General features: G+C 33.1%; 7 protein-coding genes and 1 long non-coding RNA gene across 12 annotated transcripts; 5 read left to right on the plus strand and 3 right to left on the minus strand.

Annotated features, from left to right (window-relative positions):
* Positions 1-651: 651 nt before the first annotated feature.
* On the minus strand, positions 652-8417 carry LOC11440574 (anamorsin homolog). Of its 3 annotated transcripts, none has more exons than XM_013602431.3 (10): positions 8262-8417; positions 7536-7683; positions 6487-6653; positions 6337-6408; positions 5707-5866; positions 5490-5623; positions 4135-4209; positions 2953-3245; positions 2711-2810; positions 652-1354 (listed from the first exon to the last, which is right to left on the minus strand). In XM_013602431.3, exons 1-10 carry the CDS (start codon positions 8262-8264, stop codon positions 1241-1243), a joined length of 1266 nt encoding a protein of 421 aa, XP_013457885.2. In that variant the 5' UTR covers positions 8265-8417; the 3' UTR covers positions 652-1240. The 3 variants fall into 3 exon arrangements, with proteins under 3 accessions (XP_013457885.2, XP_039689045.1, XP_039689046.1); XM_039833111.1 differs by lacking the exon at positions 8262-8417 and adding an exon at positions 8119-8245; XM_039833112.1 differs by lacking the exon at positions 8262-8417 and adding an exon at positions 8119-8244 and having other exon boundaries at positions 652-1337.
* A 6652-nt stretch (positions 8418-15069) lies between these two features.
* Positions 15070-16650, plus strand: LOC11439138 (pentatricopeptide repeat-containing protein At5g15300). The gene has a single exon (XM_003608976.3). The coding sequence runs from the start codon at positions 15070-15072 to the stop codon at positions 16648-16650; it is 1581 nt and encodes a 526-aa protein (XP_003609024.2).
* A 999-nt stretch (positions 16651-17649) lies between these two features.
* On the plus strand, positions 17650-21766 carry LOC11439139 (uncharacterized). 2 transcript variants are annotated; one of them, XM_024781012.2, is made up of 6 exons: positions 17650-17891; positions 18496-18609; positions 18693-18791; positions 20138-20591; positions 20709-20841; positions 21523-21766. In XM_024781012.2, the coding sequence occupies exons 1-5, from the start codon at positions 17793-17795 to the stop codon at positions 20795-20797; spliced, it is 855 nt and encodes a 284-aa protein (XP_024636780.1). In that variant the 5' UTR covers positions 17650-17792; the 3' UTR covers positions 20798-20841; positions 21523-21766. The 2 variants fall into 2 exon arrangements, with proteins under 2 accessions (XP_024636780.1, XP_024636781.1); XM_024781013.2 differs by lacking the exon at positions 21523-21766 and adding an exon at positions 21076-21414.
* Positions 21767-27567: 5801 nt separating this feature from the next.
* On the minus strand, positions 27568-29972 carry LOC11445376 (pentatricopeptide repeat-containing protein At1g09820). Its single transcript, XM_039833456.1, has 3 exons — positions 29854-29972; positions 29776-29813; positions 27568-29361 (listed from the first exon to the last, which is right to left on the minus strand). The coding sequence occupies exons 2-3, from the start codon at positions 29807-29809 to the stop codon at positions 27644-27646; spliced, it is 1752 nt and encodes a 583-aa protein (XP_039689390.1). The 5' UTR covers positions 29810-29813; positions 29854-29972; the 3' UTR covers positions 27568-27643.
* A 5269-nt stretch (positions 29973-35241) lies between these two features.
* LOC11444344 (ubiquitin-conjugating enzyme E2 2) lies at positions 35242-39991 on the plus strand. 2 transcript variants are annotated; one of them, XM_013602436.3, is made up of 6 exons: positions 35242-35417; positions 35855-35988; positions 36091-36168; positions 37310-37399; positions 37481-37569; positions 39525-39991. In XM_013602436.3, exons 2-6 carry the CDS (start codon positions 35916-35918, stop codon positions 39651-39653), a joined length of 459 nt encoding a protein of 152 aa, XP_013457890.1. In that variant the 5' UTR covers positions 35242-35417; positions 35855-35915; the 3' UTR covers positions 39654-39991. The 2 variants fall into 2 exon arrangements, with proteins under 2 accessions (XP_013457890.1, XP_003609028.1); XM_003608980.4 differs by having other exon boundaries at positions 35248-35417; positions 36143-36168.
* Positions 39992-41928: 1937 nt separating this feature from the next.
* On the plus strand, positions 41929-43032 carry LOC112421029 (serine/threonine-protein phosphatase 7 long form homolog). The gene is made up of 2 exons (XM_024780966.2): positions 41929-41968; positions 42041-43032. Exons 1-2 carry the CDS (start codon positions 41954-41956, stop codon positions 42521-42523), a joined length of 498 nt encoding a protein of 165 aa, XP_024636734.2. The 5' UTR covers positions 41929-41953; the 3' UTR covers positions 42524-43032.
* Positions 43033-43678: 646 nt separating this feature from the next.
* Positions 43679-46532, minus strand: LOC11445377 (uncharacterized). Its single transcript, XM_003608981.4, has 6 exons — positions 46376-46532; positions 46167-46281; positions 45090-45462; positions 44188-44758; positions 44047-44090; positions 43679-43961 (listed from the first exon to the last, which is right to left on the minus strand). Exons 1-6 carry the CDS (start codon positions 46407-46409, stop codon positions 43920-43922), a joined length of 1179 nt encoding a protein of 392 aa, XP_003609029.1. The 5' UTR covers positions 46410-46532; the 3' UTR covers positions 43679-43919.
* A 5214-nt stretch (positions 46533-51746) lies between these two features.
* LOC112421372 (uncharacterized) lies at positions 51747-53056 on the plus strand. The gene is made up of 2 exons (XR_003011659.2): positions 51747-52044; positions 52606-53056. It is a non-coding gene; the product is annotated as an uncharacterized lncRNA (long non-coding RNA).
* The last annotated feature ends 5070 nt before the right edge of the window (positions 53057-58126 follow it).

Below are 58126 nucleotides of genomic sequence, written 5' to 3' on the forward strand. Positions count from 1 at the left end.
TTCTTCATGTATTTAAAATGAATATTTGAGTCATTCAAGTCAAGTGAGAATGAATATTATATACATTAAATATATAGAGTGATTGTAAATTTTAGACAATATTATATTTATGGATTATGTATATATTATTTATCAAATAATTGTTCAAATAACAACATAAAATTTTATAACATTTTATTTTGTTGTTAGCCCTCTAACTATTAAAGTATATAATTTTATTAAAAATTATAGTGTGCTTCTATATATTTATATAAATTATATATTACTTAAAAAGTTTAGTGCCTTTAAATATGAGGACTTGAGTAGTTGTCAATGTCAATTGTGCTAAAAAATTTCACTGCATTTCAATATCAATAACATATATTTGTTTTTGTATTGATCATAGTGACATGTTTGATATTGATCAACGTTTATATGAAAATATGATTTTTAAAGTATTCAAGACAACTTTTAGAAAAAGGAAGTAATCTCTAAGCAATTACAATGAACTTTATCATTATTTTTTGTACATTACACTCAATAAAATATTTTAAACTTTACAAATGATATTTATGTATGGTTGGTTGCAAACATGTTTTCATGCAAGGTATTGAAAATATTACACCCTCCACAACGCATTTGATATCAAGTATTATCTCATACAAGGAAAAATAAAAAATGTTGAATTTTTTTATACGCATTTCTCATTATAACCAAAATAATATGCAACACACAATTTTTTTTGATGACAATACATGCAATTAAAAAAATGAAGAACCCTTATTAGTTATAATACACACATTTTCCAATTTACAAGAAAAAACTTGATCGTGTCTCTGCCATTTGGGACCTGCTTGAGTCTGGTGACATCACCGCTCGATACGCGTAACTATTTAATCTGTTTAATCTGCTGTGTCTATTTTTGTCGTCGGGGCATCATGCCGAACTCGACAAAGCTACGGGCTTCTGTTTTTTCGATAATATTTCGGTGGCAGGTAAGTCTTAGACTGTGCACCATGGAAATGGGACAAAAAATTTACCAATATGCTGGGAAGCTGATAACAATTATGTTGGAGATGGATTGGGGCTTGCCTGTTGTTGCTGAGTTTAAACCTAATACCATGGGAGAATGCCGGGTGACTCCATATAATGTGTCTGAAATTGAGTCTACTGACAGATAGGAAGTGTAGTATGATCGCTATCTGTCAATAGACTCAATTTCAGACACATTATTTGTCTATTACATTACAGCTTTTGTTGATCAGGAAAGCTTACTAAGGCCATGAAAAAACCGATGCTTTCTCCTTTTTGAGTGTCTTCTAGATTCTTTTGTCATGACATACGGGACAAAAATGTATCTGCATACAAAATGTATCTGCATTGGCATAAAATATCAGTGAACTACAATTTATTTCTCCCAATACAAAATTCATCATTCAACAATTTCAAGAGGCGAGAGAAAAATAATAAAACTAACGAATTTGTTATAGATTTTTTAATATTATTAGGAAAAACTGGTGATTTAGCATAACCCCTTCCAAAAGATCAGATTCTCTTGAACTCGAATTATCATTTTACTATAAAAGGTAGATCATATTAACAAAGAAAATTCTACTTAGAATGACGTGCCCTATTTGCTACCATAACATTGACGTTTGTGGTGAGAAAATAAGCATGTAGTGTTCTTCTGCATATTGTTTTGTGAACTAAGTCCATTGCCATCTCCCAACGAGAAAGATGTGAAAACTAATCAATGGCCAACTCATGAGACTTGCAAAGTTTCCATTTTTTTATGATGAGACGAGTTCGACCGGGCGTTTCTATAGAAGCTTCAGAGAGTATGAAAGTTTGTTTGATCTAACGGAAACCAGGTGCCATTGAGCTGAAAATGAAAGCATATCAGCTTGAAAAGCTCATTGCTGATCATAAAGTGAGGGTTTATAGGGACCAATCTGATTCTGCATTTGCATATGTAGAATAACCAAGTTTAGAAGACCTGTCGTAGGTCCAGCTCCTCAGCTTCCTTTCAAATGCACTGTCCATGATTGGTTAAAAGTTCTAGCACGAGGTCACTTATGAAGATGGCGGACTGTCACAAATATGGTGATCCTCTGAGGTAAAACTTATCATGTTTTAAGTAAGGTGATGAGTGTAAGGTGATGAGTGTAGAGGAATATTGTATCAAAAGTATACATGAAGAGAAAAGCTTTACTTCTGGTAGACCATGCAAGATAGTGGAGTAAAGTCTGAGCTGAAGGCCAAGTTCAGTAGGAGTTGGCCATTGTGCAAAGAAACTTGGATACTTCAAATCAATGATTAGGAAAGATTGTGGATTCATTACTTGTATGTGAAGGTACATTCTATAAAGCAAGTATTGTTTTCAGATTTTAAGTATAAAATTCATCTTGGTTCTAATTTGAATCGCTTATAAATATCTCATAGGCATACAATAACTTCCTTGGATAATGAAGGAATTTTTCCCTATAATGCATGTGTATTCAACCACAAGGGTAACATCAATCTAATATTCATCTGGCGGCAGGAGCAGAGACCATTCTATACATGGCATTACGAATTTGAAACTTTGTAGTTGGTAATGGCAGCAATTTTAATACAATAAATGATATTGCGAATATGACATTCTTTTGGTCACATGATCAATGCAGACTAAAATACTAGTAATTTATTCTATTTCACAATTCCAGCAATGGCATAAGTAAGTAGAAGAAACCTGAGAATTATTCCGAACGCCCAAATTTTGAAGCACATCATCATCGTTAAGGAGCTTGTTGTTATCGAATGACAAACAATAATTAGCCCAAACACTTCTCCTGCAAATAAAATGAGACGAATTTACAAAATAACTTTACACTGTCGGTGTGTAATAATTAAATTGAAATCATATTACACCAGTTTTTGTATAAAATAAGAAATCAAAATATTAAAACAAAACCCAATGAATGAGAAACTGACCAAGAAATATGGCGGTGACCCATACTAGATTGTTCCATGTAATTAACCTTCTTCTTGATAGCAAGTTTCAAATCCTTGAGCGTTGCCGTATTCATTAGAATCACATCAAACGAGGTTGTATCCAATTTCAAAACTGTAATTCGCATTGCACTACCCAATTCGAGTCCAATGAGAGTTTCCACATCTTCCAGGGTTGGATTCTTCGGTACATCTGCGAGTATTGGATCCTCCAATAATGCTTTCAACACCTTCGCCTTCTTCAAACCGCTCTTGTATTCCGCACCTTCTCCCATCTCATCGCAAAATAACCAAATTCAAACGCAAAAATTATTTTGATATGAGCTCCTTAATTTTTAATATCAATATTTTTTTTTTCTACTGACAAAAAAATTGTTACAAGAAATAGAACTCATTTTCTAAACAATTCGTTTAGGGTGGATTTTATTAACTATTTGAACTCAATTTCTTAGTTAATATCAACATGAGTTTTCTTACTAGGTTTTGAATTTTTAATTTTCAAAAATGATTTTGTGAAATTATTAGTTTTTAATCGATTATTGTAATTTTTAATTTTCCATAATCCATGTTGGCTAGTCACTATAATGCCATGTCATAAAAAATTGAAAACTCTTGCACAAAAATGAACGAGGACTATGTCATCAGAAACAACAATCAACATGAATATGATTTACTTACTACTTTATTACTTATACAGATTGATATACTTGTCGAATTTATCATCATTTCACCTAATTGTTAAACAGTTGACCCATTTCTCGCAATGATCTAGATTCCAACTTCCTTTGACAACATCAAAATATGCTTGGTCGTGTAAACTTCAAAAGTTAATGATGTACATTATAGCTTCACTTTTACATGTGTAAAAAATATCTTAGTACTTTCATTTTCGAAGGAAGTCCACACTCAAACTATTTGTTATACACTATTGAGTAAACGATCAAATTGACATCAAATTGATGCATGTCTTTATAAGTCATTATAAATTTGTCTATAACTATATTAATATTTTAAATTAGATTTTTATCAAACATTTTTCAACTAGATCAATAACTTTTTGATTTTGTTACATAACTTGGATCTAATTATATGGATAAGTTATGCAACAGGACATACCAAAGAAATGACACCAAACAACTTAAGAGAGGGAGATAAAAGTAGTACCGTCTCGCCCATTTTGAAGGCAGGCAGTCCCTTGTAAGGGCAGGTACTGCACCTAAACGCATCCCCTAACCCACACTGTAGACCAAAGACAAACTTTCAGAACAATGGCCATTATACGAAAAATAATCTGAAATAGCATTAGTGAAGATATTAACAAAATAGACGAAACTATTAACAGAGAGAAAATCCCAACTCTGCAAGGGAATCCCAGAAATTCACTGACTAAGCTGACTGCAATTCAACTCAATCTTAGAAGATCTTCTAGAAAATATATTCGACAGAAGTTGATTTTTTGAAATGCTAGATACAAATCAGTGGGGATTACAAAACCAGAAGTCTAATTTAAACTCTACCTATTTAAAAATTACAAACTCTGCCCAGAATCCACATGTAAATCAAAAGTATATCTTTCTTCTTTTTGTTTTAAAATTCATTTAGAATGACAAGCTTTATTAGTCATTCTGTGGCTCTTTGGTTTTAAATTTTTTTAATTTTAACGATACGCTGCATTTGCTAGGCAACTTAATCATTGGCTTTGGACAGTACACTGCATTTGCTGCTTCTGTTTTCGGAAACAACTACAACAAGGCAATATTTTGAACAAAAATTCCACTGAGTCAATGGCAACAGCTCCCAATAGGAAGCATGTGAGAAGAAAAAGAATGAACAAGATTCATGCTCCTCCAACTAAATTGACAGAAGCAAGGATGGATGAGTCTAACAAAATGTAATGTAGAACGTCCTTGAATTTTGACAAAGGAACAATCAATGAAAGTTCTGCAGGAAGAGAACATTTGAATGTACATATTTGCAAAGAAAGTAGTTTGGTGGTGGTTTGATAGGTAATTTTGGCATTGAGGTGTGGGATGTTGAGTTAGAGTGGACATGAATCATACCATTGGAATATGTAAACAACCATACTATTAATTGAACTGGTTCAATGTTTTAGTCAAAGTACTTACAGTAGAAATGATTGCTTTAGAAGACTCAGAAGTCAGAACCAAAAAAACATTATAACATCAAGGCAACTAGAAAAGAAAAATAGAATAAAAGTATGAGTGCCATGGTAACATATTTAAGATTTGGCAACAGAACCAAATAGACTTGACATCTATGTTGTCAATTCCAAATAGTGGCATGGAGAGTCCAACCCTGAAACTGAGATACCAGGATGTCGGCTATTTGAACATTTTTTCGGACTGATTACATGATTAATACTTTTAAGGATTTTACCACAATTTTAACACTGAAAATACTTTTATGTTTTTAAACTATAGCCAATAATGATTTAATTAAAAATTGGATGACACTATAGGGACCAACATTGATTAAACGAAAAAAAGAAAAAGACATACACTGCCACAAGCTGATTGAGGATTATTAATCTGTTCTGCTGTCAATCCTAACTTCAACACTTTCTCCTCTTCTTCTGCCCTTCCACATGAGCAATTTTTGCAGGCCTTTCTTGTAGGTCCGATTTCACAATCCCCTATTGCACAACATGTCAGCTACTCCAAATATCAAACATAAGACTAATAGAGGGACAAAGCTAGAGAAGGGTTGAATCTTTACCAGATGGCAGTTCAGGTTTCTTCAAATCTTCTTCAGACAAAAGACTATTTTTATCAATCAGATCTGAATCAAAATCAATTTGCACCTTGGGTGAACTTTTCACAAACTTCTTTAGTGCAAAAGATGAACCAATTTTCCATGAAGGCTTTTTAGCTTTGATCTGTGTGCAGTACAGAACATTATAATTAGAACTTGTAAGATGGTCAGAGCGATGTTAATAAGGAAAAAAAAATCTGGATGACTCATGGCCCATACTCCACTTGACATGCGATAGGAAAATAAATTTGTCAAAGACAATAAATAGTATCATTAAAAAAAACACTAGCTCTAATTAATGATCCTGCACAAAAATGAAAAACCATTAACTACAGCAATGGTCGTCAAATACCAGTAGCAGACTGGGCTTCAAGACACATGTCAGCCTATTACTCAACTCATCGGACACGTTTCTATTGTATTTTATTTTGTTGTACAGAAAACAAGACGTGAGAAGACAATAACTGTTTGATTAAATGTTCCTAGCGTATTTCTATTGCACAATAGTTTAAACGTAAGAAAACAAATAAATTTAAGAAAAAACAACGGTTAATAGAGATGGTAAGGATATAGAAACCAGATAATGAAACTTACCACAGAAGATTGTAAAGCCTGTATTTCTGAAAATCCTGCCAATAATAACTTGTTTTCAAGATCAGGTATCATCTGAAAGGACAATGGGGAAAATGTGAGATCATGTGCAATGACATGAATCACTCAAGCACAATCTAGCTGTTATTTTACCTTATCACCTGAACCCACAGCAGATTGGGAGGACTTGTGAATAAGAGTTGTCCCACCAGCTTTTAGCACTCTGAGGACTTCTTGAGTCAGTTGGTCGATAGGAAAATCAAGAGACTTCCAGATTAAAACGACCAAATCCACAGAGGAAGATTCCACTGGAAACTTGCCTGAAGTTTGCAATAAATAGACAGTAAAAATTGGCATCTTTGGCCATTATAAATACTTCCTATGATCTTGAATATAAGCAAAAAAAGAGTCAAACAAAGTAGATGCATCTAGTTCAAATTTTTAACCAAATAAATCAACTTCGTTTTACTTATTTTTTTGCTTATGCTCAAGACCGGAGTAGCACCACACATGCGGAAAATGGGAAATCGTATTTGGAAAAGAAAAAGTAGCTCCTATCCAACTTCTGCCAACACCCTGTCAATCGACACATGTTTTCTCACCCACCCACCCCCATAAACTTCAAACATTAAAATTCAGTACCACAAGCCATTAGCATCTATATAACAGCAACACAGCCTACACTTCAAATTGAAGGTGTTTCTTGTGTCTGAGAGTGACACATGTGGTTACATTCAAATTCAATCACTTCTATTTTCTCAAAGTATTATTGGTGTCTACATGTTTGTGTCAGTATTGTGTCCAATGTCCATGTCTAAGTTTCCAGGCTAAGCATGCTCATCTAACAGCAAATTAATTTAAACAATTTCATTCAACATGAATCAAGGAAAAAGGAAGTTGAGGTCAAAGTTTTAAAGCATCGATAGAAGCATAGAAGCCTAAAGGATACACTAATTCACTCTATGCATTTTTTAGACATCATACCACAAAAACGGCTAGTAATAATAAAACCCGAAAAGATGGACATGCCAATGAATCATGATGTCAGATAATAGAAAGTCGAACAAGATGTAAGCAAAAGAAACATGTATTTTACTGGTTATATTTACAAACTAAAGTACCCCATAAAAAAATTTAATGCAAATCCATTATATCACATCACATAATAATATGCCCAATAATTGAAGGAGAGGTAGAATTACTGAGTGATGATGCAGATGTGATGACAAGAGGATCCAATTTCTCAACCCCTTCATTCCCAAGTTCTCTAATCGCATCAAACACTTGACTAACAGGAAGAACTGCTTCATCCGTGCATGCCAACACAGCACCGTACATCTTTGCAGCATCCTGTAACAATAAATAACAAATTGAAAATGATTCAAATGAAACATATACATGCAGATAAGTACTTTTCAATAGCAAAATAAAAAAACTTTGCATGCATCTTCACAATGAATACACTTGAAATACATATCCACAAGAGCACAATAAACAGAACCATAGAAAACCATCAATCACAACACCCTTCAATCTCATATCCACAAATCACTTGTGCCTCACCAGGAACATCGTTTTTAACAAACCCATTAATCAAAGCTGTCCAAGCAACAATATCCCTTTGAGGACTTTCATCAAACATTTTACACGCACTTTTCGGAAACCCAGAACACCCAAAAGCCGAAATGAAATCATTACAAACAAAACAATCAAAATCAAACCCAAGTTAGTTTAAATATTTGAGCATGAAACATAAAAAGGGACATAACCGATGGAGTGGGTTACCGTAAAACGAATTGTGAATTGAAAATGAGAAAATGGATGAAAAGACATGGAATAATTTAGAAATTAGAATAATCAGTGAAAATCATAGAAATGTTTGAAGACGTTAACGAAAAGATTTGGAAAAGAGATAGAGAGGAAAAAACCATTGCGATGAGATGTTGAAGTTGAAGTGAAAGAGAAAGCGTGAAGAGAAATCTAATAGAAGCTTCGAGAATTGAGATAGAGACGAAAAACAAGTTGTCGACTCGCTTTAAAATTGTGCGATTTTGTTTTGAGGAAGAAAGAGGCAGGGTTTACTATATAAATAGTGCCATTTTTATTTCTTTTTAATATTTTCAGAATTACTCGTTATTTTCATATTACTTGAGAAAATGGGCATGGAAAATGGTACATATAATAATTAAATGTGTGTATGGATTATATTTGATAGAATTGATTTTGGAATAATTGATAATAAGTTGGGTTTAGGACGTGTTTGTTGTAGCGGTGGAAATAGAAAAAAAAACGGCGTTTGTACAAAAGCTACAAAAGGTAACTTCTTTATTTTCACGTTCAAAATGTCTCGGAACGTGGAAAATGCTAATACACCGTTGTACCAAACAGGTACTTAGAATGTACGTTAACAAATGCATTCAATACGAATACAAAAATAGAAATAAATATTTATGTACTTAAGATTTATGTAAATATGTCAAACTTTTGAGTTTCAATAGGTTGAATACACAGTTTTTATGATGTAATTTTTTTGGTACTTCTTAATAATCCTTCTTAAGACACCGTGTTAACGTTGTAATGCTTAAATTATCCTTTTAATTGTATTTAAAACAAAAATGTAATTCAAAATTGATTCAATCTAACGCAAAAGCATTGAATCATAGCTTTAGGTCCATTGTGATTTTCGGGATACAATTGATTTACATGGATCCAAATTCCAAGCTAAACATGAATTTTAAAGTCAAACCATATTTGACTGTTCAAAATTTGCATTTAATGTGTTCTAACGCGGAACATGCAGGTACTAAGTTGGGTCATGAGTATTACCATTTACCAAGGTCATAACAAGTTTTAAGACACTTTTTTTTTAATCAAATATGTGTATAAGGGGGTGTATTGAATTATGATTTTAAAGGACAATTTTTGTTTAAAAAAGTTTTAAAGATTTTAAAAGATTTTGTTGGATTTTAATGACTTTGATGATTTTAAAAGACTATCAGGATTTTCAATATGGATTTCAATATATTTACATCATAAGATTTTAAAGGATTTTGTGGATTTATAAGATTTCAAAAGATTTTATGAATTTTAAGGACTTATTGCAAAAAGAAATTATTACAACACATTCTCTATCATAATATTTTCAATACAAACTCTTTTTTTATGATAGATAGAGAGGGAGAGAGAGAGGGGGGAGGAGAGAAAAGAGAGGAGAGAGAGAGAGAGAGAGGAAAGAGATAGTAAACTTTTAAAAGAAAAGCAATATGAAATCTCATGTCGTCATGAAAGACTTTTTCTTCTTAAAATTTCACTAGAAAATCCCACAAAATCCACCAAAATCCAATTTATTAAACAATCCTTCAAAATTTGAATGATTTTGAATACCATGAGATTTTTTTTAAGTGATGAAAAATCTTGATTGAATTACCTCAAGATTTTTTTAAAATGACAAAGAGTCTTGATTGAATATCACAAGACTTTTTCATAATCAAAAAGTCTTCAATCTGAGATCGGTTTTGAAATCCTGAGCGATTTCACGAACAAGACGTTGGAATGGAGAGAGTAGTTTGTTCCACCATATGAGTGTTTTCACTTAATGCAATGATACTTGAAAATTTTCCTTTGTGGTTCTCGTCCCTTTCCGTTGATCTTGGACGTTACTAGTCTTTGCATCTTCCTCCACCTCCTCCATCGTTGTGTTTTGTTGGGGCGGAGGTTTAGCGGTGGCGTTTTGTTCCAATTTTGTCAGGCGCGGTGTATCTTTGGTTGCTCTCCTCTTCGCTGCGTTCGGTTTCCGATTTGATGTCACCTATCTGCCCGTGGCCTTGCCTCGCCTCCATGGATACGACGGTTGCTACGGTGGCGAAGCCACACGACTCCGGTAAATCTTTCTCGCAAGCTCTCTCTACTTCATGTGATTTACATTTGAATCAACTTCCACCTAGGGTAGTGATGGGAAATTCTGTGCGGGTGAAAATTTCACAAGCTCAGTATGAATCTGGAATTGTTGATTGTAAACGTAATCTCCATGGACGAATTACGCTTCACAAAGGAGATAAGCCATTAACAACGCTAGCTTTGAAGCAAAAACTGTCCAATTTGTGGCCTAATTTGCAAAATTGGAACCTCACTCCGCTTGGAAAGGGTTTCTTCGAGTTCAATTTCAGTTCCATTGATGATATGCGCACAATTTGGGCGTTAGGGGTGATCAATCTCAAGCCTGGGTTTCTTCGCTTCTATTGTTGGACCAGAGACTTCAAACCTCAAGCTCTGGTGCAAACACATGCACAAATTTGGGTGTGTCTTATGCATTTACCCCAAGAATACTGGAGGAGGAAAACTCTCTATGAGATTGCTTCTGGTTTGGGAACTGTAACGCCCTCTTTGAATTATTTGTTTTATTTAATTATTTAATTGAGTCTAAAATTTATTAAGAAGAGTTTAGAATATATTATATGATTATATGATTTATTAGGTAGCTTATTATATTATTTAATAGAATAAGATTTGAAAATAAAATAATATTGAGTTGAAGGGTTGTTATGGGATTTGAGAGAATTTTGGGGAGAAAGAGAAATAAGATAAAATAGAATAAAGGGTTATAAATAAGAGAAACCTATTTTAGAAAGAAAAAAAAACATAACGTACGATCAATTTTGGAGAAAAGGGAGAAAGACCTAGAAAGCGGCGATTTTGAGTTATAAGGTAAGGGTGGGACTAACATTCAATAATCTTAAGTCATTGATTCTGAAAATTGGATTTTACATGTTGTAGGTTTTAGTTTTTCAGAATTTGAGAATTAGAGTTAAAAGTGATTATTTGATGATTTTCTAAAATAATGTTTTGGGTCAAGTTTTATATGGTTTTGAGTCTCTTTTGATGTATATAAATGTTTAGACAAACTTTGGGATTAAATTTGGGCTTATGGAAGTTAAAATTGGGATTTTGGGGTGAAAAATGGGTTTTTCCCGAGTTGTTATCTGACAGCATGTCCTGTTTCATGTTCTTGCGTCTTTTTCACACGTTTCTGTTTTGAATTAGCCTTTGGTGTAAACATGAAAGTTGTAGATAATTGTATTATCTTTCCAGTGGCGTCGGTTTGACTTGAAAATGAATTTTGGTTTATCAGTTATGGTCAAATTACTGCACGTAGGTCACAGTGAATTTTTATGAATTTCAGCACAACATTGTCCGAATTTTAAATGAAAACTGGTATTTATTGGTAGAGAATTGGTCTTAGGTGTAAACACGAAAGTTGTAGGTATGAATGTTAGCTTTCTAATGTCGTTGGTTTGACTTCAAAAAGATTTATAGAACTTGAGTTATAGTCAAATTACTGCACGTAGGTCACAATGAATAATTGAATATGATTGATGAATTAGTATACGAATGTATATGTTGTGAATACGATATTGTCCATGATTGATGAAGTGTTATATGTATATATATATGATATTTTAAGATGTTGATTATTATTTGATGTTGTTATATTGTGATATAATTGTATATGCATTACTTGAATTATTTGTGAATAATTGAGACGTTGTTGACTTGCATTTGATATTATTATGTCATGCTGTTTTTGTATACTGTTGTGTTGCTGTTGTTATTTAACTAAGCTGCATGAGTCGGTCTAAGTTGATTAAGATGATGAAGTTCCAAATTATTGGATTATATAAGAGGTTGTCGATTTAAGATATTAAGAGGTCGAGTCCATGCATTAGCATTTCATTGTTGGGGGCTTGATGCCCTGGAGCCTTTGCTCAATTAAGTTGAGGGCTTAATGCCATTGGAGCCTTTTTACGCTCAAATAAAGTTGAGGGCTTGATGCCCTGGGAGCCTATTTACGCTCAAAGATTGGTACCACATGCTTGATTAGAAGATTAAGTTGCATAGTCAAGTTGTCAAGTTGTCGAGTTGTCAAGATTGTCAAGTTGTCGAGTTGATAAGTTGTAGAAATTGCGTTGTCGTTGTCGTTGAATTGTCATTTGTCAATGAGTTGTTAATAAAGAACTAAGTGAAGTATTAATATTTATTAATCATTGTTGTTTATGTTGTTGTTATATCGATATAAGATGATGAATATGTTGTTTGTTTACATGATTATGATTAAGATGAATATGTTGTTTGTTTATATGATTATTATCATTAAGTGATGATTATGTCATGTTGTATATGATTATTATTATTAACTGATGATTAAGTTGTGTTGTTATGTTATTATGAAATGATGATTAGAAGTTGGTTGAACTATTAAGAATTATTATTACTAATAGATGAAGTTATTTATGTTGTTAAATATAATTAATGAATTATATGCTTGATATTATTGTTTTGTGAAATCTCACCCCTTCTGCTTGGAAATGTTGCTCTTCGTATGAGTAACTTGCAGGTAACCAAGAATAGTTGATGTCGTGTGAGCTTTCTCTCTCGTGTGTCTTAGGTGCTCTGATACGTAATGGGATGTGATCTTTTGTTATTGCTTTTCTATTCCTTACGTATTGTTTTTGAAGATTTATGACTATGTTTTTAGATTAGATTTTTATGAGACATTTATGAAGAGGCCTTCCTGCCAAAGACTGTTTAGTTATTGAATAAATTCCGCTGCGAAGTATTAAAGATTTTGTTATTGAATTTTAAAGGATAAATAGTTATTTATTCAGTTTATGATTTTAAGAAAAGAATGTGACATTCCGTTTTATGTGAATACTCTGATTATTTTTATGAAATTTTTATGTTGGGAAAACGGGGTGTTACAGGAACCCCCCTCACCATTGATGAAGCAACTCAGCAAAGGCGCTTTGGCCTCTTTGCCAGGGTCCTTGTGGATGTGGATCTTTCTGACAAGCTTTTTGAAACGATTGTCATTGAAAGGGAGGGGCACGCACTGTCAATTGATGTGCACTATGAAAAGCAGCCAGCTTTCTGTGCTAACTGTAAGACTCTGGGGCATAGCTTGCAAAACTGTATGAAGCTTAGTAATGCCAACAACACCGATGGCCCAACAAGATTAAATTCTAGGAGTAATGGGACTGGAAAGAAACAGTTGGATAATGAATTCACTAGCAGGAAGCATGCTGATAAAGATATGATTAGAAGGAAAGTTGTGGATGGTAAATTGCCTGATAAAACACTGGTTAGGGCTGATCTGAATGGGAAGAAGCACTCTGAGACTATCCCTACAGACAACATTGACTCTGATTTGTTTATACCTGAGAATCCCACAAACACTGGCACTTCTGAAATGTCTGCAGATTTGGAGTTTTTGGAACAATCTTTTGGGCAAGACAAATCAGGGAAGGAAGGAACTAGTGCAGATGGGACTGTGTTACCAGTCATCTTGAAGGAAAAAACTCCTCCAACACCAGTACTTCAGAACTCTTTCACTATGCTTGAGGTCGATACTGAACTTCCTTCAGGGGAGGCTTGGCTTGGTGACAAGGATCTCACCCACATCTCTGATGATGCTATCAATGACAATATGAAATGTGTATCCAAAGAGAAAGTAGGTTTGGATCAAACTGCACCTTCAGAGGTTCCTTGTAAATTGGTGAATTGGCCCTCTCAATCTACAATTTTGTCTCCTATAAAAATGGCCACTCCTATCACAATTTATGAGCAGTTAGGTCCAGACAAAAGCAAGGTTAATTTACCTAGTAGCTCTAAAAATCTTACTGCTGCTGCCATCAAGAGTGTGAAAATTTTGAGCAAATTTTGGGGAGATGAGGTTGATGAGGAACCTGCTGCAGATAGCACTATGGATCAAGACACAAATACAGAGAACAATAGGTCTCTATTTGAATCTCATTCAAATATTGACAAGTACTTGGCAAAGAATGTTGAACCTGCTAGCACTATTAAACCTGACAGAAAAAACAAAAGCACCAAAATTTTAGAAGGAACCAGTTCAATTAGAATCGCAACAGAATCTGATGATGATAAGGACAATAAGTCATTTACTCCATATGTTTCAAATAGACAGAAGAAAAAAAACAAATTGCAAAGTCCTAGAGGATCAGAAATTGATTGCATTCAAACCCGTGCTAAGAATGACATATCTAAGGCTTATAAATCATGATGTGTATGCCTTGGTTTAGGCTTTAGTTTTGTTCTATGTTGCTTTGCTTCTTGGTGTTTGTGTCATCCTAATGTAACCTGTTACTATCCTTAGTAGCAGAGTGTGTTTTCCATTTTATCCTTCCTTGAAGTGGTTTAAGGCTACTTTGGAAGTGACTTTGCTTTTTTCACTTTGTTGTCTAATTGAGTATTGGCTTAGTCCCCCCCAATATTGTACTTTTCCCTTTATTCTTTTATTGCATTTTTTAGCTTTATCAAAAAAATAAAAATAATCAAAAAGTCTTTTAAAATCCATTAGAATCATGATCCAATACCCTAAGACTTCTAGAATCAAAAAGTCATGAGTGGTCTTGGCAATCCAAGACACCATATTTTTAGAGACACAAAAATTATTATTTTAACCCGTTTCAATTAACTCTGGCAAAAATATTTTTTAGAAAAAAACTTAAATTTCTTTTTAAAAAATCTTTAAAAATTATTTGATTCCTTCAAATTTTAAAATCTGCAAGTGACGTGTGCGGTGGCGCCGTCGCTGCCGAAGGAGGAGCGCTGAATAATTACTTGTACGCTGTGAACATCGCCGACGAGCTCGTGAGAGAAAGAAGAATGACGGGAAGCACATTTTCCCGAGCAACGTCCCTACTCAACAAACTCTCATCCATGTCAGAACTAAAACAACTTCAAGCCATAATCACCAAATCAGGTCTTCACTCTCACATTCCCCTCACAACCAAACTCATTTTCTTTTCAGCTCTTTCTCCATTCGGTAACCTCTCACACGCTTATTCTCTTTTTCAACATTCTTCCATTCTTATCCACAACCCCTTCATTTCCAACACCATGATTCGTGCTTTTTCTCATAGTTGTTTCCCTCTTCAAGCCTTGCTTATTTATAACCAAATGCTAATCAACAACGTTGTTTCTGATAGTTACACTTGCAACTTTGTGCTTAAAGCTTGTTCCAGAGCTTATAAGTTGATACAGGAAAGCGGTAGTTGTGATGATGATGATGATAACCTTGTTGTTGTTTATAATAAAGGAACTGAAATTCACTGTAGAGTTATCAAAATAGGATTTCAAAATGACCCCTCTGTTCAAAATTCTTTGCTTTATTTCTATTCACAATGTGGGTTGGTCTCGGTTGCACGCTATCTGTTTGATCAAATTAAAGATACAAGTTTGGTTTCTTGGAATATTATGATATCAGCGTATGATCGTGTTGATGATTATGAATTGGCGGATCACCTGCTTGAATTGATGCCGTGTAAGACTGTCATTTCGTGGAATACCCTGATTGCGAGATACATTAGGTTAGGTGATGTTCAGGCTGCCAGGAGAGTGTTCGGTTGTATGCCTGAGAGGAATGCGGTTTCGTGGAATTCTATGATTGCTGGTTGTGTTTCTGTTAGAGATTATGCGGGAGCGTTGGAACTCTTTTCTGAGATGCAAAATGCGGGAGTGAAACCGACAGAGGTAACACTTATATCGATCCTGGGTGCCTGTGCCGAAACTGGTGCACTGGAGATAGGTCACAAAATATACGAGTCTCTTAAAGTGTGTGAGCATAAGATTGAAAGTTATTTAGGTAATGCGCTTGTGAATATGTATTGTAAATGTGGGAATTTGAGCTTGGCTTGGGAAATATTTAATGGGATGAAGATGAAAACTGTGAGTTGTTGGAATGCTATGGTTATTGGTTTGGCTGTCCATGGTTATTGTGAGGAGGTTTTCCAATTGTTTACAGAGATGGAAGAAAGTCTCGGCGGTAGTATTAGGCCGGATCGGGTGACATTTATTGGTGTTTTAGTTGCCTGTAGTCATAAAGGTTTGGTTGATAAAGCAAGATGGTATTTTGATCATATGGTAAAGCGGTACAAAATTGTGCCTGATAGCAAGCATTATGGTTGCATGGTTGATCTTTTAACCAGACGGGGTTTGTTGGAAGAGGCTTATCAAATTATTATGACCGCCCCTTTTCAAAATAGTGTTGTGTTGTGGAGAACATTGCTGGGTGCTTGTAGGACACAGAGTAATACTGAGTTAGCTGAGATTTCCTTCAAACAACTTGCCAAATTGAAGCAACTAATAGATGGAGATTACGTTTTGTTATCTAACATTTATGCTGAAGCTGGGAGATGGGATGAGGTTGAGAGATTGAGGAGTGAAATGGACTACTTGCATGTTCCTAGGCAAGCTGGCTACAGCCAAATCAATATGAAAGAATCTGATAGACTATCCTGAACAAACCATTGACCTCTTTCGCTGAGTTACATTAAAGATGTTTTTTAGTCAGCCATGCACCCTTATATGAACTATGAAGTGAATATTCCTCAATTATGCTAAATAATTGATTGGCATGAAGATTGTGGATGAAGCTGAGAATCTTAATATCAGTTCCACCGTCATCTAGGAGGGTGTCAAGGAAGGTCCAAAAGATGAAAAAGGATGGCAGTTAGGCACCAATTAGTCCTGCTAAGTTGAGAATGTCGTATCCAAAATCACACGTTCAAGATGTGTTGGTATCCAAGGCATAACATCAAATGATATTGTAATGAAGGGATACCATTAAGGCCAAAAAAAGTGGAAACCACATGCTCAACCATAGACTGAAACTGAGCTGCCACAGACTGAGCCACATTCCCATCCGGTGAACCAGTAACCACAGGCTGAACCTCATCCTCAGTAGAGCAGTTAACGCTCACAGTTTGCGCTCACAATAAACTAATATGTTTCATTAAAAAAAGACTTATTGTTGCTAATATATATGGAACATTTTTTTCCTTTTGGATTTGGACTAGCAACATATTATAGACAAGCAACAAGGTTTGGTCATCCCAAATCAGAGGAAACATAGCACCTCAAAATTTGATACAAGCGTCATACATTGGTGGGACATCAAGATTCGTGAACTTGATGACAACATGAAGGCTTCCACCTAGAGGTCCACATCAATACTGACGAAGAAGGATGAATGAAGACTGATTGTTAATGTTTGAATACTTTTTGGGTTTCGTGTGTGATAATGTTATGCATATCAGTTATTGTGTGTAAACATTTGATTTCAGTAGCAACTATAAAGTCGTTGCCTTTTAAATTTCAAAACTATCAAGTCGTTGCCTTATAAATTTCAAAACATGTTAAGTATTTAGATATTGGTGTGATTGAATGCCTCTTTTCGACTAATGCTACCTTTTAAATTTCAAGGCATGTTGGTTCTTTTCCTGCACTAACTGTAATGTAATTATTCTGGCCTTTCTCTTGTAGGTTTTTGACCAAACTTCTTACAGTAGATTTACCTAGACTATTTGTACGGCCAAACAAAATTGTTTTGGATTTTGAGAAGGGAAAAGCTGTTGGTCCCGTCACTGTTGGTCCTGTCGTTGATGTTATTAAATCTGGAGAAATGCAAGAAGGAAACATGGATTCTGTTGGTGAACTCTCCGTCACTCTTGTGGATGCTCGAAAGCTTCCTTATTTTTTTGGTAAAATCTATTGTCTTGTATTTGCTTTTAAGTAAATTACTGCTTTTTTTTTTGTTGGATTATTTGTACTAGATTGGGACTTTCTTTGCTATTTAATAGATTTTCTTTTTGTAGTCCTCTAATATTATTTGGTTCGCAAGAACTTCTTTTTGTTCTTTATATATCAGTATCGATAAACATGGTAAACTCCAAGGTAGTCAGTCTCTGGATGTTAGACTAAAGTTGTATGATTTAATCGTGATTGATTTTTTCTTTTGTACATTATTAATTCATGTGAAGATAAAAGTGTAGCATGAATATTCTCTATAGAAGAGGCAGGAGAAAGGAAAAAGGGGAAAAAGTCTAAACTTATAGTTGCATGCTTAGAAGAACTGCTACCTTTAGTAATTTCTCTTTGTTTTGTAATGATTTGTTTGTTTTTATTGGATTCTAAATCATAACTAAAACATAGTTTTGGTCTTATCTTTGTTTTGTACCCCATTTCGTCTTATATTTTTTCTTTGATTACCAGTTTCAGTATTCACAAGAATACCGGTTAGGAAATAATGTGAAATGTGTTGCATTATCTGCCCTACTCAATTTTTTTAATTTGCTGTTTTTCCAGGCAAGACAGATCCATATGTTATTCTTAGCCTTGGAGATCAAACCATACGCAGCAAAAAGAACAGTCAAACTACTGTCATTGGCTGGCGCCCCTGGAATGCCAATTTGGAATCAGGTGTTGTTTTTGAATTTCCTGATTCATCTTTGTTTATACTATTTCCATATGTTTCGTTGTATTCACATGTTCTAGCACCACAGGATTTCCATATGCTTGTTTCCAACCCTAAAAAGCAGAAGTTAAGTATCCAAGTTAAGGACGCTCTGGGATTTGCAGATTTGACCATTGGTACTGGAGAGGTATGTATTATGTGTGCAATACCAAAAGTATTTGGGTTTCGGTGGTGTTTTATTCCTTGTGTTCTCTACTTATTAGTTTAATACTTCATTCACAGTCTACGTGCATAGATAATACAATTAGTTTTTCTCCCCTTTTCTTTTGCTGCTTAGTGTCTTGTCTGTGTATGGTCCATAATGCTGCATTCTAATTGCTTAATTTTAATATCTATAACATGTATTTTTTGGCCAATTTTTCAAATATTTTCTCGTTAAAAGTCTGGTTTGATGTCTTGTGTCTGACTCATTATTATTGCATGTGGGATCCTTGTCTTAAGCAAAGATGTGCTTAGCAGGTTCTCCCTTCCTCCTCTGTTGCTGATTAGCTGTGTTTTCCTTATGAATTGAACAGTGTTAAGCAGAATGAGCCTCATCAGAATTGGTGATCTTAGATGAGTTATATTATTGGTGGTTTTTAAAAATATAGATGGTTAAATTATTTAATCTTATGGAGAATTCTTTGAAGATTTATGTATGCCACTAAACTGAATGCTTTGGAGTGTATCGGGCATGGTTTTGGACTGTATCGAGTATGAATACGACTTCTTCTAATTTTTTCTTTTGCTTAGTCGCTGAAAGAACTGTAGCCTTTAAAAATAAGAAGCGCAAAGGTAGAATCGTTAGGCCTCAAACTGAGGTTTGTGCTAGAAGAATTAAGGGATGGAGTATGCCTGTGGGGAAGGAAGATATATGAGAGAATATTTTCTGGCGCGTGCTGGGAACAACGGTATAGACAGCTTTCAATGTGTAAGTAAAGGGGTCCTAGTAGGGAAAAAGTTGGATGTTCATGGGAAGGGTGCAGGGGTTTCAGTAGGGAAGAGAGTTTTGTGGTGATGTTGGTGGGCCATTGGCTTGGGTGGAGATTGCTTGTTGCAGTCTGAGTATCATTACTTCTTTTATCCCTTTGCCATTAAATCTGTGTTCCTCTGTTATAAGGAGTTGAGCTCCCTTTTTGCTGCATAACTTTTCGAGAGATTTTTAGTTCCCATCAAAGAGAGTAGTTGACAATAACATGCTGGGATTTTTAGCGACCATGTTAACTATTTTCATGCCATTTAGATGCAGTGTAGTCTTAAAAAAATACCACACTTTTCGACCATGTGAACTTATTTATTTTTACGCGATGTTGTAAGTAGTTATTGCAATGTAAATATTATCTTCCCAATCCCTTACATCAAAGTAGTGATGTTTGCTACTATTGTTGTTATTTATGATTATGAAATTTGTTATTGAGATTTGTTGTTTGCAATTGATTAAGAATGGAGCTATTTTTTCCTGTGTGTATGTTTCTTATCTGATAATTTTTTCAGGTTGATTTGGGATCTCTTCAAGACACTGTACCAACAGACAGAATTGTTGCTTTGCAAGGGGGTTGGGGTTTTTTACGAAAGGGCTTGTCTGGGGAGATATTGCTTAGGCTAACATATAAAGCATATGTGGAGGATGAGGAAGATGACAAGACTGAGGAGGATTCCATTGATATAGATGTTTCAGACGATGAGTTGTCTGATACAGAAGAAGCAAATGTCACTGATAAGACGGGCGTAAGAGAATCTGCGTACCCAACAGATAAAGAATCATTTATGGATGTTTTGGCTGCAATAATTGTTAGCGAGGAATTCCAAGGGATAGTAGCATCTGAAACAGGGTTTACCAAAGGTTTGGATAATGGCTCAAATACAGGGTCTAAAGCATCAAAATCTCCTGTTGCCAATGCGGAATCAATTCCTCCTAGTGCTGATAATTCTGAAGGTTCTTCTGGAGGTACCATACTCTTAGAATCTCTAATTTAAGCTGTCTAACATGGACATGCATTATCTGAATGTTTACAAGATTCATGAAGCATCTCATACTCATGACGAAAGTTAAACTTCAATGCAGGGTCGGCCTTATTTTGGCTTGCTGTGATTACTAGCATAGCAGTATTAATTGCTGTCAATATCAGTGGTTCAAGTATCTTCAATCCTTAAGATGGTGTTCTGCTGCATGCAATCTTCATCTTGGTTCAGCTAAAGTAATTCTCACGTCTTCATTGCTTCCTATATTCAACTTTAGTAAGCTCGTTTTTATCTATTATATTGCAATAACCATGCCATAAAGATTTAACAAGGTTTTATGTTCGTTGTTGATTGATTAAGCAACAGTAGTGCATAGACATTGATTTTTCCTTTAGATTATAGATTTTTTTTTCTCATATGGCGTCGGCAACTATCTGATATTTGCCTTGTTGTGTTTGTCCATCTTGAAGCTTCTCTCCATGCGTGGATAACTAATGGAGAGTGTCATGAAATGTAATGAGATAAAGCAGATTGAAATGGAATGGAAAGAATAAGTCTTGTTTCATTCCATATCCACCAAATTGGCGAGCAAAAAAAAAAGTGGAGTATTGGATGTAATGAAATGGAATGCATTCCATCATATTCCAATTCATTCTGTCTTATTTTAAACAATCCCAAGGGTGGAACATATCATTGTTATTATCGGTTCCCCGATCCAATCATAGCAAAATAAAATCTTGTACTCTCAAACACATCGTAAATACTCAGTGGATGTACGCCTTAAGAAATAACGTCAGTTTTTGTTACAATATTGTGCACTTTCATTGGATAGTTCAACTGTGTACATGTTATGTTCGTACTTGTGCTCAATTTCCACTAAAAGTTGTTAATTTTGGTCTTATTTTTTACCCTGGCAGGTTGTGCAGTGGATTTTAATCAGATCATTTTTCTTTTAGCTATTAGTCTAGTTTAGTATATTTGTATATGCATGAGTACTGCTGTGGAGGAAAGCATCTACTGGCGGCGCGTGATTCTTTGCTTCGATTTGTGAGAGCTACAAATTTTAATTCAGCTTAAACATATATTAATTGTTATATATGCAAATACAAACTATTGTTTTTTACCAGGCAATAATAAAATAGAATAACAGGGTTTTTTTTTACCATTTCACTTGTCTGGGACTTTTTTTACAACCTTTCCAATACGCGAATAATGACGACTATTTCTTAATTTATCAATGATTGCTGATGGTGTCTGAAGGTAAAAAATAACAAGGCAATCAGAATGGTAGTATCTAACCTAATGTCCATGTAACCCTAAGCGATTGTTTAGCGCATGTTTGTTTCATTGACGACTATTTAGTTTGACTGATTGTTTAACCAAATTTGATTTACAACTTTGATTGACATGGACCTAATAGGGGTTCTGCTTTTTCTGTTTGCCCTTGGGTATATGTCACTAACCATTTTGTCAGGTATCTACTATATTAAATTTCACAACTCAAAGTTTAATCAATTGTAAGTTTGCAAATTTATCCAAACATACATAGTGCGTATATAACACATGATTCAAGACACAATACTTTATTTGGCACTACTAAAAAAATAAAAATTAATGAGGGATATTTATCGAAGGAAAACATGAAATCCCTCTTCTAATTCCGTCATTAAATTTTGCGACCAAGGAATTTGTGAGGAATTTCATTTTTTCCGTCACTAATTTCCCTCGCTAGTTTTGCTTTTTCTAGTAGTGTGGGGCAGTAACTAGTTCAAATCTTGAACTAAATAATTCCTTCAGAAAACATAATCTTGAACTAAATAAAGTCAGACAATCTATACAAACTAGACCATCGACCCGTGCTATCGCACGGGTCTTATCAACTATAATAGAGATCAATAAATTATCTTTGACCAATGGCATTTAAATCTTACTAATTTTTTCATTCTAGTCTTTCTAAAAACATAATTTATAATACTTATTTAAAAATACCTCAAAAAAGTGTGATATAGAATACTTGGATCTAACTAAAGCTTCCATTTTAGTTCCAACGGATTCTAAAATTGAGTTTATACAATTTATTGGTTTGTTACACAAAAGAAAAGTATACCCTGTTAAAAAATAACTATAGCTTATAGGAAAATAAAAAGTCAATATCTCAAATAATCAAGATTTACTTTTCTTTTTTAAATTACATACCATATAACAGGTTTTTCTAAAGTAAATTAAGTGTGATTGAAGTATTATATGATCGTTTATAAGGTTAATATGTTAACGTTTAGAAAATATTTCGTAGTGTTCGTAATTTAAAAACGAAAAGTAAACTCTTCCCTCCCTTCCCTCTTAGGCCCCGTTTGGATAAACAACTTATATAGATGCTTATAGCATTAAGACTTATAACATTAGAGCTTACATCATAAGCTCTTATACTTGATAAGCTATTTATGTTTGGATATGTACACTAAAAAGTACTTACATAAATTGAAGTGTTTGGATGTGACATTACATAAGCAATTATCGAAATATTAAATATTTTTAATTTAAAAAAAAAAATCAAAGAATCGAACCACAGTTATCAAGATTTATTTTGATAAAATTAATCAAGATGTAAAAAAACAATATTATAATATATTAATTATAATTATATATATAGCATGATCAATATTCGTCCTTAAAAAGAAAAAATCAAAGTTACCTAATTGTATGCTGCGTAAACACTCTGCATAAATAAACTTGAGAAATTATGATTGTAAACTTACCATATATATAGATATTAGTGTACAATTTGTTACCAAAAAAGACAAGTTAAGTTTGTTTTTTTTATTCAGTTTCATTTTGTTACATAACAAAAAAATAATAAAAATCTTCCTTAAAACAAAAAAAGAAATCTTAGTTACGTGTGTTACTTTAGTAAGATAAATATATAACAATTTTGTTACTCATGCACCGCTAAAGATAACTAACATTATAATTAAAATATATGTTTTTTTTCTAAAAACAAAAAAATAAAATAAAATATATGTTTTGAAAAAGTGGATCCAGAGAGAATCGAAGGAGGTTACATAAATTCATAAGCTCATTGTTAAGCCGGAGGGTAAGCTGAAAGTTTAGGCTTATTAAAATATGGCATAAGCAACTTATGAAACTATGATAAGCTATTTTTATTTGTTTACCCAAACACTTTTACAAAGGCTTATGGGAGTAGATAAGCCCACATAAGCTCAAAATAAGCCAATCCAAACGGGGCCTTGGTCTTTAAACCTTGGTAGATTTCTAATTTTTTTTTAGGAAAATAAACTTGCATTATAATTTTTTTAAAAGAGGAAACTTGCATTATAAACTGGGACCAGAAGTACCCAAAATGGAAAGATACAAAAGTCTGATTTAAGTCTTAGTTTTAGTTCCAATGAGAATATGGTGAATAGTATTGCTTCCCAGTCATATTTCAATCTACCTCGTAAGCTATGGAGATTTTTTCATGTGTCATAACTTAACTATTGCCTACGAAATAATCAGAATCACGTATTTACTATAAAATAATTAATAGTTTAGATGAGTAGTAAATGAAATAATTAGATGATGTTAGCATATATAACAAAGAATAGTTTTATCCTACATTGGTAGAATAAAGCAAGAGCAAGGCAAATGAGCATAGTCACTGAAATAGTATCACAAAGGTGTGCTCTGCCAAAAAAAAATAACAGACAAAGGTCCGATATATAATTAGAAAAATGAAACTGAACCACAGCTATCATTATGAGGTGTATATGACACTGTTATTACTCTTAAAATGAAAACACACCAGCAACAAAATTTCAAAGCATTAGTAACCAACAGTGAATGTTATAAAATATTAACCAACTCAACCATCACATTTCTGTCTGCAGAATTTTCGATCAAGTTTACATGCTTGCAGAAACTAAGCAGCTACAAAACAAATTCCTAATGAAGAAGAAACCAAAATCATATGAACACTCGTCTACTGCTGCTACGATATAATTACTCCTTTAATTGTTAAGAAGCTCTCTGTATTGCATAATGCTAATGTAATGATATTTATAATCTACAGTAGTACAATGTTAATGCAGACTTTAACAGAAAGAAAGTACATGTGTTTCTTTGTTTAAGAGGTTGCAAATAATTCTTAAGGGAGTTAAAATCTTAATAGGATAATGTGTCATGTATCAAACTTGACACACACTGTGCTATTTTGCGACATTTGCAAAATCTATGTTCAACTTAAAAAAAATTAGTTAACACTATTGCACTGAAACTTGTAGCCCGTTGTAGGTAGCTTAGACATCACCTCTTTGCAAAAATGGAACACAGAAGTTTGGTGTCATACTTCTTTCTCATTGCCATTGGAATTTGAACCAAAATCATTGGATAAACGCACACAGATCCTTCAACATCATCAACCTTGTTTGGTGACATACCTTTTTCTCATTGCACATTGGAATTTCACTCAAAATCATTGGATAAATGCACAAAGATCCATTAACATCATCAACCTTGAATGGTTCCCCGTTAATCCTTGGCTTAACTTACTGGAATTTGATCCAAAAGCACCCCAAACAAAGAAGCATACAGTCCACGGATTCGATGAGAAACAAAACATAAAATTTCGAAAGAGCCTGAACTGATGCATGCAAATTGGCAGTCAACATGAAACGTCAACCATGCAACATAAGCCATTTGGAACAACCTTTAAAATCAGAAATATGGGGAATGTGCAAATTGGTATTGCCAACCTTGAAGGTAAGCAACAACCTCAAAATCCAACACAGCCAAAGAAATCACCAAAAACATACTAATGATTCTAAACGACAATTTACCTTTTTCAATAGCCACACCTTGTCTACTAATCAACCCTTTCTTAATAGCCCCAAGAAAATCCCAAAGAACAGTTGCCAACCAAGTAACAGAACCAACGGCGCGATGAGCCATGAGAAGCAAAACCCACGTAACTTGTATGACATTCTTACCGCAATTTTTGTCCACCAGCCTAAATGGCAGCGTATGCACCATTAATCTTATACTCTCCAAAAAAAAGGATTGTTACAACTTACCAACCAACAAATCAAATTGGCGACATGATTCCTAATTGCATGAAGAAAAGTAAAATTCAAACAGTTTTTCATTAGAAATTGTTTGGACGATATTTCTCTTTCAAAAAGTTTTTTTTATCCAAGTCATGTCAACCAAGCCTAAACAATATTTTGAAATTCCAAATCTCTAATTATTAGAAATTATAGAAGATTTGAATATCCTGAACAATATTCTTTTCATTCAACTACATGGAAAATCCAAATAAAACTGAAGTCTAAAATGTTTGAAGAACAAAAAGGAGATGCCGTTGAAATGTGATATGGCAGAACACCTAGAATAAGAAGCTTCACGCATACACATAGACGAAAGATGCAATTTAAATGTAATCCATTGAACCACAAATTGAATGTTTGGAAAAAAAATATCAAGGAAAAAAGTAAATAACTTAAAATGAATTATTGGCATGGCTCTCGCATACTAACAATGCCCTTCACAATACAATACATATGCTTTAGTCGTTACACAACTAAAAAATTGAGTTTTGTAAACATAAAAAAAAAAAGGTGTAGATGAAGCTGCAATGTCAAAATTTTGTTGAAGGGTAATCAAATCAATGAGTTTTTGCCACAAGTTCAAATTAGGTTAGCAAGACTCATAAAATGTGAGGAAAAGCAAAGAATAAAACACATGTGATTAAATCAAACCATCATTAGTTACTTGGGGTTAGTTAGAATCAGAAGCATAATGGTGGCAATAGAGAGATAAAAGGTAAACTATTAGATTTCACAATGGATAAAATAGAGGAATGCAGTCACAGATGGATAGCTATGCATCCAATTCAGACATTTTAGCCTGCAACTGCAACAACAAAGAGAAGTCAGTCAAGAATATAGATAAATCTACAACCAAAATTAGATAAATATAAACCAACAAAATCTCCAAAGAAGAATGGAAGAACAAAGCCACACACTGATGTGGAGAGAAGAATGAGTCGACCAGAGAAACTGAAATTATGACCCAAAATTCATTCGATGTCTAAATTAGGACCCATCACAGAGATCAAAAAGTATACTAACCTACAAAATAAAACATTTCAAGCTAAAAACCAAAACCCGATAGAGGAAATAAGCCCTAAATTGAAACACTGAATAAAGAAGGAAGAAAAGAGAGAAAAATAAAACAATACCATGAAAGGCTTAGTAGCCATGACAATAATAGGGAGGAGGAGAGGTCGGATCTAGGGGGACATGGTGAGGTGGTGGGAAACTGAAAACGCCTTACAAAGTGCTGTACTGAGAAGGTTGAATATATAAATAATCAATACAGTGTAGGAGTAGAGGTCAAATTTAACACCTCTAAATGCAAGGAAAGTGGTTGTACTACCTTCAAAACTGCAGTCTTCATCTGCTATTCAGAGTCTCTCAGTTGTTATAACTTAAAGAAGGTCAAGATTTTTATTAGTAACACTAATAAAAATTCTAGTAACACTGGTGCTCCTATAAATCACGACTTTCTAGTTTTATATCCTATATATATGTAGTTAAAATAATTAATATTTCACTTTTAGATAGAGTAATGCCTATTAGTAATAAAACTATACAGATATCTCCCTTATGTTTTTGTCAAAGTTTTGGTTAAACCACACCACAAAAATGAGATTGACATCTTGATCAGAATTACTTCACACCCATTGTTTTTCGTATTTATTTATCAAACTTTCAATAACTAAAAACTAGATAGATATTAGGTTTCTAAATCACATCCTTATGGTTTTGAAGTGAATTTTCACCATTGTGTTAACGAAGTCATCTATGTGAAGCAAAAATGCAGCTAAAACCAAGATATGTACAAGTTGATCTTTATCTTGTGAATCTTTTATGAAACTCAACTCTAAACAGTGATAACTTTGGCTTCTTAAAAAAAAAAAAAGATAGATAAATAATACACTGATCAAGAAAATCACATCTATCATAAGTTCATCAAAACTTCTTGTTAAGACATGCTAGAGATATTATACAAGTGTCCTTCTATGTCAGGACTAAAACCTTTCTCCAACATTTCCAGTCTTACTATATCATATGTAGTACGGTTTGGATTCAAACCCTTTTCCAACATCTCATTAAGAAGCCCATTTGCAGCCTCTAGCTTATTAATTTTACAATATCCTTTAATCAAGACATTATAAGTAACAACATTTGGCTGCTTTCGTTCTTTCTCCATACGCGTTCTGACATTCAATGCTGCCTTGAGTTTCCCCTCCATACAATAGCCATCCATCAAAGTATTATATGTCACATGATTAGGTTTCAGACCAAGGTTGAACATTTCATTAAGTAACTTTTCTGCATTTCTTGATTTGTCGTTTTTGCACAATCCATCTATCAAGATGTTGTATGTTACAACATCACCTTTTAAACCCTTGTTCTCCATTTCATTAAGTAGCTCCTTCGCAGCCTGTAAGTCCTGTTTTCTGCATAGGCCTGCAATCAAGCAATTATAGGTCGAAACATTTGGCAAGATCCCTTCGTCTAGCATTGAACTGCAAAGTGAAAATCCCTCCTCCATCATCCCTTCCTTACAATATGCATCAATCATAGTATTAAATGTTATAACATTGGGAACCAACTCTTGCTTACTTACATCATCGAAAACTTTTGTTGCCTCCTTCATCATCTTCTTCTTACAAAACCCGTTAATAAGAGCATTATAAGTTACAATATTCGGCTTCAAACCCAAGCCAACCATCTTATCCCACAAATCAATAGCCTCTTCTAGCTTACCGTTATTACATAGACCATTTATCAGTGAGTTATAAGTAACTATATTAGGTTTTAATCCTTGCTTTTGCATCTCTTCAAAAGCCTTCTTTGCAGCCGCTACATTCTCATCCTTACAAAACCCATCAATAAGAGTGTTAAAGGTAACTTCATTTGGACAAATTTTATTAGCAAGCATTTCCTTCATAAAAGCTTCAGCTTTGTACATTTTTCCAGCACTGCCCCTCTTGCAATAACCATCAACAAGAGTGTTATAAGTAACTACATTTGGTGAAATTCCCCATGCCTTCATGTCTTCAATAGCATCCTCTGCCTTATTCAACTTACCAGCTCTACAAAGACCATTAATGAAAATGTTAAATGTGTTCAAGTTAGTGTGAATTCTTCTCTTTATCATCTCCTTGTACACATATTCCACATCACCAATTTTATTCTCCTTCACCAACGCACTCAACAACGGATTACACGAAGTCAGTGATAATTTAAATCCATAATCTTTAGCTCGCGTAAACGCTTCATAAGCACAGTGCAACTCTAAATTTTTCACATATGCTAACACCAACATATCAATTATCAGAGCAGTAGCACCCGGTCGACCACCGTCCAACAAAAGGGAGTGAAAAACAGAAGAGACTGTATGTTTCTCATTCTTAACAAAACTATCCAGAAAAGACCTAACTTTAGAATACCTTTTTGAATTTGCTAGAAAATGTAAAACTTTGGAAGTTGGTTCAAGACCATATGAAAGTCGGTACTCTTTCTGAGACCACTTAAAGAACCTTAAAACAAGCTCTGAATCGACTCCGGCATTGAGCAATTGATCTAGAAATGTCGCAGGTTTGGTTACTCTTAGATGAGGTTTGAGCTCTGACCAATGTTGTTTACTCAACAACTCCGAAATTGTCGGTATGCTTAATGACTGCAAGATTGGACCTGTAAACAGAAATTCACTGGTTATTAACAAGTAAAAATCTTCCATTTCTTTTGATTGATGGTAAAGAAAGTAAAATGAGTTGAACGGAATAAGAAGATTAAAAGATATGTGTAATAAACAATAATAGAATTACACCATGTTTGGATAAACAGCTTAATTTACCGTTCATAGCATAAGCGCTTGTATACAAGTTATTTTACCTTATGAAATAACCCGAAAATAGCTTCAAAAAGTGTCAAAGCTGTTTTGAATGATAGTACGTATGCCATAGATAGATACATAAAACAAAAAGTTACGAAATTGGCAGATAAGGATATTAGATTATAAAATAATTGATAGTGATAAAAAAAAAAAATTAAGAGTGAGAATCATATTTAAAGCTTAAGAACAAGAGAAAAAGAGCTTTGTCACACCTTGTATGGATCTAGTAAGTTTATCAGTGACCATTGCTTCCGTTGAAATATAATTGTCAATCGGGCGGCTTAACTGCTGAATCGCGGTGCGAGGTGAAGCACCGCGGCAGCACCTCAGTTGCTGAGTTTCGAGTCGGAGGTGAACCTTCACTCTTTTGCTTTTCCACTTTTACCCTTCTTTCAGCTGATGGGTATGGGTAGGGTTGGCAATGAACCGAACCGAACCAACTCGATTATAGTTCGACATTCGACTCGATATCTAATCCGTTGAACTTGGTTCATGAACCTAACGAGCTGCACTTGAACTGAAAATTAAGTTCGTTAATTAAATGAGCTGAATTTGAGCTACATATAGTTCGACTCGTTAGGTTCATGAGATGACTCGATTATTGATTATATATATAAATCAATTTGAGTTAGTTTTTAAAAAAAATTAATTCAAATGTGGCTGAATACAATTTTGTCTTGAAGGGAAGAGCAGTTGGAGTTTAAAAGTAAAAGAATATTATGAATTTTGTTCACAACTAATTAAATTTTGTTGGATTTTTTTGTCTCTGTTACTTGCATCAGATATTTTTCTTCGTATTTATGCAATCTTTAACTTTATATAATTTATGTCTATTATATGCATGTTTGTGGGAACTTTTATTTTAATTCAATATTTAATTTATATATATATAAAGAGTCAGGATCCATTGGCACCAGGTGTCAACGAATTCGTTAACACCAAATCACATCCGTTGATTTTATTTGATCCAAAGACTGATATTTGTTTACTTAAGACTATCATGTACCATATCTTAGTGTGATTTTCATTTCCTAATTTGCTCTATTAGTTTCTCTCTCTAATTACTCATGATTTCAATTCCATTAAATAATTTTGTTTTGCATGTGCAGCAAACTGCTTCGTTTCTTCTTTCATGAAAATAATTTTGTTGCACATTCATCTAATTACTCCGTTTCTACTTCATCTAATTACTCGTGATTTCAAATTCATCTCCTTCCCGTGTTTGCACATGCTCAAACATTTCACCAATCTAATGTGCTGCTCATGAAAATAAAAATCCCACTATTCCATTTTGGTGTAGATCAGTTGAATCAAAGATTAGAATATAAATATATTTAAACTAATTTCATATTTCAATTACAAATCAATTTTTTGTCCACAATCACACACGTTATTTTGACCCATATTTTGTTCATCATCTCTTCTCATTATCTATAAAAATTAAATTAAGTCATTGAATCAAAATGGTAGAATTTTGTGCCACATAATAATACAAATTATAATTTTATCTGCAACGGATTGTTGAATTGATTCTATCTACCACACCTTATCACCAATACAAAATAACCTGAATTGTTTTTTTTTTTTATAACCTAAATTGTTGGATGCACTTTTTGAAATTTTCATGAAAGAAGAAACGAAGCAGTTTGCTGCACATGCAAAACAAAATTATTTAATGGAATTGAAATCATGAGTAATTAGAGAGAGAAACTAATAGAGCAAATTAGGAAATGAAAATCACACTAAGATATGGTACATGATAGTCTTAAGTAAACAAATATCAGTCTTTGGATCAAATAAAATCAACGGATGTGATTTGGTGTTAACGAATTCGTTGACACCTGGTGTCAATGGATCCTGACTCATATAAAAAATATCAAAAATCTATAAATTAATTTTTTTTTTATAATTTTTTTTGGACGAGTTGAGCAACCGAACTGAACCTAACGAGCCGAACCGAACTGTTCGTGAACTTTAAACGAGCCGAACTCGAGCTGAAAAAATAGTTCGTGTCGAACTCGAGCCGAACCAATTCTTATCGAGTCGAGCCGAGCTCATACAGGTTCGGTTCGACTCGACTCATTTCCAGCCCTAGGTATGGGTATTGAGTTAATCATCAACTTAGTCCCTGAATTATCACGGGTCGGCCAAATTCGTCCCTCAATTATGCGAAATATCAATTTAATCCCTGAATTTGTTAATTGTCAATCAATTTAGTCCTTCTGGTCAAACGGGCCGTTAACGGGGCTGACGTGGCCGTTAACCTCTTACATGTCATACGCCACGTAGGCAGGGACTAATTTGGCTAATAATTCCAAACATTTTGAAGGACTAAATTGATTGATATGCAGAAATTTTTTTGATTTCTTCCCAAACAACTCTTTTCTTCCCCAACGACTTTGTCTTCCCCATTTGTATAAAATTGGAACCCTAATTACACAATCTATAATCTACATTCTAATATCACATAAATTTCCTCCAATAATAAGTGGTCCAGTTCTTCCCCAATTCAAAAAACTTAAAACCCTAATTTTTTTTGTATTGAAGCCAAAATTTCTTGAAGCAAAACGCTTGAAATTGAATCTGAAATGATGGGGGGTGGGAATATGGGAAAGTCGAGCTTCATCTTCAAGCTGCAAGTTTAATGGTTATGAAAAGAGGTTGAAGATGATTCATAAATGTAACCTTCAAATACATCCCCACATCATAATAAAAACCATCAAATAAGTCCCTGAATATTTTAATCATATATCAAATTGATCCTTGAAATTACAGAACACGCAAATTGAAACTGAAATATTACATAGGCAAAAGTCATAGGTAATAAGTCATAAGTCTGAGAAATTACATAAGCATGAGTTTGATGAGCTGGTGCAGGACCCCTCATTGGTGTATTCTTAAGGCCATATCTCCTTGGTGCAACACTCTGAAATTTCAAATTCAATCAAATTAGTGCATAAAACCATAACATAATCAATCTTATCAGTCCTTCAATTAATATACTAATTGTTGCCCTTGCACACTCCCATACCACCCCTCTCAATTCCTTATCCTTCCATTGTTTTGTGAAGTTCCTCCATAGATGCATTGCACAATATCTATGTGGCACCCCTGGCATCACTTCTTGCATGGCTGGAATCAAACCCTGCCAATTTTAACAATTACAGAATCAATATTTCCTGAATTATATCACTATCCATCAAAGTAGTCCCTGCATTATACTACTTACTATCAAAACAGTCCCTGAATTATATTTCTAACTACCAACATAGTCCCTGAATTATATTAATAAATATCAAAATAGTCCCTGCATTATTTTACTTACTATAACATCAGTTCTAAAACTATAACATTTTCAGCTATTACTATACATCAGTATGCATGCAAAAAAGTGACATAACATGAATGAGAAAAAGACTAAGATGGTTATTCATACCTTTTGCACGTCTGAGATGAAGTTCCATCCATTATGCTCATAATTTCCAAGATGTTTATGTAGTAATTCCAAAAACCATTTCCAGTTATCTTTATTCTCCACATCCACAGTGGCATAAGCAATGACATAAATCTGGTTATTTCCATCTTGTCCCACAGCAGACAAAAGTTGCCCTCCATAATACCCCTTAAGAAAGCATCCATCTAACCCAATCAATGGAGATTATGATGATTTTGGAGGGGTGACAATGGAGAACGTTTTAGCGGGAAGGAGAAGAGTCAAAGATGTTTTTAATGTTTCTGAGTAAAATGTGAAGAAGGAGGAATATGTAATGCAGGGGCAAAATGGGAAAAGCACGAAAAAATTAAATTGAAAAATGAAAAGTGAACTTTTTCCAAATCAATCAAATTCGTCCCTGAACACGTGGCTTCCTTCTTGCCACGCGTACAAGACATCACAGCATGCAAGGCGACATGTCAGCATGGCTAACGGAGCCCGTTAACGGAGGGACCTTTTTGATGGACGTCTGATAAATTCAGGGATTAAATTGATATTTCGCATAATTGAGGGACGAATTTGACCGACGTGTGAAAATTCAGGGACTAAATTGATGGTTCACTCTATGGGTATTATCACATTTATAGAGGAAGGGGGAAGTGATTCAGCAGCAATACTGGATTATTGGGTAGAGTTTTTGTTGTTGTTGAACTTGAATAGGTAGTTTTGTTTTGAGAATTGCTGTTTACACTTTACATGAGGCTGTGCTACACGAGTACTTTACGAAAATGCCATTCGGCAGTTAACTGCCGAAGTTTTAGTAAACTGGCGGCAGTAAACTGCCGAGAAAATCTGATTGCAGGCAGTGAACTCTGCATCATTCTAAAACATTTTCAAGCCTTTTTTCGGCCAGTTTTACCTGTAATTAACAAATCTTGGTAGTTAGTTGATTTCACAGTCAAACAATCGTCAAAAACTTAAAATATCAACAAATAATTTTGATAGTTTAAATTTATGTAACTCATATTAAATCATTGAATTATTTATATAATTTATTTTAAAAAAAATTTGTTGGTGCAAAGTTTATTCTGAAGTTAACTCATGTAAAACCATCGTGTTATCCATTATTATGGTAACTTATTTTAAAGTTAAGTTACCAAAATAATGGACAAGACAATCATCATGAACATACGAATCAATTTCTTTTTCGTTGAAATACATATATGTTTATTTTTATTCCATGGCAACAAAGCGAAGAATATACTAGATCGTCGACTCGTGTGATGCACAAATCATATCAACTATAACATACCAACTCGTGTGATGCACAAATCATATCAACTATAACATACCAACAATATAATTTATCGTAAAAAATTATTGTTTTCAAATACATCACACGATAAGCATTGATCCACATTAATCATAGCACGATAATAATAATTTTTTTAGAAAATCATACATTACAAAATACTTCTATGAAAAATTATTGGCTTAAATGCTCTTTTGGTCCCTTAAGTATTTAATTGGTATCGTTTTGGTCCCTTATGTTAGGGTTTAAAAAAAAGTTAACTCCTGGACACGTGTCACCTTGTCATTGGCTCTGATCTGAGTTTTCTTTTTTACAAAAAAAAAAAATTAAAATAATATATTTTTTAAAAAATTCCCAGAACCAATGACAAGGTGACACGTGTCACTTTGTCATTGGCGGTGGGATTTATTTTATTTATTTAATTTATTTATTTTTGTAAAAAAAAAAACTCAAAGACAATGACAAGGTGACACGTGTTCAGGAGCTAACTTTTTTTTTTAAATCCTAACGGAAACCTAAGGGACCAAAACGAGACTAAAAAAAATTTAAATACTCAAACAATCTTTTTTTTAGTTAAGGGACCAAAATGATACCAATTAAATACTTAAGGGAGCAAAACGATACCAATTAAATACTTAAGGGATCAATAGAACATTTAAGCCAAAATTATTTGTGGGGTATCTTTTATTATTATAGGATTAATATCAAAAGGTTGCATATAGGTAACCAGTAACAGATCTCAACCATTGAATTAAAATACTAATATATCAATGATTAAAAGATCACTTTTTTTATGGTCGGAAATGATTCATGTTTTCCATGTTAAACTCCACCCAAAAATATTGAGAAAATAGCCTGGATATAGATATTAATATTTTCATCCCAAAAAATAATAATTATATTTTTATAGATGTTATTATAATAAGATTCCTCAAGAAGAAAATATCTCTCTTTCTCTTCTGTCATATAAGAAGAAAGAAATGATATAAGAGGAGGGGGACGGTGATTAGACCAGAATCGAAACCAACCACGCCACGCATGCCTTTAAATTCTAAATTCACCATAGTCGCCCGCCCTTGCTTTCGATTCGATCCCAAACACACTAACGGGTCAGTCAATTATTCCCTCTCCATTTTCAATCAATTCCTTCTTTTTATTCTTCATTTTTATTGCTTTTTTTCCGTGATCGATTTATACTCTGGATCTGCATCAAAACCCTGTATTATTTGTATTCTATCAAAATTGAAATTGAAAATTTCCACTTTTTCTTAATTTTTGGGAGTTTTGCTTTTTGTTGCCGACATAATTCGCTGTGAGATTACTCTGAAATTTAATTTAATTTTATGAATTAATTTTTCATTAAATTGATTTTTGGGGGGTTTTGCCTTTTGTTGCCTGCACATGTAATTACATTGAATTATGTTATTTTCTCAAATTATTGTCGGTGTTGACATGTCTGTGTCCGTGTTTGGGCTTCATAGCATAATATGTTTTGTTTTGTGGAGCTTTTAATTTTATTGAAGTTGGAAAAAATTGATTTTTGCAGTTGGTAGCAATGTCGACTCCGGCTAGGAAGAGACTGATGAGAGATTTCAAGAGATTGCAACATGACCCACCTGCTGGAATCAGTGGTGCACCTCAGGATAACAACATCATGTTGTGGAATGCTGTTATATTTGGGTGAGTTGGATTGAGAATTGTATAAATATGCATATTATTATGTATAATTGTATAATTTAGTCAGTTTGTTTTATTTTATTTCATTTTTTCACTTTGTTTAAGTATATGAATGGATAAGCAATTTCTCTGCTTTCTTGTCTGCTTTGGATTGCAGTCCTGATGATACTCCATGGGATGGAGGTGAGTCAGTTCTTTACCACCACAGCTCCTATTTGCAAACAATTTTTATTTTTATACTAGTATCAATTATGTTATTAAGCCATTTTGTGTGTTACAAGTATTTTCAATGTTTCTGTTATATTCATTTTTGAATAGTAAAGTCCAATTTGGTCCCCCACAGTTTTCTTACGGCCCAATTCAGAGACAAAATATAATATTCAAATCAGTTCCTCGCATTTTATATAGGGTACAGATTAGTCCCTCTATCATTATAGCAGAGGGACTAGTTTGTCCCCCATATGAAAACCTGAGGGTTAATTTGAATATTTTTTTTGTCAAGGACTGAAGGCCTGTTTGGATAAACAACTTATTTGCAACTTATAGCACAAGCGATTATCATGGTAAGAGATTATATTTGCATAAGCTATTTTTATAGCAAAAGATAAAACAACGTTAAATTGATTTTGTGTACGCTATAAGTTGTTTTTATAAGCTGTATTGGAGAGCTTATAAAGATAAGTTAAAAAAAAACTTATGAAAAATGTCATACGCTGTTTTCATCCCAAACAGTCTCACAAAACTTATGTCAGTAGATAAGCTTAAATCAGCCAATCCAAACAGGCCCTGAATTGGGTTGTGAGAAAATTGTCAGGGACCAAATTGAGTTTTTGCTCTTAATTTTTTTAGGTTATGTTAATATTAACTTAACTTGTTTTTAGATGGCATTAGAATTATGTTGCAAAGAACATCCTATAAAAGATTTTGGGTTGCTCTAGATAGGTATCTAAGCTATCTTAAAATTGATTTTTTTAAAATCTAAAACTGGCTTCTGCTTTGCAGTTTGACACTATTTTATTACTCTCTCTTTTCGTTTGTTTTTCAATATTAATTTGAACACTCTTGATCGTTGTGTTGTCATACTCTACCTGATGCGCCTGTTACAGGCTGCATTTGCACTATTGAAATCTATACTTTCTGTCACACTGTTGAGCTAAATTAATTTTTTCCATCAAATCAAAACATTTTGTACATTTGGGGGCTCTTGCTCGAGTAGTCTGTCTTCATTTATATATTTTGATGTGATATTTTATGTTGTGTTTTGATAGTATCATGAAATTAGATATGTTCACATAACTGCATGTATATATTTTGAGTTATTCAGGCACGTTTAAGTTGAGTCTTCAATTTTCCGAGGATTATCCGAACAAGCCACCCACTGTACGATTTGTCTCCCGAATGTTTCATCCAAACAGTAAGTATTAGGTGGAAAATACAAACCTTCTTATCCACGAGTTAGGTGTCTGCCAACCAATGTAATTGCTACTCTGAACAGTTTATGCAGATGGAAGTATTTGTCTGGATATATTGCAAAATCAGTGGAGTCCTATATACGATGTTGCTGCGATTCTCACTTCTATCCAGGTATCATTTAGTATAGTGTATCAATAATATCATAATTTTATCAAATTGTAAATTAGAAATGAAACTTATAGTTGTGAATCATAAACAATAAAAGTAGCAAGAAATAAATTGTACAATACAAGTTATGTATAGTGTTTTCAATGTGATAATTTTAAATTATAAGTTGACAAAACAAATTAATCATATGTACCATAAGTTATAAGTCAGAACGAAACCAGAGCATATAAATGACTCTGCGATGAAGGCTTTGTGTTAGATTAATGAAAACTAAATGGAAATGCCAAATAGGGGTGAATGGGGTGAGTAAGTGACTTTGTGAAGCCCCTTTTTGAAATGAGTCCCTTTTTTCTTCAACCCCCTCTTTGCACTGAACAGTTTATGTCTATACGACCTTCCAATTTCTTTGATGAGAATTGGTGAACAAAATCAAGAAAGAAGTAATACTTTTTGTTGAACTGTGCAATTCATATTGGTGAGATTGAATTGCAGTATTCATGCATGTATAGTATGAATGAGTCATAGCTATTTGTTGATTTATAGTATTATATGAATTATTGGATTGCCGAATGACTTCAAATCATGCTACATTTTTTTTCATCTTCAAATCATCGCTATTTGTGGATTTGTAGATTTATAGTATTATTTTGATCATTCAATTTTAACAAACATGCCACATTTCTTTTCATTTGTATTTTGTAATAGAAGAAAACAAGCACATATATTTACATAATTAGCCTTGCTTTAGAAGTTTGGCACGAAAACACTGAGGCGATCATACAATGTCCAGTGCCTCTGCATAAATATTTGTCTTTTTGTTCATTTAATTTTTATATGTTTTAAGGCATCATCTCATAATAACTTGTTATTTTCTGTTTGCACATCTCTTGATTCATTTGTAATGTTAACTTGGCTTTTATCCTTTTCATCGTTGTTTTTACTTTTTAGTCAAAAAGTATAGACTCTGGAGCATACAATTCTGAACTTGATTTTTTAAAGCTTATATCATGGTCTGCTCTTTGCAAAACTCAAGACACTATACTGTTTAATGTTACTAGCTCTCAATATTTAATGATTCTTACTTTAATAACCTCAAGCCTTGGATTTTGATAATGCCCTTTGTTTAGCATACTTATTTCCGTAGTTTCTTTGTTCGTGGCTGCTAAGGCATTTAAGAGTTTCTTAAGTCTGATATGCAAATGGATTGCACTTCTGTTTTCATCTGATGTACTTTTCCCCCCTTCTTTCACTTGTATTGCTTTGTGTAGCTTTAAGAGGATTTCAGTCCTCCTGTTTTGTAGATTTCTCTTTCTGAATAGATTCTTTTGCTTGCAACCTACAAATCAAACATATAAGGAAGTGTCTTGTTATGTTTGTTTTCCACAAGTTTACTGTCTTTTTTCTGGTTCTCCGACTTTTGTTTACAAGGGAATTAAGACTGCTGTTGAGGGGTTTTGAAAGGTCAACTAGCTGAAAGGTATAGAACCTCTTTGAAAACTGAGAATTAAACCTGTTATGAGGTGCTTCCCAAAGGACTGTGTGCTGATAGGCTACAAGGCCATCATCGGCAGATATATCAGTTGATTTACTTGCCTATATGAAGTATCAAATGATATGCACCAGGCTTTAATGTTTTCCTGTGTCGGGTCATGGTTCCAATGTGGCCTTGATGCAAGAGTGTGATATGCAAGCATTCAACGTGGATGAGATAATATTGAACATTATTTTGTGCCATTTTTCAATAACCTGCAATTACTCAACTTCTACACTGATGTGGATGTCCTAATCCCCGTCTTCCTGACTCTACTCTTTAACATCCCATTATTGTATTTGGAAGTTTACGGGGAACTTTTATCCCCATACCAAATAGAATCAAACTTTTAAAATTGATTTGCCTGTTATGTAATGATCAACATGTTGTGATTATTTTCTGAGAAGTTATTATTCCTTTTTGACAGTCATTGCTTTGTGATCCCAACCCAAATTCTCCTGCAAACTCTGAAGCGGCTCGAATGTTCAGTGAGAACAAGCGTGAGTACAATCGAAGAGTGCGGGAAGTTGTGGAGCAGAGTTGGACAGCTGACTAAGGTCATCTTGATATGCTTGGCGGCCTGTGAAGGCAGGAATTGGATTGCATTGCTACCTATGACAGTCATGCAAACTCATTCCTTGTTATGAATGTTAGGTGAATCTTATCTTTAATTCATGGTAGTTTATGCATCTTCCAATGTCAGTCCATGTAATATAAAATTGTATCAATGTTCCTGATTGTTGTCAACATGGCTCAATGTATAAGTTGTACTTGTCTGAATTGGTTACGATCACAAGGATTATTTAAACTGGGTTGAATTCTGTTTACATTGTATAATTTCCAGCTTCAATGTTTGATTGATTTTTGTTTAATATGAATGGATGTTAGTTAAAATGAGGATCAAATCTGGTTTTGTTCCTAGAAAATCATTGAATTATTTGTGTTGGTTGGTTTGTTTTAGTTTTCTCTCCTCTTTTTTTTTTTTTTTTACTTTTTTGAAAAAGTTTTCTCCCCTCTTAAAATGTTTGAAATCTGTTCACGAATATTCGTGATGTGTTGATATAGGCTATTGAATTATATCTCAACAACTTAGCACATGGTAAGGCCTTTTATAAATTATCATATCTAGGAACCTGCATGTTAAGACTTTTCTCCCTTCTCAATTTTTTTTCTTCTATGTATTATGTTTATTTAATGTAGCAAGCAGTTTAGCATGACAGTAGGACTAATCATCAAAAATGAAAATTGAAGGTTGCTTGTTTATGTGCTGTATCCTTTGCTATAGTAAATCCAATAAAATTACATTAGATGTTTGCACCAAAGAAAGAAGAAAGAATTACATTAAATGTGGTATTGATTCTTTCAAAAAAAAAATGTGGTATTGATGTAATTGTTTTTAGGGTTAATTAAGTAAATTGTCCTTATAAATATTCAGAATTTTGTTTTTAGTCCCTACAAAATAAAATCATATTTTTTAGTCCCTATAAAATTTCCCATCAGCATTTTTATGTCTAGGGAGGAGAGAGTAACTATCCGATTCACTATTGATGAGTATTTACTAGACTTAAATTAGAGTTACAAGAAATTAGTTTCCAATCAACATCAACAAAACTTTATTTCTACCATTTCTCTTTCTCTCAATAGGGCTGCAAAAGTGAATAGGAAATTATTTTGAAGTGTACACCAAGAGCATTCTCAAATTTCTTTCATTTTCTCTCTCAACCCCTCAATGATTTTCAATTAATAACTCACTAGAGAAATCTTGAATCCTTTCCCTGTTGATTTCTAACTACCAAGGTGTTTGGATGTATTTTTCAACCCTGGAATCTCACCTAAAAACCTTCATTACTCAATCTCTAAGTTTGCATCACGTTCTCTCTTTTGTAGTGTGTTTGTCATTCCAAAACCTCCTCCTAAGAAGCATTCAACACAAGAGCCTAAATATTCTCTGTGTTCCCCCAAAAAGCACTTAACTCGAGAGCCTTAAGCCTTCATTGAATTTCCTTTTTTAACTTGTTCAATTGATTCAGAAAATCTGATTTTATAGCACTTAACTCTAGCGTGACATGACATGATCATGTTTTTTACTGCATGATTCGGATTAATGTCGTAGATTGCAACATTAACTCGTTTTTCACCCCATTTCAAATCACACGCATCCCTGACTCGAATCACATACACAAGAAGCTAAAATTACCATTTTACATTCTCAACAATTTTTGTGTTTAATTACCTTCGCATCAGTCTCATATAAAGTAACCACTATGCACTATTTGAGTTGGATGCTTCAATGGATTTTTTTTTTTTTTTCTGACCCTGTTGTCAAAAAAAAATTTAAGTCTGATCCCCTTTGAAAAAAAAAATTCAAAATGACCCACTTTCCATTTTTGTTGGTTTTTTTTGTCCTTTTCCCCATTCCCGCCAATTGAAACGGCGGGAATGAACCGCTGTTCTGACACACGTCACATCGCCACTGCCCAGCTGCTTTTTTTTCATTACCGCCATTTGAAATGGCGGGACTGATTTATTTTATTTTTTTTTCGTTTTTTTTTGGCAACATTTGTTTACATTAAAACACAACAAATGCCTGGGTGCACAATTCTCTTACAAGCATGGGCGTGGTCAAGAATGCCATGCTTAACTCCCGTGCCAAGGATACCACCACAAGCTCATACACAACTTCCGTTGGCAAATATGTAAGTAAAATAAATATGTTAATTTTTTATTAATTTTTAAATACATTTATCCATACTTTATTAATTATAACATTTTAAAAATTAATTAGATGGCTAGAACATGGTAATAAATTCGTGGAAAATCCTCGGTCTCGTATCTACGCGTTTAAAAATCGACACCATGACATATGATCAGGTATTACATTTATTTTTTCGTGATTGCTTTTTAGCCAACAATTGAAGACTAATATTCATTCTTTTTAAACAGTTCTCCTGGAGGCCTTATGTCAACTTCAATTACACCAACGAAGAAGAAAGCCAGATATGGTCTGCAAACACATATCTCATCTGTTTTCAGATAGTCGAGAGGCATCAGACAGACAGAGTAAGGCTTCAATTTGGCTTACCACAACACCCATCTTCCTTACCAGATAATTTGAAAGATTTTCACAAAATTAATTTGACAAAAGATAAAATTAAAGGTTCGTGGAGAGATAAGCATCATCGTCAAGTCCAAAACTGGAACCAACGTCATCAATTAGCACTTCACGGCGTTCGGTATAACCATGAGGTTTATCCAAATCGTCAATATTTTGCATGGTATTGGGAATTTTTCGGAGATCATCTGTGGCTTTCTAGAGAAGTATTATTGTCAAACCCAAGGCAAGCATGTGCAAGAATTTTACCAGGATTGTCGCGTGACTATCCTGCAATGCCAGAAACTTATACGGTGCCAGATGAAAATATGTGATCAAATACACCTCCACCCTATAATCAATTCATGATACCTCCACCCACTAACTTTGACCAAAGCTTTAACCCATCCACCAACTAACAACTACAACCAAACTTACCAATCACCACCACAACCCACAACCAAAGCTTACATAACACCCCAATCCCATATCCAAGCTATTCTCAACAAAGTCATCATGGAGAAAGCTCCCGAACATCAAACTATTCATTTGATGACTTCAATCCAACTCACTACACCACACAAACCAGTTTTCCAGACCAATCACAATACTCCTCGTTCAACCTACCAACCCCTCCACACATTGTAAACTATCCTCAAACAAGCTACGCACCTCAATGACCAAATTCACAAACTAATACCATAGAAAGTCTGGCAGCAGAGTTTAATGACGATGACTTCGTTAGTGAAATCTGGTCCAACTCAGCTTTACAAGTGCAAAACGAAGTCGCTATGGAAACTAATGAAGATGTTGAAATTCTTGACGAGGATGTGGAACAGGAAGAGCACGAGGAAGAGTAAGAGGAAGAGCAAGAGCAAAACCAACGACCCGTACGAAATAAAAAATAAATAAATTATGTGCTACGGGAGGTCATAGTTTACATTGGCGTAAATGATTTCCGCGGAGAAAGTAGTTTTTGTTTTTGTTTTTATTTCTTATAAATAAAATAATTGGTGTTTTTTTAAATTAAATATATGATCATTATTATTACTATGTTTTTATTTATCATTATTATTTGTTGTGTTTTAATATAAACAAATGTTGCCAAAAAAAAAAGCAGCTGGCCAGTGGCGATTTGACGTGTGTCAGAACGGCGGCTCATTTCCGCCATTTCAATTGGCGGGAATGGGAAAAGGACAAAAAAAAAAAACCAACAAAAATGGAAAGTGGGTCATTTTGAAATTTTTTTTTCAAAGGGGTCAGATTGAATTTTTTTTGACAACAGGGTCAGAAAAAAAAAAAAAAATCCACAATTATGTACTGGCCGAATTATAAAGAAGTTAACGGAAATATTAGGTAATAACATTTTAAGTTCTGGACTATAAACAAAGTGAAAATAAGTGACTATAAACATTCTCAGATAAAATATAACAAACAATTTAAACAAACAATCGAATAGGATATCGGTTAATATCATTTGCGAGAAGAAATAATAATTTGCAAAAGATTCAGATTTATCTCAAATTGCAGTTTCCACAATATAATAAAACCAAAATATAGAGTATAAACCATAACAAACAAACCATAACATCAATACAGCTTGGTCTTCATTAACAGCTATTAAATGGACCACACAAGAAGAAATCTAATTTTCATCTGTACTCCTAAAAAGATCAAGCAAACTCCACACATAGAAAGTTTGAGAATGACAAAATTTAGAACTGCAACTTGTTACATGACTTCAATCAAATCATCATCAGTGGACCGAACATCCTATAAGACAAAACCACCATGTCAGACATATATTCTCTTACAACACTGTAGAAACTATAATTCATTATCATAGTAAACCACTTACCATATTTTCTTTTTCTTCAGTACTTGTAATAGGACTAACAGAAACTGTAAAAAAAAAAGCAAAAAGTAACAACACCAAGGCATTAGATTTTAGACAATGAACTAGAAAAAATTAAGTGTGATAAAAGAAAAATTTATGCACCTTCTTTAGCATCAGCTTTCCTTCCATATTTCTTGACCCCACTCTTTTTGGTTTCAAGCTTGCTTGACTTATCTGACTTTTTAACTGACCTACTACGGTTCAAACTACCAGAAGCAGATTTTGAAATTGCAGAGTTCATTCTGAGATTTTCTTTCAACTTGGTTCCAAAAATTTTCTTTTGGCTAGTTTCCTTTTTGGGTGACTCTATGGTTTTAACAGGAGAAGTGACTTGACTAGAGGCAGTGAGATTTTTCTTTTGGCTAGTTTCCTTTTTGGGCGACTCTATGGCTTTAACAGGAGAAGTGACTTGAATAGAGGCAGTGTTTAAGCACTTGGGGGTCAGTTTACCAGTAACCATGGTAGAAGAAGTGCTGAAGTTGCCTTCATCATCAGACGAACGAGTTTCCTCTTCTGGCATCTGTGAAATACTCTCAGAAACTTGAGACTGCTCTATGATTTCTGCAATGTTATAGCTTTCTACCAGTACTTTCACTTGTTCTCCAAGTTCAGTAAGTTTTTGTTGGTGTCGGCGCAAGTAAGACTTCAGTTCGTCTTGTAATTTCTGGAAGGGCTGTAGTTGAAATTTCACAAAAACCATAAAAAAGAAGACTTAGTTCATGGGAATAAATAACTAACTGGCATAGTTTTAAAACACAATGTCTGTAGTCTAGCCCGCAACCACGGTTGAGGCCACTCATGTATAAATGTGATTTATACAATACCAAAGATTGTGATGTGATTGCAATCAAAGTTTATCAATTGGATTTGACTGCTATACTCCACAATATAAAAAATCACAACACAGTCAAAATTTTAAAACTTGCTTAGTAGGTACATTGTTGAAAAGAAAAAAATTACAAAATTGAAATAAACAGGAATGAATTGATTGGTGTGTGTTTTACCTCACATCCTGCCTCCAAGGCTAGTTTGAAGAATCCAAGTGAAATGTTGTGCTTTTCAACATTTTCAGAGAGCTTGATTTGGCTTAACCAATATGAAGCTGAAGACAAGAGACTAAACTTCATTTTAGTAGATGATCTGAAAATCTCAGAAACCGGTGTTCGGGTTCTGGTTGGAGGCTCTTGGCTATTTCCAGACCTCCTTGATCGTGTCTCTGAGATTGGGGTTATGTTGCCAACCGCCTTTGGACTCGGAGTTGCAGATGCTTTGACAGGATTGGAGAGCCTTCTTGGTGGTTTAGCACTGGAAGATCTGTCCTTGCCAGAGAATTCAAGGACACCTACACTTTGGCTTACATTGGGAATACTTCTTCCTCTGAAAATGTAAATAAGATTATTTTAACCTGTACTCTACTTCATTATGAGGCACACAATCAATTAAAATACACTTGTTTCAAACTGTCTTACGAGGAGGCATGGTAAACAATGAAGCAATTAAAAAGTATTCACTCAATTTTCAAATTTAATTCAGGCTATGGTGAATAAGTAAGATAAGTTTTACATAACGCAAATGCAATTAGATCAATAAATTTCACTATTAGATCAAATGAGATATGTAACAGATTTATCGATCTTATGGTGAAAAACAGATTTGTGCATGATGCAGAACTAGTCTACTTGTTCACATTAAACAAACTATAGGCAAATGCGAACATATGTACATGTTAGTAAACTAAATGTAGAAATATTATTTCTGAATTCATGTACTGAAAAAGGTTTAAAAATTACATTTTTCAACCTAAAGCTCTTATTTTTAGATTCCTTAACAAGTATCTTTGGCACAAGTTAGCAGGATTTTTAACATAAAGTTTTTAGTTTAATATTATAAAAATAAACAAATATGAATTAAATTAAGCATATCTAATACTATCCTTCTTACATGAATTTTCATTTTTTTTTGTTTATTATGTTGAAAATCTAAGGGAAGCGAATAATGTAATTAATGTTGGAAGTAGTGACTCAAAAATCAAAATCCAATATTTTGAAATTAACTTCCTCTAAGTAAAAGATGAAAAGTACCTCTTAGATTGAGAAGGAATGGTGGTAACAGATGCATCTGGCTTCTGTTCTTTGGATCTAGAAGCCGAACGCAGTGGATATCTTTGAAGTTTTGGTTTCCCAGAAGCGGAGTTCCCTGAAAGGAAAAACAAAAACAGTTGAATTGTTTGTTACTGCATAATAACAGAATCAATTGATTAAAAAAGGAAAGAAAAATAAAAATAGATTACCAGAAACATCAACAGTGGATTGTTGTTCTTCCATCGTTTTTGTTTGATTCTTGTGAAGAATTAGAGAAACTATCAAAAGTTGGTTTTTTGTGTGAGAATGAAATGAAAAAGCGTTTGAATTTATAAAGGGTGTGTAGCTTTTACACGTGTCAAGGGCTTTGAGCGGGAAAAGGATCAAACTCAAAATTTGATGCTACAACGAATAGGCGAGCGTAATGACGTGGATAGATGGGCCATGTCTTCTCCTTTCCTGCATTTGAATTTGAAATTCGAATATCAAAATTCAAAGTGAAAGAGCTGTTGTGCTATGCGGTCTTTGTTCCGTTTTCTAAAGCACAAAACTGCTTTACAGTTGGGGTTCATTTTATGATGATAACCGTTACCCAGTCCCACCCCCACTAATGAGAGAGTTACTTGGCTTAGTTTAAGCAGTTGGATTTGAAGCTAACCAGAAGTCAAGCTCATATTTTACGGTCCAAATAAATCTTCTTATATGATTTTTTAACAAGAAAGAAATATATTTCAGAATATGTCACACTACTTTTATATGTGATAAGATAAGATGCTGTTTTTTTTTCTAAAAGATGTATTAGTTATAATAAGATTAAAAGCTCTTGATACAAAAAAAAAAAAGGATGGATTTACCATCCACATTTATCTCTCCGAGACCATAATCTCCTGAAAACTCTAAAAAGCTCTTGATGCACTCCATACTTGCCTATTTAGTAGGGATGATAAGGGATATCTAATGGGTAGGGTACTATGGTACCTTTTCCATACCTGCGTTTGTAAAAAATGTTCGTATCTGAGTTCATACCTTCGTGGTAACAATTTTAGTGTCATTTTTCATTCTCTATGGACACCTAAGTGTCCATACTCATACTATTTGTCTGCACTTTAATTATAAAAAGACAATAAAAACATCACAACTTATATAAAATTATGATCCATTTTTTTTTAAAGCAACTCATAAAATAGTAGAAATCGTAGTATTTAGCCAAATAAAAAAATATCCAAAATAATCTTCGAAAGTTAAAATAAAAACATTCAAAATACATATAAAAATGTGCATGCTAAAATAAATGATAGACTTTTAGCAAGTGTACTAAATACTATCGAAGTAGTAAAAATATCGTTCCCACGAGGACTGTGTTAATCTCAATTTAGCAATAAGGTTAATATTTAGGATGTGTAAATTTCTTTTAGTGCCCGAGGCAGTAGTTTTGATTGCATAAAAAGTAAATAACAGAAAATAAGATAGTTTTGGAAAAGACAAGGAGAAAGATGAGATCAGATCTTTCGAATCATCGATGTTCTCCTAATTGGTATATTGCACCTATTCGTATTAATGATTTTCTAGTTCCACGATAGTTAACAAAATAGCCCTAATCAATCCCTTGAGTTAGGACCCTCTTCTCAAACTACAGCCCCTAATTCCTTAGGTGGTCTAATAATCTTTGAAGGTTTTAAGAACGTTAACCTAATATCACTAACAAACGATCATCCATTCCTAGACTAACCATGTTTATTAGAACAATTCAATTAGGTCTAAGTCGAAAGCTAGGGTCAGTAGTCATTCGTTCTCACTAAATCATGTTTATATTTGATCAGGATATAAAAAGCATTAAGAACAATGAAATTGAATAAAAACTAGATTGTCATTAATAATAAATAGAGTTTCACAGCAACATGGATCAATTAGGGTTACAAGGATTCATCTCAGACCTAATCTCTAAGAGATTTAGCTACTCATAATTGAGTTTACAAATAGCATAACCAATGGAAAAATTAAAACATACATAAACTGGATTAGAGATGATGAAATCGCCCCTTCTGCAGTCTTCTGGGTGTTAAAATCGCACTTTAGCTCTCCAAAATCGTAACCCTTGTTTTCAGAATAGTCTTCAGCTTAAATAGGCAACATTTTCTGCGTCCAAAATCGCGCCACGCCTCATAAAATCGCGCCACGATTTTTGAAAAATCGCGCCACGCCACCAGAAATCGTACCACGATTTCCGTGGCAGAACCAAACCTTCATTCTGGTCATAAAATCGCGCCACGGTTGCCAATTTCCAGCACTTTCAGAATTTCTGCTTTTTACACCCCCAGGCTGTCTAAAATTGCTACAGACTCAATAAAAACATCAAAACAACCGTTTCTTCAAAATCTTGTATTTTTCATGCTTTCCTTGTTGTTTAAGCTTGCTTGTGAACTCAAAATTATCATAAAAAGACTCTAAAAATAGCAAATGACTGACTGTCATCAATAAACATCAAATTGATTTAAATCATAAATTTGTAGCTCGTGAGCTTATGAAGATAAGGATGAAACGATCACAGAATTAGTTTTTAGGTTTAGCTTTATGCTTAAATAGCTAAATAAATTAAATAATTGTACAACAAAAATAAATAAAATATTTATTATATTATATAAATATGCATGTGTGGGTTGCAGGGCTGGGTAGTATAGTGTCTTTACCCGCACCCATACCCGTCTAAATTTGCTGGTAATTACCCGGACCCAAGCTCATATTCATAAAAGCAGGGTTTTACCCTACCCATTACAAGTATTTTTTGTGAGTGCCCATCGGACTTGGGTCCAATTGTCATCCTTACTATTTAGATCCCCTCTTGAAAAATCTTTTCTTCCAGTGGTATATTCTGAATTAAGTAAGCCTTCTAATTCCTCCCAAAACTTTATTTTAAGGTGTTTTTCTAACTCTATGCAAGGTGCGCAAGCGCTAATAACATTAAAGGTGTTACATTCTACTATAAATTTTAGGGCTATTATCTGAACTCCTATCATTTTAACATTCACAATATTTGTCTTCCACTCCATACAAAAAGGGGTAGAGGACCGTTGTTAAGACGAGGACTTACACTCTCATAGATAATTGAAACATAAGCATAGTAGATATTTCTAAATTTTCATCTAAAGAAACCACTTTCACCTATGAATCTTAGAATTTTACCACATACCCTTAATTGACCCTAGTGGATTAAATGGATGGGCCTAGCTCTATCTTACTAGAGGAAAAAAATATAAAGTTCATGTGCAACAATTTTGTTGTAAGCTAAATATCAATCTGCACATACTCTTAGATCATTCACACTTACTAGGTATGCATACAAAAATTAAACACATATCAAATTATAGTTGAATAAAAGACTTGTATTATTAATTTCCAACAAACAAATTTTGTCAAAAAAAAAAATATCCAACAAACAAATAGAGAACAAACATAGGTTCATCTTACAATATCAATAAATGTGTTTAGTTACTCATGGTAACATAAGACATATTACAAAAGAAGTAAAATATACTCTAAGAACAAAGATTGAAAAGGGAGACTCTTCTTGATGCTCGTAACGCTTACCATTGTTCTGAACAACGAAGTTATGAACGAGAGATTTGTGAATTAAAGCTCTTGAATGTATAGGCATATTTATAACTGGGTTTAGGTTAAGAAACTTGGCTTTTCCCAAACACGCAAAAAAGATATAGCTAAAAGTTGTATTTTTCCTGAATAACATGCATGTATGTCGCACGTGGAGGGTAACACGAGGCACGTGGCAGCACACAAAAAACATATTTCTCTCTGTCCCACACATTTGGGGTGTGCGAGGCGCGCGACCTCAAGTTCCAGCGTTGATTGCACCTTTTTCTTCGTCTTTTCGAGTGTTTTCCTTATCCGATTTAGTCTTGGGACTTGAGACAATTTTTTCCCAACTTGTAATGTCTTCATAAGCTTTTTTAACCTTATTATATGTCTTCTAAAACTTACATGACATGTGTTGCTTCTAAAAGACTCAACATACCTATGAAATTGTCTGATTTAGAGAAGAAACCAAATTATATGACTCGATTTAAAAACATTACAAAATGTCTCTTAAACCATGAGAAACTTATCTTCAAGTCCTCTTTATTGACTCAATTACTTACTATAATGATTGAAAATCATGCTGAAAATAACTTAAGACGACTTGTCACCATGTACGAAAACTTAAATTATGAATTGTCTATTCCTTTCACCTTTTCACTCATCGACTTAGTTTCTTGCAGACACATAAATTAATCTCATTCCTAGTCACAATGTCCACTACTTCCGTAGTTTTTTTTTTCCGTAAGAGTGCTTACATTCCATGTTCCAAAATTCCACAAGAGTGCTTACATTCCATGTTCCAAAATGATCGTGTTCTCTTAAACTAACTTATTTAGTCGTACCTACTCAATGCATCTAGGTGCCAATGCACCAACCCTTGCATATTTTATATTGTACTAAAACCATACAACATGTTGCTTTTAGATAACGACCTAACATTCACAAAATTTCGTATTTAATCCATGTCATATAGATTCGACAAAATTCTATGTTCCTATCAAGATCTAACACAACCATCTCATTTTACCCCAATTTGCGACGGACTATGTATAACAAGCTAACATAGAGAGGATTACTAATAATTATACCGGCAAATTATACTAACATCCTTTGAAGTCTTCTTACCTAATGCTTTTGTGAGTTTATATAACTTTGCCCTCATTGACCGAAATTTTTGGAATTGTCACTTGAGCTCATCAACCACTTTAAATCAAATTGTTTGGTTATTTAACATTTTAGTTTATTTTAAAGTATACTTAATTTTTTTTTTTGTTCATACTTAATTAACTTGGATACTATTGTTTGACAATTCATCACAAAAATACCTTAAAATGATAGGAGTTGGTCATTGTGAAAAAAAAGTTTTATGAGAGGGTTCATCTCACCTTAATTTAATTGAGTTTGTTACGAAGGAGGGTAGGGTAAGTAAGTACACTACTTGACTGCTCCATCCGTCCTTATATCTAAGCATTCATTTGATTTTATTTTTGTCCATAATTGAAAATCCCTTTTTAAAGTATTATATGCATTTATTATTTTTTTCCTAAAGATACCCCTAATTAATACTACTATTTTGTTTTGAAATATGAAAAGTCAAATTTAATACACACACAAATAAATGACAATTTTGTAATATTAACATATAAAACAAATACATTAATTACACCGATAACTTTTATCTATCTATCTATCTACTATATATATATATATATAAAAACAAATAACCACCAAAAATATTTTACTGCCCCTGATCTCCTTATTTTTTACTGCTACTTTTTACAATTACTTAAGGGTAAGACAGGAATTTCACACGCCTCAGATGGCTTAGAATTGCTCCATTTTATTTAGCCAAAATTTTCTCATTATACCCTTGTCCCATATACTATACAACTAATACTTCAAAGGTTATTTCAGGTATTTCGTATAAACAAAACAACTTTATGTCAAGTACAATGCAAAATTCAGCTATAAAACCACTTTACATCTTTATCCACTTTTCATTTCTCTTTCCATTTCAAATTTCGAATTTCAAAATTATATCTTCCCACCTTTCTTCATTTGATAATGCACTTTATTCTCTTTCAATCTCATTTCATAATTTTCTTACCATCTTTCTTCATTTTTATTTTCTCTAACCATTTCTCTAACAAGTTTGATTTATTTTTTCAGATTCTTTATATTGAGGCAACCTATTACATAGAACAACTACAATCAAGAAAAATGAACAACAAGAAGAAGGAAGAAGAATTTCATTTCACATCTCAAAATCAAGATATAAATGCAAAAGGTATTGTCACTTTTCATTCTTCTATTTCCTCTAATCTTCATGTTACGTAACTTTGTGTTCATATGTTCTTGAGAATTTGAAGTTCATAGTTCTACCAAAGTATACCAACAGTAAACAAAAATTTCTCCAACAACATAAAAATGTTTTTTTATTATTCAGAAATTATTGAAGAAAACAATATAAGATCTTCTTTTTCTACTTTTTTTTTTACTCTTTTTTAAACAAATAACATTTTTTTTTGTTAAATTATAAAATATAATATTTTCATTAGTTTGTTAGTTATAAATATTAACATTTTAACACTATTTAGATCTAACAATTTTTCAGATAAAAATACATAACTTGATTCTTTATTCATCATGAGAAACTCATAAAACTATTTTTTATTATTGTAGAAAGAAGAAGAAAATTGTACCAAAGAAAAGAAAAAAAACTCATGTGTACTAAAAAACTACTCAGGAACATATTTTACGTTGTGTTGCATTCAAAACTAAACAAAAATTTACAACTAAATCAAATCTAATAGTGATTTGTTTTTGTTACATGTATTACAAAGAGTAGAGGTGGTGAAGAAATTGTGCTCCAGATATTTGAAGTTGCTGCACAATGAATTCCGGTGAGATAAGCGATTTCCGGCACGGTGGTTGCTGTCGAGATTGATATCATCATTAATTTTTATGGGTTTTGGTGCTGAAGTTTAGAGAAAGAGCATGAACAATTTGATTTTTGAAGAGGTGGCACACGGTGGCCGAAAAATAGAATAGGAGAGAAGGTGGACGAAACAAAATTTAAACTTACAACCCTATGAATAAATTAGGTGGTTTTCTAGATGAACATGATCAGATCAAAATGATAATTTTATTTTAGGTATGTGGTGGTCGGAGTTGTTTGGAAATTTTAAGAGATTCAATGTGAACCTTTTATTTTTGTTTGTATTTTATGTGTGGGTTGAATCTTTAAATCCAATTAACGTTTATAGGTCACTATGTCTATTTATGAAATTCAATGTGAACCATATTTATACTATATATATATAAAAAGAAAACTACCCTTTTCAGCACACTTTTGGGTAGAACTTTTCTTTCCAAAAATACCCTTAATTTTAATTTTAAATACAAATAACACATGTAACAAATAAATAAAAATAAATTTAATTTAAGAAGAAAACTTCCACACAATTCTTTATGAACTGTTCTTACTGTTAGCCAATTATAAAATAACACGTAGATTACTAATCTATGTCACTAATTGTCCCCGTTAACCCTCTTTTACCTCCGTTAACCATAGATCAAACTCACAAAAAACTAGCACAAAACAAAAACTCATGTTTCTTTTCTATCAACCGATTTTATGTTGTACATCTGTGTTGTTCCCCTCAATACAACCGACAAAGATTGCCAAGTATTTTCACATCCCTTCCACAAAAAACAGTGTTTCCATATTATTTTATTACTTCCACAAAAAACAGTATTTCCATATTATTTTATTAATATAAGTTACCCTTTCATAGTCTTTGATCAATTGTAACAAACGTGAGCAAAAAATAATGGTAAAGATTGAACTTTAAATTCTCTAAAAAAAGATCAGTAACAAACGTGAGCAAAAAATAATGTTAAAGATTAGACTTTAAATTCTCTAAAAAAAAGATTAGTAACAAATGTGAGCAAAAAATATTGTTAAAGATTGGATTTTAAATCCTCTACAAAAAATATTAGTAACAAACGTGAGCAAAAGATATTGTTAAAGATTGGACTTTAAATCCTCTAAGAAAAGATTAGTAACAAACTGAGCAAAAAATAATGTTAAAGATTGGACTTTAAATCTCTAAAAAAAGATTAGTAACAAACGTGAGCAAAAAATAATAATGTTAAACATTAGACTTTAAATACTCTAAAAAAAGTTAGTAACAAACGTGAGCAAAAAATAATGTTAAAGATTTGACTTTAAATACTATGAAAAAAAGATTAGTAACAAACGTGAGGAAAATATAATGTTAAAGATTGGACTTTAAATCCTCTAAAAAAAGATTAGTAACAATGTAAGAAAAAAATAATGTTAAAGATTTGACTTTAAATCCTCTAAAAAAAGACTAGGACTCGAAATATTTTAGAAAAATATCTGTTAGCACTATATTAAATATTAATTATCAATCAGTTTCTACGAGAATGACATAATTTGTTGTCATTTGACGAGGTTGAAGGGATACTCGTAACTTATTCAACAGGAATTCCTAAACTCAATTGCTCAAGGAAGTATCCCACCACATATTTTAAAGGTAAAAAAAGGTGCACCTTGATGTTGTTGTGAAACATAGACCCTAGATATGACCTGTGTAATGGGACACGATTGTTATGTCGTTGTTTATTTAAGAATATGTTAGATGTGGAAATCCTAACAGGAAGCAATGTTGGAAAAATAACATTCTAGCCCAAAATTAAATTAAAAATAAATGTGAGTTCATGACTTCCCTTTTGTACTTAGTAAAAACAGTTTCACCGTTGCACTAAGTTTTGCTATTACCATAAATAAGTCACAAGGGCAGACCATTCCCAATGTCAGAATCTATCTTCCACGACATGTTTTCAGGCATGGTCAATTATATGTAGCTTTATCAAGCGGAGTTTCAGTCCTCGTGAGCTAAGCTCAGTTGGATAGGATAATGCATAATATATGCAAGGTCCGGGGTTCAAACCCCGCCCATCACAAAAAAAATAAAAATCAAGAGGAGTTTCTCAAAATTCAACAAAAGTTCTCATTAAAGAAGGGGAAATAGAAGGAGAAGATTGAGACTTTACGAAAAATGTAGTTTTTAAAGATATTCTTTTATCGTAATCATAGCAATGTTTCTTTTACATAACATGTCATTTATACATTTATGTTATGATGTGATTAATTACTATTAGAATAAACAACAAAATGATCATTATTTTATCTTAATTTTATATGTAGGCAAACTAAAATATGTTGAGTTCAAAAATAATTATGTTATATGCCTTGATAATATTTTGTTTTTAAATCAATATATTAATATTTTTCATTAATATTTTAAAATTTGAAAATTTTATTAAAAATTATACAAACAAACATAGTAAAATAATCACATGCTTTAGCGCAGTAGAAAGAACAGACAGACGGGCACGATAGTGCCCTTCTTTCCGCTACTATTAATAAAGTAAATGTGAATGGATGAACTATATATCAAGAAAATATGAGATATGTATAAGATATATTTTAATAATACATATACTAAAATATGGGATAAATATTGAACAAATACCGGAAAATTATTTAGAATTAAAGTTTTTTTAATAATGTTTGCGTGTGTTGTATTGTCATTGCCTAATACTTTTGTTTGCTTTGTTAACTCGATTTTGAGGGTTAATTATGATATTTGTTAATAAATGAACTGAGTTTATAAAAATACCATATAAAAAAAATATGAAAAAAAATTTCATATAAAATTTTTACTATCAAAATTATCCAAAGAATATATAACTGTTACACGAGATCCAGTTTGAACACTGATCTAATGTGTACATATACATAAGAATCTTTACAACTGACGAAGTTATTAGTACATATACATAAGAATCTTTACGACCGACAAAGTTATTATATTGTCATAACCTGATACTTTAATTTGCTTTGAGAACTCAGTTTTGAGGATTAATTTTGATATTTGCTAATAAAATAAACGAAGGGTGTGTTTGGTACAGCAGAAACGGTAAGGAAAGAGAACATAGAGAAAAGAAAGTTTATAGAAATGCGGGCTTCCATAGTTTGGTTGCTTTGTTAGAGTGGAAAGAAAGTATGCTTTTTGTGGGACCCACGTCCTAAAACTTTCTCCCCATTACAGCGAAGAAAAGTTAGGGATTGAGTCTTAAACTTGCAAATTACCAAATGACCCACATTTCTAAAACAATTGAGCAAAGAAAGTAATTGTTTTTTTAACAATTGTTTATTTGTGTTTTATTACCTTTCGATTAATATTTTTGATCGCACATGCCTCTTTTTCTATATACAGTATGCGGTAAATTTAATATTTTTTTTATATTCACCCCACACACACACACACACACACATATATATATATACACACACAGTGGCGGAGCCAGAAAAAAATGTTAGAGTGGGCCACTACACCAATTTGCAGGAATTTGGATCAATCGAAATCTAAAACCGACATAAAATTGTATAAAATCTCGCAGAATAGACCTATAATTGAATATTTAAATTTTTGGATGGGCCACTATACCACTTTGCAGAAATTTGGATCAACCAAAACATAAAACCGACACAAAATTGCATAAAATTTCGAAAAATAGACCTATAGTCGTTGATTTTTTAATTTTTCCGGGTGGGCCGTGGCCCACCCCAGCCCATGAAGGGCTCCGCCACTGTATATATATATATATATAGAGGATGTATCCAGTGAGAATGACTTCCTTATATGAGAATGTGAGAATACATTATTAGCCATTCAGATTAAAATGGAGGACTTGGATTTAATGTACCAATAAAAACATCATATAGACCATCACCTTCTTCCTTTCTTTCTCACTGGATATGTTTTTATGTTCTGATTTTTATTTTCAAATCTTTCACTCTCTTACCGCTTTAACTCTTCTCTTCTTCATTCTGAAGCTGTCGTTTCTTCTTCTAAAGTTGATGTTTCTTATTCCTCTCACCGTCAATTATTTTTCCGACGACCCAACCGGCACCGTTTTTGCCATCTGCACTCGTTCATGGTCGTAAACCTGTCGTCGCCACCTTCTACCTCCGGTTCACGGTCATAAACCCGTCGTGGCCACCTTCCACCATCGGTTTGAGGTCGGAAACCCGCTGCAGCCACCGTCTGCATCCGTTCGCTTTGCGGTCGGAAACCCTATAAAAGAAACCATTCCAGATCCAATTTCAAGCTAATGTCCATCTTTTGTTCTTTATGATCTATGTCTCGACTCGAACGATCTGAATCACTTTGTTTTAAAATTTTTGTTTGGCTTCTTTTCAGCAACTGAAAATCTTAATCATATTAATTCTTAAATTAAATTGAATTAAAGAAAATATGGAAACGTTGGTGAACAACACTTGCGGTTCTCGAGCATATTGAATTCAATCCTTTCAAAAAGACAATAAAAATCTGTCCGGTACATAATCACAACTAGGAATGTAATAAAGAGGATTAAGGGAGAGAGAAAGAAGAATTAAGATTAATAGAGGAATCACGAATGTGATTTTGTTCAAAGAAGTTGAAAAGATAAAATGGGTTTATGAGAATGAATGTAGTAGGAGAGATACATGTATTTCTTAAATGAGCATTTTTAATCTCAAGCATTTATTTTTGATCTAATGGTTATTAGATATTCTCATCATTCTCACATAAAGAAGACATTCTCACTAGATATGTCCTATATATATATATATATATATATATAAATTTTAATGTATGGATATTTATGTCATTTAATAAATATAGATTTATCTTTCTTTCCACTTTCTTTCATACCAAACAATTAAATAATCATCTCTCTTTCTACACATTTTCTACTCACTTTCATTCCTTCAACAATCTTTCCTCTTACTATCTTTCCCTTCACTTTCTTTGATATGCCAAACAAAGCCGAAGAGTTTATGAAAATACTATATAATTTTTTTTTTTAAAACTTCATATAAAATTTACACTACCAAAATTATCCAAAGAGTGTATAATTGTTACACGGGACCCAATTTGACCACTAATCTAATGTATAGATATACATAAGAAACTTAACGATTGCCAAAGTTATCGTATTGTCCTAACCTAATACTTTGATTTGTTTTGATAACTCAGTTTTGATGATTAATTATGATATTTGCTAATAAAATGAACCAAAAGTTTATGAAAAAATACTATATAAAAAATAAAAATAAAACTCTATATAAAATTTATACTGTCAAAATTGTCCAAAGCGTGTATAATTGATACCGGGATCCAATTTAAACAAATGCATATGCATACATACACATAAAAAACTTAACAACCGGCAAAGTTATTGTATTGTTCTTGCCTAATACTTTGGTTACTCTGCAAAACTTAACTTCT

Source organism: Medicago truncatula, chromosome 4 (genome assembly GCF_003473485.1).
Source record: "Medicago truncatula cultivar Jemalong A17 chromosome 4, MtrunA17r5.0-ANR, whole genome shotgun sequence".
Taxonomy (NCBI): Eukaryota; Viridiplantae; Streptophyta; class Magnoliopsida; order Fabales; family Fabaceae; genus Medicago; species Medicago truncatula.

Bases quoted from the DNA above. Each gene is read 5' to 3' on its own strand.
- LOC11440574 (XM_039833111.1), bottom strand. From the start codon at position 8,166: ATGTCTTTTCATCCATTTTCTCATTTTCAATTCACAATTCGTTTTACG. The intron at 5,867-6,336 runs GTAAGTTTCATT...TACTGCACACAG, and splicing joins AGGCTTTACAATCTTCTGTG to ATCAAAGCTAAAAAGCCTTC. The intron at 1,355-2,710 runs GTTTCTTCTACT...ATGCCAATGCAG, and splicing joins GCGTTCGGAATAATTCTCAG to ATACATTTTGTATGCAGATA.
- LOC11439138 (XM_003608976.3), top strand. From the start codon at position 15,070: ATGTCAGAACTAAAACAACTTCAAGCCATAATCACCAAATCAGGTCTT.
- LOC11439139 (XM_024781012.2), top strand. From the start codon at position 17,793: ATGTTATTAAATCTGGAGAAATGCAAGAAGGAAACATGGATTCTGTTG. The intron at 18,792-20,137 runs GTATGTATTATG...TAATTTTTTCAG, and splicing joins TGACCATTGGTACTGGAGAG to GTTGATTTGGGATCTCTTCA. The intron at 20,592-20,708 runs GTACCATACTCT...ACTTCAATGCAG, and splicing joins TTCTGAAGGTTCTTCTGGAG to GGTCGGCCTTATTTTGGCTT.
- LOC11445376 (XM_039833456.1), bottom strand. From the start codon at position 29,809: ATGGTCACTGATAAACTTACTAGATCCATACAAG. The intron at 29,362-29,775 runs GTGTGACAAAGC...TTCTGTTTACAG, and splicing joins ACTTACTAGATCCATACAAG to GTCCAATCTTGCAGTCATTA.
- LOC11444344 (XM_013602436.3), top strand. From the start codon at position 35,916: ATGACCCACCTGCTGGAATCAGTGGTGCACCTCAGGATAACAACATCA. The intron at 35,989-36,090 runs GTGAGTTGGATT...ACTTTGTTTAAG, and splicing joins TGGAATGCTGTTATATTTGG to TATATGAATGGATAAGCAAT. The intron at 37,400-37,480 runs GTAAGTATTAGG...TACTCTGAACAG, and splicing joins CCGAATGTTTCATCCAAACA to TTTATGCAGATGGAAGTATT.
- LOC11445377 (XM_003608981.4), bottom strand. From the start codon at position 46,409: ATGGAAGAACAACAATCCACTGTTGATGTTTCTG. The intron at 45,463-46,166 runs GTACTTTTCATC...TTACATTTTCAG, and splicing joins ATTCCTTCTCAATCTAAGAG to AGGAAGAAGTATTCCCAATG. The intron at 44,759-45,089 runs GTAAAACACACA...TTTCAACTACAG, and splicing joins CCTTGGAGGCAGGATGTGAG to CCCTTCCAGAAATTACAAGA.